The sequence below is a fragment of the Bidens hawaiensis genome, unplaced genomic scaffold (genome assembly GCF_021521415.1).
Source record: "Bidens hawaiensis isolate Kalapana, Puna unplaced genomic scaffold, B.hawaiensis_p1.1 tig00033853_1, whole genome shotgun sequence".
NCBI lineage: Eukaryota > Viridiplantae > Streptophyta > Magnoliopsida > Asterales > Asteraceae > Bidens > Bidens hawaiensis.
The window spans coordinates 3,121-75,209 of NW_027495828.1; the positions used below are offsets into that span (position 1 = coordinate 3,121).

At 37.1% G+C, this 72,089-nt stretch overlaps 2 protein-coding genes across 3 annotated transcripts; one reads left to right on the forward strand and one right to left on the reverse strand.

Annotated features, from left to right (window-relative positions):
* The first annotated feature begins 11,605 nt into the window (after positions 1 to 11,605).
* On the forward strand, positions 11,606 to 17,029 carry LOC143585462 (putative hexosyltransferase MUCI70). The gene is made up of 9 exons (XM_077067245.1): positions 11,606 to 12,062; positions 12,451 to 12,765; positions 12,854 to 13,064; positions 13,986 to 14,095; positions 14,175 to 14,374; positions 15,239 to 15,342; positions 15,452 to 15,639; positions 16,063 to 16,262; positions 16,547 to 17,029. The coding sequence occupies exons 1-9, from the start codon at positions 11,792 to 11,794 to the stop codon at positions 16,808 to 16,810; spliced, it is 1,863 nt and encodes a 620-aa protein (XP_076923360.1). The 5' UTR covers positions 11,606 to 11,791; the 3' UTR covers positions 16,811 to 17,029.
* Positions 17,030 to 17,269: 240 nt separating this feature from the next.
* LOC143585463 (E3 ubiquitin-protein ligase AIRP2-like) lies at positions 17,270 to 23,474 on the reverse strand. 2 transcript variants are annotated; one of them, XM_077067246.1, is made up of 5 exons: positions 23,335 to 23,474; positions 22,264 to 22,414; positions 22,120 to 22,186; positions 21,787 to 22,021; positions 17,270 to 17,733 (listed from the first exon to the last, which is right to left on the reverse strand). In XM_077067246.1, the coding sequence occupies exons 1-5, from the start codon at positions 23,415 to 23,417 to the stop codon at positions 17,523 to 17,525; spliced, it is 747 nt and encodes a 248-aa protein (XP_076923361.1). In that variant the 5' UTR covers positions 23,418 to 23,474; the 3' UTR covers positions 17,270 to 17,522. The 2 variants fall into 2 exon arrangements, with proteins under 2 accessions (XP_076923361.1, XP_076923362.1); XM_077067247.1 differs by having other exon boundaries at positions 17,614 to 17,749.
* Positions 23,475 to 72,089: the final 48,615 nt, after the last annotated feature.

Genomic DNA, 72,089 nt, shown 5'->3' on the forward strand with positions numbered 1-72,089 from the left:
TTGGAGATTTTGTGGTGGTGGTTGTGGTGGCGATGATGATGATGATGATAATCAGAAGCCACTTGCGACCACCGCCGATTTCCACCACCACTGTCACCCACCTGCGACCACAATCACCCGACCATCTGAAAACCCTAACCTACCACGAACCACCACTTGAAACCCTAATCTCCGTTCACCCGTACCACCTGCAACCTACAACCGGTTACCATCTCTGTGTTCACCACTGCGAACGGCGGAGACGGGGTGGCGGTTGCAGACTTGGAGACGAGGTGGCGGCCGGAGACGAGGTGGTGGCCGGAGACGAGGTGGTGACATGCTATGAGGAGGCTGCTGAGAAATGGATTTCTCTTTGTTTTAAAGAGAAATAGAATTCTCTAGTTTTAGAGAAATAGAAAGAGAAATAGAAATGAAAAGTGGAAAACAAACAAAAGAAATATTTCTAATTTCATTTCTACCCAATCAAATCCCTCTACCAAACACCCCCTAAAAGTAAGAGATGTACAACTGGCTAATGCTATTGTACAATATCATGAAGCTTTTTAGGAAACCGGGAAGATTTGGAATTCAAAATTTGAATCACAGTAATGTTAGGGTTTCGAAATTTGAATTTCCCTATAATTGCCAGATCTCATCTTGACATCATCACCAACCTTTACATTCAATGGCGCCTTCTGATTTCTGCTATAATTGCTGGCCAACGTAATGAGAGTGGTGATGTGCTTATTGAAAGTAGAGAACATGAGACAAACCCTTATTTCTGGACTAATTTGTGTAATTGTTCTCATCTCTACCCCTAACTCTTATCTGATTTCTTCTTTTGGCTGTTTGGTGAGTTCAATTCTCTTTTTCTTTTTTATTGATTTACTTTGCAAGTAACAACTTAGGTGTTGAACCAATGGACAAAAGTTAGAATTATGGTCCAATTCTTAACCAAATCACACAGCTTAAACTACTCATATCAGTCCCCGCGGACAAACCCAAACACATTCAAACCTACAATTTCAGTACAAGCTCAGTTTGAATCCCAAGTCACAAAGCTGGAGATTATTATCTCGAGGTCTGTTTTTGTTTCATTATAACACACTAATTGATTTTTTATCAAGCCCGACGTTTCTTTTTTAGGAAATATCCCTTTCTTGGGCCCCCAATTTGAACAAATCAGTTGTTGTTTTGGGTGTTTCCCCTGACAGACAATAAACAGGTTGGAAAAACCGCTGGAGCAAAATGGAAGTCAATGTCTAATTTTGTAAGTCACAATCATCTTCAAAATTGACAATTCCATGAAAAAAGCTTACATATCTTTAAATTTTAGTTCAAATATACAAAATTACAGGAAAAAAAAGCACCATATGTTCCCTAAATTTATAAAAGAAAGAGAGTATGCATACAACGAAAGATATGAGAATTGTTATTAATTTATGGTTTAGCTACCAATTCATCTTCATCCATGTTTGGCTGTACCGGTAGATAATAAGTTTTGCGATAAATTCTATGTTAATTTCTACCTAGCAATATATTGGGGTCCACCTAAAAATTTGTTGTTGGTGGATCATGGATGGGATGGAAAAGATGAACAATGATTGTTCGCTTAAATGAATTAATAAACTAGGAAGGTATGATGGTCTGAGATGAATATATTATATTAAAATGGGAATTAAAGGTTTTTAATTGATACATCTTCTTGGTTTTGTCTTTTGTTAAGAATATTAGATCATATAATTGTAGACGAGAAATATGAAAAAACCTTATTCATTCAAACATGTCAGCCCCCTACACTGGTTTGTTCAAGGAATATTTACAATTTGAAGTAACATGCTGTAAAAGTTATTAACATTTTGTTTGTGAGGTGGATTGCAGAGGTTGTATATGATGTTGAAGAGGTGACGTCTGTTTCCTTTGACATCATTTTAGAAAAAAGGTGAATGCATCTTTGTTAATGTGGTTATGTTGCATTTGACATTGACTTTGTTGTTAACTGTATTTATATCTGTTAACAGATGACTAAACCAAATACTAGAGCTACATTAAGTTCATGGAACTAATGGTGTCTCGTCACCCTTCAAAAGGTTCATAACCCAAATTCTTTCCACTTTTTGATTTTCTTAATTTAACTTAAAGCATGGACATTTTAGGTGTCAATCCGGAAGTGCTCATATACTTGTCAAATGAAGTCAACAAAAGACTAAAGAGCACCAAAAATGGGTGTGCTCATGCTTGTTTATGTTCGTACGTTCGTTCATTATATAGCTAAACGAACATGGCACAAACGTAAACTAACAAACATATACGAACGTAAGCAAACAGAAGTTCACGTACATAAATGAATGAACAAAATGTGTGTACATGTTCGTTTGTTTAATTAAATGAAAAAAAAGTGTGTTCAGGTTTGTTTATTAAGTAATGAACATAAACGAACTTCCCTACGATCGGTTTGACTAGTCAAAGTTGCAGGTTTAAACGAACTTCTTCAAAATTACGGTATCACCCTTTTTGCTAAATGGATTTGAGTAACAACTATTGCTCTATCAAAACTGAACAGTAGGGTTAATATATCGGTTGTAACCCTAATCGATTTGACTTTCTTTGACATAACTGATCCGGTTTCAACCTGAACGGGATTTGGCTCAGGTTTACAGTAACCACTCAAATCTGCAAAACAAAATTTTAATAATTATTAAGCATTTTAATTACACTGAATAATAGTATGATTATATAAAACCTAATTTTTCTTTATTTGTAAAAATCTTCCCGCAGAGTGTGCTGGTTTGTTTTTAGTTGACACTTGACAGTTATCTTGATTATGTGCAGTTGTGTACTACCATGTGCATGGAAGAACATATTAAGGATGGAGTCCAGAGACTACAAAGTTGATGCCATGGGTAAAACATCCGTTAGGTAGGTTACTATACATGTTTCTCCATCAACATTTTGATATGATTATGCGTATTTCTTTGCTGTAGTCTAGATAAATTAATACTTTTTTTCCTTTTATGAGTAGTTAGTTTTCTATATCTTAGACTTTAAGTATTGGCTACATCACAGCGGGTGAACATAATAGATCATAGTTCTCTAATGTTTATTTAGTAATGCAGTTCATTAAAGTATTGGTGTGAACCATGAGTATGATATTATGGATGTGCTAATTTTTTAAATAGCTAAATCTTAAACCAGGAGTCAATTTTTATGAGTATACAATGATTGAAGCTGAATATTATTGTGAATTTTACAATTGCTTTAATGTTTATTTTTTGAATCTTTAGTTCATAACATATCAAATTTATGTGTTGTTAAACTTGAATGATGTTTTGTTTGTCAACAGTGGTGACCCGTGGAACCCCGGCCTGAAGTTGCATTTATGGGCTGTTTTTGTTGATGTACCATTGATGCATAAAAGTATCTGAATTTTACAATTGATTTATGGGCTGTTTTTGTTTCAGACCAAATATGGGTTCCAAAGAGCTTTATGTTTGATGTGCCTTTGATGCATATAAGTAGCTTATACACACACACATTTTTAATTTTTATTTAAGGCCAATTTTGATTGCATATAGACGCTTAAGTGTACGGTTTGCATTTTGGTGTAGTAAATGTATAAGTAGTATGTTTTGGGTCATCTAAACTATGTACTTGTAGTGCTATAATGAACATTGAACCAACTCATTATGCTGTAAATTTTGCAGTCTTTTAGTTCATTGATGTAGTTTGGTGATTGGTTTGACTTCTTTCTGGCATTCAACATTTTTGAATGCATGATAATTGTCTAGCAAATCATAATCATTTATTCTCATATGACAAATTAAATTGATACCAAACAAACTCCCGTAGTCCCGTTACACCTCCGCCGCATTGCGCGGGTTTCCTGCTAGTATTAGTTAATAAAGAAATATAAAACTCATCTATTCGTATATTCAATATCTTGTTTTGATTAATTAAAATTACATTATCAAAACCATTGACATACCAATCATGATGTATCTCACTTGAATTGACATGACAATCGAACTCGAATCAACCAATTTTGTCTTATGATTACTGTGGTCATATTTGATTTGCAGTTTCGTCATGAAAGAAAGTTCTTTATAAATAAGGTACATAAGAGTTCATTATGATTTTATACAAACCTAGAACGATCAATCTAGATTTTTCCTTTTCTTTTTTCTTTTTCTTAGGAAAATTGGATTTTAATAATCTTTACTTTCAAGAATTGGCCAATAATAATTCAGACTTAAGAAATTTCCTCTAACAATCCCAACTTGTGAACTATCTTCCTCCGCCAACCATTTACTAACTGGGATCTACCCCCCGTTAGTTCTTGGTGATGTGTAATGTGGCAGTTGACGTGGATTCCTACTTGTAAAGTAAACTAGCCCGGATCTTATGTTTACATATAATCATAACCAAAACCAAAAAAAAAAAACATCAACGATTCATATACTTAAGAAAATTTTCAAACCTAATTTCTCAATCTCTCTTAAGCAGATTGACGATTCACAAGATCCAACATTCCATCACGATCGTTTTAAGCCCTAATCTCTGAATCACTTTTCACTCCCATTGCATATTGCTACTGAATCGGATGGCAGAACACATCAATGTCAAGATATGGCATGGTGGTACATTTTTGCAACTCCTAAACATAGGTATGTTAGGGGTGATCATAAGTTGCTAAGGTTAGACATTGATAATCTTTCTTACTTTGAGTTAGTTGATTATAACAAAGAAATTGGTTTGTACAAATCTAAAGCGTTCCATATGTATTTCCTTATACTCTATGATGAATGTTGAAACATTTAGCTAGTGATAAAGATATGGTATGGTGGTACATTCAGAGTTACAACTCCCATACTTAGGTATGTTAAGGGTGATCATAAGTTGCTAAGGTTAGACATTGATAATCTTTCTTACTTTGAGTTAGTTGATTATAACAAAGAAATTGGTTCGTACGAATCTAAAACTTTCCATATGTATTTCCTTATACTCAATGATGAATGTTGAAACGTTTAGCTAGTGATAAAGTTGTGACTGAGATGGGAAATACAGTTGGTGTGAATTTCAGTTAAGTTCTTGATGTATTCATTCAGCACGGACCTATTGGTCATCAACAACTTCTCTTTCAAATGTCTGTTCTCTCCTTGCAAGTTCTTTTCTATTCCAAATTTTGTATCTTCATACCTTCACATCTACTTGGACTTTCACCCATAGCTTTGTACTTGCAATTACTTTGTTCTTTTAGCAACATGTTACATGTCCACATCTTCTTTCAAAAAAAAAGAAGTTGCAATCCATTATTAACTCATAATATAAAACAAATTCTATTTGAAATTGACATTTGAGTAGGAGAATCAAAAGGAAATTTATCGGCCAAAGAAAGCATCCATAAAATTCATTCCCAATTTGAGGGCTTTTATGTCTATCAACTCGAAGGATTGCAAGCACATCATGACTACAATGCATGTTTCCATCCAAATCCAGTATTAAGGGTTCTTATTTTCACAACATGTGAAAGTCGAAGATGAGCTCATATATGTACTTGAGAAAAGTTAGGGCTCAACAATTGTAGGGTTCTTGTTTGTAGAAGATGACATATGTTAGTGTGAATTAGGGTTCATGTTTTAACATATGGGAGACTAGGGGTGTTCAGGAAAACCGAAACCCGAATAAATCCGAAATTTGAACCGAAACCGAAACCCGATTAATCCGATCTAAATTCTTATTCGGATAGTTCGGATCGGATTGATCTGAATATCCGAATAACTAATTCGGATTCGGATATGGATTTTAAAAAGTTTTGGATAGTTCGGATAGTTCGGATTATTCGGATATCCGAATAATCCGATTAAATACCATTTATTTTTATTAGTTTTTTTTATAACCCAGCCCAACCCAGCCCAAAGCCCACTAATATTAAGTATTAACAAAACCCTAGCAGATCTTCATTTCAAAATAACCTAGCAGATCTTCCTCTCACTCTTTCAGCCGTCCACCGGCCTCTCAGCCGTCTACTGGCCACCGACCTCTCAACCGTCCACCGCTCTCTCAGCCGTCTACCCCTCTCTCAGCCGTCCACCGTTGTACGCTAACCACAATCTTCAACCCGCCACCCGTCGTAGATTTAATCCGTCCACCGCCACCCGCCATCCGGAGTATGTTGATGTGAAGTGCTTTTTGGAACACAAAGGCTTTTGGTTTGAAGTTTAACATTTGTCGTGCAATGTTTTAGTTTTCTTAATTATGATGGATTTAGACTTTGTTCATGTCTTGTTTTTATTTTCTGAATTGTGATGTTGTGATGGATTTAGACTTTGTTTGAGCACTATATTATTAGTGGTTTTTCAGTTTGTAGGTTTATTTAGTTTGAATATTATTTGTATGTTTGTTAAACAGTTTATTCGGTTCATTTCGGATAATTTGGATTATCCGAATCCGGTCCGAATTTGATCCGAATTAATCCGGATCAGATTCGGATCGGATAGGAAAGGTCCCAATTCGGATCGGATCGGATTTCGGATAGTCTTCTAAAATTTTAAAATCCGAACAGTCCGAATCGAATAAACCGAATAACCCGTTATCCGATCCGATGAACACCCCTATGGGAGACTATACGTATATAAGTGAATGGTTGAAGAGACCAATTAGATTTTCTTTTAGAATATAAGTTTTTTACATGTAATCAGACACATAAGAGCCATGTTATTTTTTTTACATATAGGCGTCCACATCAGCTGCCATGTCACTATGAACTAATGGAGTTAGACCTCAATTAATAAATGATCGGTAGAAGAAAATAGCTTATATGTTGAAAACGTCAAATAAAATTTTTTAAGTAGAGTTAATTATCTAGCAATGCATGAAAATTAAGATTATTAAAATTCAAGATGGATATTTCTGTTTCTACATTCGAAAAAGAAAATTAAAAATTTTAAAAGAAGAAGAGTTGTCTAAGAACACTCATTCAAATAAAATCGACTAATGTTGTACATTTTTAATAACATATAACTTATAAAATAAAATAACTTAAAAGAAGAAATGTGACATGACAATATTTTAAACGTAAGACCGTTCATGCTCGACCTTTTTTAGCGTTTTGCGCTAAAAATTCGAGGGCACCCCCCCCCCCTTCCCGGCTTTTTCGGTCAATTTTTTTGAGGTAATGTTTTATACATTGGATTCAAATGTCACACATTTTAAGAAATATAATCGTTGGGATTTAAAGAAAAATATACAAAGCTTTTATTTATATAATAAAACCATCTCTCATTACAATATTTTTAAACAATCTTCTTCACCATCTTATTTTTTTCAAATAACCCAACAAATACCCATCATTTTACGTGAAGCAACCAAATTTTCAACCGATAATATTGGCATAACCAAATTTTCAACCAATAATATTGGCATGGTCATGAAATGGACCCATGAAAAAGAGGTAGCGTTAGCAAATGTTTGGGTCTACGTTTCCAAAGACTTGGACCCCGTAGAACAATGAACGTCGGGGTTTTTTGGCCACAAGTTTTTAGCTATTTTGTTTCGGAGGGATGATCAAGTAATCATACAAAGGACCAGGTGTGCTCAAAATGGCAAAATATGATGAGAGAAATTAATGCTCGCGATAACAACACGTATGAAGTCATAACGAAAATCAAACGCCGATGGAATTGTGAATGGTATTTTTATGTATTTGTTTATTGAGCGGGATATTAATCTATTTTTATTTGTTTAGCTTTAGTTAAAAAGTTAAAAAATCATAAAGGAACAAAATTGATTGGATAATAATTGTTGCAGAGTTACGAGGAGAGTTATGACTATCCATTTTTTACAAAATTTTAAAATACTAACTGGACATCACATGACTTGAAATGGCATAGGGCATTGGGACTACGATCTTAGAAAACACAAAGTTAAGACCAAATAAAAAGCAGAAATCTACAAGTTTAAGATGCGTTTTAGTAATTTCAATAAAATTGTATTTTGTACTCACTGAACACTCATTTACTCACTAATTGTTTATGATTATTATTTAAAACCCTATAATCTAATCTCAAACTCACCTCTCAAAAGAATTTATCTATTTTTTTTCATTCTTTTCATTCTATAACTTAGATACTCTCTAATTATCTACTATCTATTATCTAATATATATAAATGTAAAGTTTGGTGCCGCTAAGCCGTAATTGGGTCACTTGGTGGCACCTTACTTGCCATAACATTTTTTTTTTGGTTTTTTCCGTTCTGGTACCGTAACGAACATAACAAAAGCTGAGCGAAATGACAATTTTGTTTTCTCTTTTGTTTGTTTAATTACGATATCAAAACAAGCGTGACGACAATCGACCGAATCCACATAGACTCAACGTCTCAACGTCCGGGACCGACAACGCTCGGTTTGACCAATGTCTGAGTTTACCGATCGACACCACCCCATTGGTCCACTCAATTTTTATATATTTTTTTCCTTTTTAGTTCCGGTACCGTTACAAACATAACCGAAACCGACCGAATTCGTGTCCAGTTACCGCCTCAATGCCCGGGACCGAACGCTTGAGTTTTATCACCGCCCGGGTTTATCGACCATACAAACGTCGTTTTAACTAATTTACCTTTTTATATGTTAATTTGACGAATATATATTTTTTTGACGCTAAGGTTTTACCAAAGATATATACCGTAAAGAACGTAGATGATACTAACTGAATTCGCGTCAAATCACAGACGTAACGCTCGGGTTTTACCAACAACCAGGTTTCAATATTAAAATTTTACCAATTGCCCCAACACAGCGCGCCAAGTGGAAATCTAGTTAACTCATAAATTATATATTTATCGCGTGACTTAAATTCACAACCACTAAAAATATAGCTTTATCTAATTATTTGATACCGCTAGGTCAAAAACCCCTTGATCAACTAGTGAGGTACATTCATAACAAGTATAAATAATTTTAAGATTTTAACGACTTTAACATAATATTATTTATTATATTTGTTTTTTTTATAGTTTATCGATTGGAGACTGGTTTGAGTTTTCTTTTTTTCCAGATTGTTTCCTAGTCACGACAAAAAAGACGCAAGCGAATTTTTTTAGACATTTTCATTTTTTTTTGTTCTTTCTGTATTTTGAAATTAAAAAAGCCAGCTATTATTATACAATAATACAAAAATCTTACTTTATAAGTGTTTATTGCTCTTGGATTCTCTAGAGTTGTTTCCAGGTAGCTAGTGTGTTCGTGTTTTGTTGTGACTATGAAGGTTCTACTTATTAAACTATTATATACCCAATTTTTAAATATATTTTTTTTAAAATTATCATATTTATGTGTATATACTTGACCATGGTCTAACTATTATCTATCTGTATCTATATAAATGTCTATCAAAAACTTTTTAAGTGTCACTCTCTGGTTATTCTTCACCTCCTCTCAAGCCACCAGATTATTTGATTTGTAACTTGAGGCTTCTCAGTTCTTATACGTTTGACTCGAATTCACGAGTATGTGTCTCACAAAACTCGAATAGTCATTAAATGAGTTATATCATTATAAACTCCGATGCTTCAAATATTGGTTGCTTTAATTCGTAGATTTTAGAAACTTGAATGACCAGTCTTATTATACAACTTGGGGAGAATATGGTACAAAAATATCATATTATTTTGCTAAAAAGATGAAAATTACTTGGAGCAAACGATAGTCTTAATAAACTAGGGTATACTATATGAAAACTAACACATTTTCAGTATTTTATCATGAGAGTTCTTTATAATCGTTTTACACATAAAATACCAACATATTTTCTTTATTTTATTTTTCGTTAAAATCTCTTAACAACTTTTTACACAAGTCCATTCGAAACAAAAACTGTAAATTTTTATTTTACTTATTACTACTACACGAGGAAATGCACCCCGACAAACATGTTATGATTTTCAAGGCTCACCGTCTCATAAATTTGATATAAATGGTTTGTCAAAGTATACCAACTTACCAAATCTTTCATTTTACTAACTTAATGTTGATTAGCATCAATCGATAAATGGTGGTAAGACTATGTGGTATACACACCGCAACATCATCGTTGTTTTCGCCATCCATTGTTGCCTTCACATCAGCCTACACATGTCGTTGCCTTCATCGCAATGCGGTCTTCTCCTCTTGCCGCCCTCACCGCAACATGGAGATAACCATCCACATCTAACACTTCGCGGGGGGAAACTCGATGTCATAGCCATGGTCAGGACGGTTAAAAACACAATAGTTTTGACAAACGTGTTTAATTATTTTCTAAAAAAATCTAGATTAAACTTGTTTATAACTAACCTTTTTTTTTCTCTCTTCCCGAGTTTAATAGATAAAAGAAAAGAAAGAAAGGGAATTAATAAGAGATGGAAAGGAAAACACATAAGTTACTATCGTGTTCCCGAGTTTGAAGGAAATGAAAAGATATTAAAGCTTTCATGTATTCCTGAGTTGAAAGGAAGATTTTACAACTATACTCTTGTTTCTTATAAGTATTCAGTTATATTATGAGCTTTACAGTGGCATTTGTATTCTTAAACAACCTTTCATCTGTTTTTCAATCTTGCATCCAAAAATATACAAACTTTCACAACAAAATTATAATTCCTACTTTGGTTAGTTTATAAAAGGTGCAAACTAAGTTATGCTTCAATATTACAGACGAGCCAAAAATGATTAGGAATTCAAATTATAATTTAAATAAGCCATATCCTAATTAAATAACTTCTAGTCTTCTAGTACATATCTTATAATGATGTTACTGATAGTTTTCACCTAATAATATCATTAATAATCATATATATAATAACCTGAGTTGAATCAAAATCAACATATATATATATATATATATATGTCATCGATGCATATCGTTTGAAAGTCTTAACTCAGTGTCCAGAAAAAAAAGGAAAAAGAATAAAAGAGTTATGCTTTGATCGGTAATCATAATCTCATTGAAGTAATAGTCACTTGTGATCGGTAATCATAATCTCATTGAAGTAATAGTTCCATGAAAGGAGTTGCAGGTGGTGAGCAATGTGGTTGAGGCTTCAGAGTAGGCAGCAATTGATTACAGTTAAAAAAAAACAACAAAGACCTAAAATTAATAGAATGAGTGTATCTTTGTAATTTGAGTTTGATTAATCTTGTTCCACTTTTCTTTCTCTCAAATTCTTTCCGATTTAAAAAGATTGAGATTATGGTCAATTTTCCTTTCAAATTAAATTTCTTTTGTTTATCTTTTTAGAAAAAGTCAAGAATACCTTTTTTTTTTCCTAATTCTTCTCACCTTTTTTTTTCTTTTCTTTCATTAAACTGAACTCAAGAACATAATGTGGTGCTAGGTTTTCTAAAATAAAATGGGCCTTAAAACACCAAATCCAATTTTGATTTCACTTTAGGGTAAAACTGGAAAACAAAAAAAACAACTCCTCAAATTAACATCAAATTCCGTAAATTAATGATAGGATCAAAAGTGGAATGTAGATTCAGTATAGTATAAACATATATCATCTTGAAAAGGATCTTTTACATTTACAGTGGACCTACCTCATAAATACAATAACAATAACAATAACAATACATACCCTCTTCTTCATCTTCTTCACCTTCACCATTGATCCCACAACAAAATTTATTCACCAACCCATTACCAATATCTTTCTGGGTTTTTCTTATAAGCCATCAATAACCCAAGAAACCCATCCAGATCTGCCAACCTTTATTTACCACCAGATTCAAATGGGGTTCAAGAAAAAGATGGAATTTTGAACCAGCAAGATGACTAGTGGGTCATTGGGTCAAAGATCATCAAGCTATGGATCTCTTACACAAAATGGTGGAGTGTTTTCACAACAAAAGCCTAACCAGTCAACACCACCTCTTAATAATAATAATAATACAAGGAAGACTCTGAAGATGTTTGGTAATAAAGACAAGGAGACTTTGTTCATGTGGATCTTTAAGTTTCTGCACAGAAAGAAAGTTGGAATGATGTTTTTGTGCATTGTGTCTATTGCAGCTATGCTTTGGGTTCTTTATGTTGGCAAAGGTTTGCTTTCATTATGCTTAAATTAATAAAATTTTAGTTGAATCTGTTTGATTTTAGCTCAATTTGATTCAATATTGAGCTCAATTTTTGTTTTTGGATCTTTAATTTGACTGCATTTTGTACACTTTTGTCTTCATTTTTATTTATGAAATTTACTAAATTTTGATTGATTTTTAGCTAAATTTGGTTTATGGGTCATTGTGTACTGCACTATGTTTTGTGCATTTTTAGCTCAATTTAAGTTTTTTGGTCACTATCACCTCCCATACCAGACAAAAATCCCATTTTTACTACATTTTGATAGCTTATTCTAATATTGGATTTTTGTTAATCTAATGATTTTTCATTCCATTTAGTTGTTATGGTCATGTTTTGAGGGTATTTGCAGGTGAAGTTACACAAGAAGTTGGCAATATTCAAACTTTGGACTTCAAGAACACCTCCATCACAAATCTTTCACCAATGAGTGTTAATGTAAACACAGTTCAACAACCTATTACTTCTTCATTAACGAGTGACGAAATGAAGATCACTTTGAATGACGACAAAACAATAACAACCATCCCACCGCCTCCACCACCGCTATTACCAGCGCCACCGTCGCCTGTTTATTTCACCGGATACACCCTTCCTAAAGGTCATCCTTGTGAAACCTTCACAATGCCGCCACCACCCGCCGACAAGAAAAGAACGGGCCCACGTCGTGAGTTTTCATAATCTCACATTCCATGTCTCCATCTAAACTTATGGTTACTTTTTATATTTAAGATTATATTTTTCTTGCTTGTTAGTGTGCCCGGTGTGTTACCTTCCGGTTGAAGAAGCTATTGCACTAATGCCAAACGCCTCGTCATTTTCTCCGGTCCTTCAAAATTTGACATATGTTCATGAAGAAAATCTCACCAAAACCGAGTTTGGAGGTTCAGAGTTTGGTGGATATCCTTCCTTGAAGCAAAGACTTGAATCTTTTGACATAAAAGAGTCAATGACGGTTCATTGCGGGTACGATTTTCTCCAAAACTTCGTGATAATTTTTTTAAATGTGAAATGTTAAATTAGATTATTATTAGTCATTATTATTTATCAGGGTTTATACTTTATACTTTAGCTGTCTTTAGCCCACCGGCCCGTTATAAGGTTGTCTAGGATTTTGGCCCCTACATTGTAATCACAGCTTTCATATATATCATAATCACAGTCTCCTTTACATGCGATAATGTGTCGGTCACTCAACTCATTCAAAACAGGTAATAATCTGATATGGGCCTAGCTGGGTTGACCTGTAATACTTTTTTTGTTATTTGTAGGTTGTTTTGTGTCAAATATGATTACCATAATTTTTTCATTTCAGTAATAACCTAACTGATTTAGATAACAAATTTAGGAGCTTTTACGTACTAAAAATACACTTTTGGCAACTTTCGACTCATTTGACGGTTTTTGTGTTACTAATTATTAAGGCTGTGCATAAAACTGAATTAACAACCCATAGCCAAACTAATCGAACCGATATAACCGCACCTAACCAATGACCGATGGTTTTGATTTTTTTTAAGCTGAAATTAGCGGTAGCGGGTCGATTTTGGTTATTCATATTCCCATAACGACATAACCGAACCAGGATTTAGTAAAAAAACGGTTAATCGATCCAACCCGCTACCCTTATATAATTTTTTTGAATGCTATGCAATATAAACGAATCATAATGCAACGATATTAACCATAACCGATCGGTTATCATTATCTGGTTAACCAATAGTTCGGTTATGGTTACGGTGTCGACCAAAACCTGCCCATGCACACCCTTACTAATTATATTAATTTACCTGTATGACGAGTTAGAGATAAACAAGTCGATATTGCCATCTATATTTTTGTTAATAGTGGTTTGTTTAGTTTCATTGATTCTTTTTGGTCAACTAGCTTTGTCAAAGGAGATAAACCAGGACGCAATACAAGTTTTGATATTGATGATTCGGATCTTTTTGAGATGGATGAGTGTCGGGGAGTGGTGGTTGCATCAGCCATATTTGGTAACACATTACAACACTTTGCTCGATCTTTCTTTCTTTTAAAGTAAAGATATTTATTATTAAATGTTGTTGTTTGTAGGCGCGTATGACTTGATTCAACAGCCCAAAAACATCAGTGAAACCGCAAAAAAAAATGTTTGCTTTTTCATGTTTGTTGATGAAGAAACAGCTGGTTTTTTAAGAAATACAAGTGATCTTGATGATACCAAAAGGGTTGGATTATGGAGAATTGTTGTTGTTCGCAACTTACCATATGATGATCCGAGACGTAACGGGAAGGTATAACTATCTTCCGGTTTCTCCATGTTTTATTATATAATTTTGTGCATCCTCACTTCAAGATTTAAGGAAATATTTTAATTTGACATCCAAATTTTGTATTAGTTAAGGAGGTAATTTTTTTTTTCAACTTAAACGGTCAAATAAAGAAACTAGCCAAACTGGTTAAAAGACTTGTTCATGTGATTAAACAACTAAACATGAACACATGTCTCGTTTATGCTCGTTCATTAGTTTATGTTTCATAAGTTTGCTCGTTTATGTTCTTTTATATGCTCATTTAATTGTTTTTGGGTCTGTTACGATTTAGTCTAGTTTTATGAAATGAACATACCACCCTTTAATGTTTCGGTCTAGTTTTATTGTTATTTTTACTTTTTAGACCCAACAGGTTGATGTTCACGTTTACTTTCAGTTGGTTTTCCATCGATTATGTTTGTTCATCTATGTTTAGTTATGTTAATTCATTTGTGCTTGTGAACCATTCACTTATATAATTAACAAGCGAACATAAGCACGGACATTTTTAACGAATGAACACGAACAAGAAAACCCTTCCTTTAAATGTTTGTGTTCAATCGTTTGTTCAGTTAAAGTTAAACGAGCGAACACAAACACGCCCTTGGGTATTATCTCTCGCCAAACATCCCCCTCCTCCCTATATTGAAGGTTGACCTCGCCGTTGTTGTATAAGCTTTGATTCTTTTATAAAAGTTAACTCATTGGTTATTCATAAAATGCTTTTTTTTTCACCAAGTGGAGAAAACAGTGTTTTGCAGGTCAACCCAAAATCATTTCTACCCATAAAGCTCCTAAATTATCATGTTTAAACCCAATCCCATTTTGACCCGTTGCATATTGCAGGTTCCAAAACTTTTGTTACATAGGCTTTTCCCAAATGCCCGTTATTCCTTATGGGTGGATGGGAAACTCGAGCTCGTGGTGGATCCTTACCAAATTCTTGAAAGGTATTATGTTTATGTTCCTGCAAAACTCACAACATTTCCTTTTATATTGTACTTTCCAAGGGTATTCAGTCATTTGGCTACACTCAACCCTGACTGGATTTGATTTCAGGTTCTTATGGAGGAAAAATGCTAGTTTTGCAATATCTAGACACTACAAGCGGTTTGACGTGTTTGTAGAAGCCGAAGCTAATAAAGCAGCTGCAAAATATGACAACTCCTCCATTGACCTTCAGGTCAACTTTTATAAAGCGGAGGGTTTGACCCCGTATTCTGAGGCAAAACTTCCCATCCGAAGTGGTACAATACCACACCCTCTTATTATATTGTTATTTTAATTTTAATTTTATTCCTTAGTCTTAATAATTTCTGCTTGATTACTTGGGTTTGTGGCCCGTTCAGAACATCATGTGTGGCCCCTCCCATAATCTTTAGAAAATTTTAAACTTTATATATCTTTAAAAAAAGTTGCAGTTTTTCTAACGTTAAGAATTTGTAACATTTAAGAACTTTTTGTTATGTAGTATTTGACCCTAATTTGCTAAATTTAATCTTATGATATGAAATGATAAATAGTTTATTATGATAAAGAATTTGGGTATGGAAAATAAATGTAAAAGGTGGTGATGCCGTGAAAAAAGTAAGCACATCCAAACATTATATTCTACCGACAATTATTCAATATCGTATAATCACTTTGTAAACACATTTTTAATCATGTAGATGTTCCTGAAGGATGTGTGGTGATAAGGGAGCATATTCCAATCTCAAACCTTTTTACTTGTCTCTGGTTCAATGAGGTTGACCGGTTTACTTCACGAGATCAAATTAGTTTCTCAACAGTTAGGGATAAGATCACGTCTAAGACGAATTGGACCGTTCATATGTTTTGGGATTGTCAAAGGCGAAACTTTGTAGTTCAGGTAATATACTTCTCTTCGTTTATAAACTTTGACTTTCAAAGTCAAAGTAGTTTTATCTTTGACGCGATTTTGAACATGATTTAGTTTCAAACTTAGCATTAGATGTTATCATACTGAAAATTTTTAAAAAGTTTGAACATGGTTAAAAATCTTTTCTCAATATATCGAAACATTTGATATAATTTTGTATTTGAAAAACACTTCTGTTGACCTCGAACTTCCATAGTCAAATAGTCAATACTATTCTAGCTGATCATGTTGGATCTTATCACTCTCTTTCTCAGGGATACCATCGAGATATTCTCGAGCTTCGGCTGCAACCACCACCACTACCGTCACCGCCACCACCACCATTGCTGCCGCCTCCTAGCCCACTTGCTGTTTTTGTGCCGCCACCATCCACACCAGTTGATGAAACACAAAATGTTTCAGTTTTGGAAACACCTGTGGAACATATTGTAAGTAATCCCACAAAGATTCCCGCACCAAGACGTAGGAGAAGAGTCGGTTCAAGGCGGCACCGGAAAGTTGGGACAGGGCGAGACTAAAATGATATGTATATCAAAATGAAGTGATTAGTTTTTTTGTTCTCTCTTTAGAGAAATCATTACGGGCTAGGAAAATTTGTGCAAGATGAGTATTGTCCATGCAAAGGTCATGATAGTCGACGGCATTATATACATGTTAGTTTGATTGGTTTATCATTTTTTGTTGTATATATACTTTGAAAGAGGTAATGATAATGAATTTGATGAAGATTACCAAATACTTATCAATGTGATGACCTTTACAAGCTTCCTTCTAATATATATATGAAAATGGATACATTTGATATTATAACTCTTTGTTGGGTAAATATGATATTATACCAATACTGCAAAATGGTAGTTTCTGGTAAATCTTTGGTTTATAATTCCTAATATGCCCTTGTGGACATGTTTTTTTAAAATCACGTTTATTCTTTTAGTATGTATGTATTTTTGGAATATGTAGTTAAACCATCTTTACCCAAGAAATAGACATTAAACATTCAAGCATATACATATTCACTACATACAATTACCACAACAACCGTTTTATGTTGCAAGTAAACTAACTTAACTTCAACCCTGTGCCCGCAACAAACTTTGGGCCGGGTTCACCTAAACAACAAACCATCACGTTTCTAAAAGCCCAAGCCGACCCAAACAAATCTCGGGTTGTCTTCATTTAACGGAGGGGTAGATATGTAAATTATCACGGAAGCAGGGGTTAATGTGCTCACATCAAATGGGAGTCATAGGTGTCAAAATTTGAGTCAGGTATAACAAGAGGCAGGTTGTCTATATACATGAACAATCTCTTCAGATTTTCTCTTGTTATGGTGGCCATGTCAACGGCTTCTTTATGGTCAACATATACCCACAGCTCACTCGAGTCAACTCGCTTTAGGCTGACTCGGCAAAACGGGCATGATAGGGATCTTGTTCGCCTGCCATAAAGTAATTCTATTAAGAATTATGTGAAAAATATTAAATTAATGTTTTGGGGATGATGATGAAAGTTAACATATTCGATGAGGTAATATGCCAATCAGGTCATAAAAGATAGCTATAAAGGAAACGGGTCAAACGGCACGACAAGTAAATCATGAACACATAAACCCCTCCTAAACCAGTTTATTCAAAATTTCGAAATTAGATTTTTGTAATCATATGTCACACACTAATTATTATAAAAAAAAGTTTAATATCTTGGAACAAAAAGTGTTATTAGCTAACCCAACTCGACCAGTCAATACTTCAAAATGACCCGTTTTGACCAGTTATCCCAATTTCACTACAATACATAACCAAATTTTCTACAACTAGAGGGAAGACATAATATTAGTAAATACACACATAGGGAGTTGTTCAAATCAGAACCAAAAAAGGTTGTGAACTGCAAGAACCGCATAATGGAGTTGTATATTATGCTTTATATGTGATACAGAAGGCAGTAACTGTTGGGTTCGTAGGCCTTGTTGGCCCGGTTTATTATATGAAGTCAAAAGAGGAGACGGGTGTGGGCGGTCGGGCCCAAGCCCGGCCCGGTTTAGATTTCTTGCATAATAATTTACTAACCCTAGTTCAGTCTCTATATAAACAACATTATGTACTTGTAATATTTGTCACTCAATAAAGATATACCTAGTTGCCACCCGTGGACGTAGGTCAGTTTAGACCGAACCACGTTAAATCCTCGTGTTCGTTTACTGCTTTCGTGTGTGTGTTCAGTTTCGTGTGTGCGTTTAATCCTAACAAGTGGTATCTAGAGCTTAGGTTCGGATCACGCGAAGAACACGTTGAACCAGCCAAGTCGCCGCCAAACCATCCAGCCGCCGCCACCCTACTGCGCTAGGGTTCCGCCGCACAGTACCGCCGCCGCCGCTACAGTACCGCCGCCGCCGCTACAGTGTCGCCGCCGCACCAGTGATCGGGGCTAGGGTTCCGCCGCGTTACCGCTAACTGCTGCTAGGGTTTCGCTGCCACCAGTTGCCACAGGTCAGATTCAGGTTGTCGATCTAGGTTTTCGGTGTTGGCAGCTAGCCGACGTATCCAGCGATCGACCGGAAGGTTGAAAAGAAGGCAGAAGTTTTGCGAGTCGAGATCCTACTTTGCAAAATACGAGTCAATAACAGCGAATCAAGATCCTATTTTCATTGAAGAACAGTTTCAAGTCAGAAGAAATTTAAAGAAACTTAGAACCAGTGCCAACCGCGTTTGTCAGGTTTATCGTTTCAGTTTAAAGTTTCAGTTTCTGATTTTCAGTTCGATATTCCGCTGCGTATAAATAGGTTGATTTTTTAACAGAGTTCAGTAGAACAATCGTTAAGTTCAGGCTCGTGTTGCTGTGTCTGTCTCTGTTTTATCCAGTTTTTCGTTTTAGTCATTGCCATGGCAGAAGACGGAAAGTTTTCGATACAGAAGTTTGACGGACAGAAGTTCGGTTGGTGGAAGATGCAGATTGAGGCACTACTTTGTCAGAAAGACTTGGATGTAGTGCTTGAGGATGAAAAACCAGAAAAGCTGTCAGAAGCAGATTGGAAGAAGTTAGACAAGAAAGCTAGGGCTTGTATTACTTTGTCGTTGTCGGAAGATGTGGCGTTTAACATCATGAAAGAAACCACAGCACGTGGTATGATGGAGGCGCTATCCAACATGTATGAGAAGCCTTCGGCAGCGAATAAAGTCTATCTTATCCGAGAGCTAGTGACAACAAGAATGAAAGAAGGTGGGTCAGTTACAACTCATATCAATAATCTTAATTCGATCTTGTCCCGCTTAGTGTCAGTTGACATTAAGTTTGATGATGAAGTTCAAGGCCTCTTGTTATTATCCTCTTTGCCCGACAGTTGGTCGCAAACAGTGACTGCAGTTTGTAGTTCGTCTACAAATATTACTTTCGATGGGATTCGAGATCTGATTCTGGGAGAAGATTCAAGACGCAGAAGTTCAGGTGAATCATCAGGCAATATGCTAGTCACAGAAGGTAGAGGTAGGGGAAAACAGGGAGGCAGTGGGAGCAGGAAGAGGAGTCAGTCTAAGACTCGTAAGGATATTGAATGTTGGGGTTGTAAAGAGAAAGGACACTTCAGGAATCAGTGTCCGAATGGTAAGAAAGAGGTGAACGTTACAGAAGACGACACAGATGACGGGGTCAGTAGTGATGAGGCTTTGGTTTGTAGTGTTGAGAGTAGCGTTGATGCTTGGGTGATGGATTCTGGTGCATCGTTTCATGCCACTCACTGTAGTGAAACGATGAAGAATCTTAAATTTGGGGATTTTGGAAAGGTTCGACTAGCGAACGATGATATTTTAGAGGTTACGGGTATGGGAGACGTTGATTTGATAACTTCAGCCGGTACTTCTTGGACTTTGAAAGACGTGAGGGTTATTCCAAGTTTGAAGAAACGTTTGATTTCAGTTGGGCAGTTGGATGACCAGGGGCACGATGTTAAGTTCGGGAATGGGCAGTAGAAAGTAGTCAAAGGGAATCTCGTTGTTGCTCGTGGCAAGAAAATGGGTTCGTTGTATATGGTCGATATGTCACCGAAAGGAGTGGATCCAGTTTTGGTGAAAGACAAAGTCCGGTTCACAGAATCTCGTGGGCAGAAGAAGGTTCGTTTTGCAAGTAACAAACCCAGAGCCAAAGTGAAGATTCAGGATGAACGAGCTAGGAAGGTTAAATCAGTTGGGGGACATCGTGACAGTGGGAGCACAGATCGTGTTTCAGTTACAGTTCCAGGTCGACAGTGGATTAAGAAAACCAGTATTCCAGCTGTAAAAGTCTCTCCAATGAATTACTTGCTGAATATGGAGAGTGTTTGTTCTCAGGTTATCTCAGGATCCGGTAGTTCGTTACAGTGGGAGCCGGTAGGGACAGAGAACGGGTCAGGGGCAGTTTCAGCCATGACTGACGTGTTGGAGCTCCGGGGAGCTTCAACGGGCCTTCAGGTTAATTGATGAGAAGGCGGTGGCAACTAGAAGAAGTTTAATGTTCAGATTACAGAAGTACAATCAGGAGTGCAGACGAGAGTACTCAAGACCTCCGAATGGGAGATTGTTGGGTTCGTAGGCCTTGTTGGCCCGGTTTATTATATGAAGTCAAAAGAGGAGACGGGTGTGGGCGGTCGGGCCCAAGCCCGGCCCGGTTTAGATTTCTTGCATAATAATTTACTAACCCTAGTTCAGTCTCTATATAAACAACATTATGTACTTGTAATATTTGTCACTCAATAAAGATATACCTAGTTGCCACCCGTGAACATAGGTCAGTTTAGACCGAACCACGTTAAATCCTAGTGTTCGTTTACTGCTTTCGTGTGTGTGTTCAGTTTCGTGTGTGCGTTTAATCCTAACAGTAACAAACCACCTACATCCACTAGTTCACTGAATCATCAACGCACCATGTACACATGCTTTGTGCGGTTCTAAACTAAAAATTGGTTCAGATTAAAGCACTTGTACACACACACACACACACACATACATAGAGAAGAGATCATGAGAAAACTTGAAAGACACGAGAAAACCACTTTTAATCAAGAATTCATTTTATTTCTTTTTATATATATTTTATTAATCTTTTCCTAGAAAATAAAAAATAAAACTTCATGTAGTTAGCGAGATACATATATGTAACTCGTAAGCTGCATATATACCTCGTATGAGATGCATATATGTAACTTTGTTGTGAGCTGCATATATGTAACTTCGTGAGCTACATTTTTTTTAAATATTTTTTACAATGCTAACTTTATAAGTTATAATTAAAAATAAAGGACAAATTTTTTTAAAAAAATGATTGGTTGGTAGTACATATTTCTTTAACTATGACACATAAAGCGGTTACTGTCTCCCTCACGCTACATCTAGTAAGCACTGCATACAGGTAGTTATGTGGTTCTGCGGTCCCTACTTAAAACTGGTTTAGCATCGAAAAACCCTTTGTGTGTATGAGCATATCAAAATGATATTATTGATAAAGATAGAGAGCATCATACCAGTCACTATAGCAATTTGAACACATGGCATGGTTACATTTGGGTAACACGAGTTTAGTATTCATCTCCATGCAAATACCACATTCTTCTTCACGTTCAATGTCAACATCCGAACAATGACTGTAATTGTCATCTTCTCGTTTTCTATACCTTTCCATGCACACCTTCTTTTGCTTTCTTTCTTCCGAATCCGTCACACCACTTTGAAGTTGCATTAAAGACGGATATATAATTCCTATTCATTAGATCAACAAAATAAAGACTGCATATATAGAACAAATAAAGAAACAAATAATCGGAATGGAGGTTGCTGTTGGACCCTTTGGATCATACCATAGAATTCTCTTATGCTTGCTTTCCTTTCGTGTGTGGACATGGTGGTGGTGCCATCATCATAAACCTGTTGTGTAACCACGAAACTTTATCTACTGATAAATCAAGAAATAAAAAATACACAAAAGGGTTTGCCTTTTTGACCTGAAATATCAAGATCCTCAAGAGACCGAGAGCACCCGCCAGGTGGCAGTCTGACCATTGAACAAAAAAAAGGAAAAACTGTGCAGCCGGGCTATACGACATTCTCATCTGCACACACGCGCCATCATACTCCCTTGAGAAATCAGATGCCCTGCAACATCATACATCAAAAGAAACTTAAAATTACAAGTTTACAACAGAAGTCAGAAACACATATACCAACAAATTATCAATAATCTTAGATATAAGGCATATTAGTAATCGACCTCAAGAGTCAAAGTTTGCAACTTGCTACAGTATAAGGATTCAAGATCAAGTTTCAAACTTTACCATTATGGAAAAGCATATTATGTCATTATTTGAACACAATACATGCCTGTAGATCAACCTTTTTCACATGAAAAAACTTACTCAACAAATTCACCATTTTTAAAGGTTTTTTTTACTCTTGCATAGTCCCACATTTTTAAAATCAATATTAATTTTACAATTTAAAAAATTTAAAGAAATTAAAATGTTTAGAAACACTTTGAAACTCAAAATTGGGCATTTGGGCATCTTCTGTTTTTTTTCTTTACTGAACAATATTCACCAATGCTTTAAGGTTTTTTAATTATTGCATAATCTATACACCGCAAAATTGGCTAACATAGAAACAACCCACATGCTTAAAATCAATGCCAATTAATAATTTCACAAAACTTGAAGAAACTAAAATGTTTTCAAACACTTTAAAATTCAAAATTGAGCTTCTTCTTTATTATTATTTTTTTAATGTTTCTGTTGATTAAAGAAATGAGATACCTTTATCTCATACAGAAGCAATATACACTATTGACTACACTGAAAGAAACCCAAAACACATTCACAATTCTAACAAAAAAAGAAAAGTCAAAATCAGCTCATAATCAATCCAAAAAAAAAAAAAAAAAAACTGAATTTTTAAAAAAGATGAAAATCCCAGAACCCAAATTGCAAAATCCATGAACCCAACACCAAATTTCAGAAAATAAAATAATAAAAATGGAATCTTGGAGGATAAAAAAGAAGAAGAGTTGTTTGTTTACATACAGAGTATTGGCGTGTTGAATATCGGCTTCAAGAAGTTTTAAAGAATCCTTGAAAGATCTTCTTCGCATAGATCCCATGTACATATCTTCTTCTGTGTATTTGTTTTTGGATTTTAAAAAAAGAATTGAGAGACCATGGAGTGAGTGATGATTTGTGATGGTTTTTTCGCTTTTCTTTCTCTCTCTAAAAAATAAATAAAAACCTAAAAAGAAAGAAATAGAAATGGGTTGGTTTTGTTTCTCTCTCTAGAATTAGAATTAGAATTAGAAATAATTACTTGTTTTCTATTTTCGAGACAAGTGAACAAGATGGAGGAGGAGGAGAAGAACTCTGTCAATATGGGGGTGACACGTGGATAAGAAGCTTTTTTTTAAACGGCCAATATGGGGTGACACGTGGATAAGAAGCTGGTGGAACTTTGATCATCATTTGTTTCTTTTTCTTTTAGTAATATTTTAATAGAATGTAATTGTATTTGTGGTGCTCTTAATTAAAATGCTAATGATTATTATTTTATTAAGATAGAAATAAAAACTCGTCCTTTACGTTTGCACGTTTTTTCAATTGTTGTCCTTTACAAAGATTTATGCTAGTAAACATTCTTTACGTTTAAAAACCTTATCACGTCATATCCTTTGACCCCAACCCTTTTAAAATTTTCCGTTATTTTTGTAACCTTACACGTTATTTAATAATTAAAACAAAATAAACATTTAAATTTAATGAAAATAAAATATCTCTCTTCACTCCAAATCACCATCTTGAACAAACCATCACCCCCACAGTCACCAACCAAACAAACACCACCTCCACCCATAGCCACCATTACTAGTCACCGTCGACCGTCTCCACCCACAGCCACCATTACTGGTCACCGCCGGAACCCCATTCCACCACTATCAATCCACCATATACCCTAAAAGTCACAAACCACCACCACCATTCCACCACACCCTTCTGTTTCATCTCGTCGGAACCCCAGACATGGTCGGAAACACCTATCCAACAAGAACCCTAATTTCGATTCCCCAATTACTCAACGATTTGCCTCTGTCAGTTTAAATTGACAGGGGCTTTTGCTCCTTAGATGATTGCGACCTAAAACACACAACCACCATTACTTGATTGTCTTGACGGGTTTTCGGAGTTGATGTGAGTTCCAAATTCGTTCGATTGAGTTATGGTTTTATAAAACAAGGTTAATCCTACCCCTAACGGGTCGGAATTGAGTCCAACTAAAACCAAGGTGATTGTGATAGTGTTGTGGTGGGGTTTTGTTTTAGAAAAAGAGTGCGACGAGTGAGGGAGGTTTGGGGTGAGGTTTTTTCGACGACGGTGGCTTGTGGTGGTGGATTTGAATGATGGTGGTGGCGGTGGTGGTGAGCTTGAACTGGACGGGATGATGATGGTGTTGCTGTGGTGGTGAGCCTGAATAAGAGAAAGAGTATACAGAGAGAGAGAGAGAGAGAGAGAGAGAAAGAACACAGATGAAACAAAGAGAATGATTTATTTTAATATCATTTAGTTTTCTTTAGTGTAAGTAAAATGACTAGACTACCCTCATATGCCTTGCACATGCCTAGATTAACGAGAAAAGTTAACTGGGCTAGGGTCAAAGGATATAATGTGATATAGTTTTAAAGCATAAAAGATGTTTTTTGTCAGTAGATTTACTAAAGGACAACAGTTGAAAAAACGTGCAAACATAAAGGACTAGTTTTGCCATTTTGTCTTTTATTAATAATATTTAGGAATCATTAAGGTGTAATTAAATTACATATTCAAATTAAAATTAATTTTTTGATCAACTAATACTTTAGTTCTGGCTAATGAAGTTTAACTTAACTGTATTAGAGGAAAGTGAAGATTTGAGGTGAATGTTGTGAGGTTTTGAGTTGGAATCTAATTACAACCGGGTATTACCATATTGGGTGTTAAGGCGAAAGATTTTTCCAGGAACAAAAGATGGTGGTCTTAGGCTACCCAGCACCGTCTGCAAACATAGGTGTATGTCATCTCCTTTTTCATTGGATAACCTTAAGTAGCTAACCTTTGTTCACTGGTTATTGAAGAAAACTTCGATTCTAAATTCACATAAATTATCTACCGTAGAATTTAAACCCTCAACTTCCAAATGCTTCTATTGTTTGTTGACCATTGGCCCATTGGTTTTGCTAAATAAAATTGTCGATTAAAAAAATATATTTAGGACAAATGGTAAGACATATCCTTTATGTTTTCATGGTTTTTCAATAGTCGTCATTTGGAAAACTTAATGACTGAAATCATATTCCGTGTTTCCAAAATGTTGCGCATTACGTCCTTTTCCACTAACCCAGTTAGATTTTTTCGTTAACTCTGATCACATGACCTGCACATGAGGGTAAATGCGTAATTTCATTATCCAGCTTATTTCCTCCCTTTTATAACCCTCCCCCGCCGTTTCCCTCCTTAAATTAGAAATTACGTATTTCCACCTTTGTTCTATCTCATCTTACCCCTTAATCCATTTGACCAAATTCATATACAAAATTAAACTAAATAATACTGTAATAATATTATAATACCGTTACATTAAAACTCAAACAAATACTCATTATTATTACCAACTATTACTACCAATTCAAGAAGAACCTGAAACCCTAGGTGACGTCACCGGGGAACAACGGCAAGAGCCGGGGCACCAAATCCCTATTGGGAGTACCCGCGGGCGACGGGTGCAAATAATACCCCTTTTGCTCAATCGCCTTATTTACAGCTGCGACATCTAAACCACCGGGTGATAAAAAGATCCGGTACGAGAGGTGTCACTTATTACCAGCGCCGGAAAGTTGAGAATCCCCGGTGAGAGAATGTCCGGCGTTCCAGGTCGCCGGGAGAGTCCGACAACTCGGATGCAAACCCGGGTACTAATGGGCTCATCTTGAAATTCTTCATGTTGTTTCCGCGTTCGTATAACTTGGATGGTTTCTTGGTGGGGTTTTTGATTGGTGGGATTGGGTTTCTGGTTGGGTTGGAGGATATGTTTCTGCATCTTTCCCTTTCATTACGTATTTACCCTCACGTGCAAGTCATGTAATCATAGTTAACGAAAAAATCTAACTGGGTTAGTGGAAAAGGACGTAACGTGCAAAATTTTGGAAACACAAAATATGATTTCAGTCATTAAGTTTTCCAAAGGACGACTATTGAAAAACCATGAAAACATAAAGGACCTGTTTTGCCATTTTGTCTATATTTAGTGAATAGTATTTAAAAATCGGGAAAATTTCTAAAATAAATATTTATGGAAAAACTTTTTCAAATTTTAGGTACCATTTGCAAGAACTTCCATAAATAGGTATTATAAACTAGTCGTGACGAGTATATTATGATATACACGAGTAGTTCGTAGAACCAACTAAAACCTGCCATGTGGTCATAAACTAACCATAACGAGCACGTTCATTACTCGTTTATTCACGACGAATAAAGAAGTTGCATTCCTCGTAATCAACGCCCACGAGTAATTCATAATTCCTTTAGTCGCGACGAAAGATCTTAAAACTTTTCGAGACATGAGTAGTTTACCAAACAAACCACAACGATATGTTTGTTTACCAAATACATCGAATCGTTTAGTTTTACAAAAGACTAACTCGAAAGGTTAGTTTGAAATCTCAATTAGTCGTTACGAGTAGATCTTGGTCAATGAATAGTTTTTTCCGGTTTACATTCCCAATACGAGTAGTTTATTAGTAGTTAATTCGTCGTGACTAATTTAACCTTACAATCTATTCGTGGCGACTCGTTTTAGCGGTAATCCCAAAGATTAGATGAACTAAATGTAATAATTTAAAATAGTATTAGTAATTAAGTTACTAGTTTAATTTTATTACCTTTTTTTGCACTATTTTATATGTAAATATAATATATACTAGACTAAATAATTAAAAAAATGATAAAACTTTTTAAAAATGAACACAACCAATAACCGTAGCTATAGAATTCTATCACAAATTGGCATCTACATATGAACTTTAACGTTAACATGTAAACAACACTATTTGTATAATTGTATTAACACAAGTTTTTCAAATTAAATTTGTATAATAATAATATATTGAAACACTTAAGATTATTTAACATTTTGTTTTTTCATATAATTTTAAGATAATTATTTTATCTGATTTAAGCAACTACATATTATGCATTATAATGATTGAACCCTTAATCAATTTTACACTCAAACCATCATATCAACCCCATCAAAGTTGGAATGACGAATGTTAGTTTATTAATAATATTTAGGGATCATTAACATGTAATTTATAAAAAAATACATATTCAAATTTGTTTTTTTAAACAACTAATACTTTAGTTCTAGCCGATAAACTTTAGCTCAACTGATATTAGAGGAAAGTGAAGATTTGGGGTGAATGTCGTGAGGTTCTTAAGTTGGAATCTAATTCCAACCGGGTTTTACCGTATTGGGTCTTATGGCGAAAGGTTTTCCTAGGAACAAAAGATGGTGGCCTTGGGCTACTCAGTGCTATCTGCGTGTCACACCAACCTAAGGGGGAAATGCCGGGGGACTATCAAGTTACTATCATGCAATATTAAATGTGACAATATCTATTAAATATTTAAATAAATTTAATTAATACAAAGTACAAAATTTACAAATAAGGCAACAAGATAATTAATAACTACAAATTTAACTAAGTCTTGATTAAAACCAACTTAATTCTTCACTAAGTCTTCACCCACTTGCATTAAATTCCTACGATAACCTGCATATGCGTATAAAATAGAAAAGCTTTGTCAACAATACATGTTGAGTGAGTAAAACACCAAATTTTGATACTACAATAATAATATATAAGAGAAAACACCAACTGTTCCTACGAGATAAACAATTAAGCCATAACATGTAAACAAATAACACAAATAATAAAGAAAGGGCTAAACCATTAACATGCGAATCGGGAATTGGTTACCAAAGATGGGTTGTCGGTGAAACCATTGTCATGTGAATGGACGCCGACCACTATGATGGTCGTATGATCATACTATAATGATGGACCTCTCCGAATGCGGTAAAATAAAGCAAGTAAGCAAATAGCAATTTAGGCATAAACTGATACACACAATGATTAACAGTTACAGTTCAATACTATATAACAGATAAATAGATAAGGTACGCATATGTCCCCAAAATATTTAAAATAAGTAAAAATGAGAGTGATTACTCACCTTAGCAATTTAAGCAAAACGGGAAAATTTCAATAAGAAAACGATAAATCACGCTCTTTGGGAATTACTGACGAGAATCCTAATTACAATAATTACTAAAGTTAAATATGAATTCAACAACGAATCTAAAACTAGATGGAGGTTCGGGATTTGATGATCGGGTATATTCTTACGAAAGTTAAATATTACATAGATTTATTATTAATTTTATTATCAAAGTTTTATGGTAATAAATATGATTTAATTAGACAAAATGTCAAAAGACGTCCTTTATGTTTGCACGTTTTTTCAGTGGACATCATTTAGCAAAAAAATGACAAAAAACATCCTTTATGCTTAAAAGCTCTTTCAAATTATGTCCTTTGACACTAACCCAGTTAACTTTTCTTGTTAAATTTGGTCATGTGCAGTGCACATGAGGGTAGCTTTGTAATTACACATATTTATTTAATTGATAAAACTAAAAAGAAATATTTTCTTTACAAATATCAATCCCTCTTTCTATTTCTTTCTTTCTCTCTCTACTCTGCACCCACCTCCATCACCACACTAGACCAACCATGGCATCTCCACCACTACCAAAAATCTAAAATCATCTGTACACTTTTGCTATTTTGTCATTAATTAATGTATATACACACTTTTACTAATCTTCTTGAATGACCAATCCACCATCGCCCTGTTCATACAAACCTCAACAATCAACACCATCCTTCACCTAATATCCGGCGACCCCTTGTTTTTCAGGCACCACCACAAATCCCCCACTCATCTCTCTCTCTCTCTCTCTAAACTCGTTATGTTACCGGTGTCCCACCACCAATCCAGCAACCTGAAACCCGGTTATGAAGCGACATCGGCACCTGAAAATTAAGGGGCTAACAAACGTGGTTTTAAAATCAAACACACCAAATTACATCCGTAACAACTGCAATCGAATTTTGTTGAACATTAGTAGCCTGATTCATAACTGAAATCGATGAAGAGGTGAGCCGTTGATATAATGTAGGAAGAGAGGGGAAGAATAGGCGGATTTTGTAGCCAGTTTGGTGGTGGGTTGGTTCAGAATTTCAGATCTGGTATGCCCTGATTTGGATTTGGTGGAAATGGTGGCCGAATTGGTGTATACGCAGTGGTTGCAGGTGGTGGCAGCCCCGCGATGTGGTGTTGGTGGTCGGGGGCTGTAGTGGCGACATGTTTTAGTGAAGGGGCATGTGGTGGGTGGTGCCGTGGTGGTGGCGACGAAGGGTATTGGGTGGTGATTGTTTGGTTTGTGATGGTGAGAGAGAGAGAAGTTGATCTCATTAATGTTTCTATTTAGAGGAGAGAGAGAGAGAGAGAGAGAAAAGGAGTAGAGAGAGTGTGAAGAGAGAGAGAGAGAGAGTGTGTGTGTTGTATACAAGTTTTACTTTTTTAGTTTTAATTATTAAATAAACTATAAAATTACAAAGCAATCCTCACGTGCACTGCACATGACCAAATTTAACGAGAAAAGTTAACTGGGTTAGTAACAAATGACATAACTTGAAAGAGCTTTTAAGCATAAATGATGTTTTTTGTCATTTTGTTTTTCTAAAGAATGTCCACTGAAAAAACGTGCAAACATAAATGACGTCTTTTGCCATTTTATCATTTAATTATATATAATACATAAAAATGATTGAATAAATATTTATAAATATTTTATAGTTTACATAAAGAGATTTGTTTTCTTTTAAATTAAAAATGCATCTAATATATATATATATATATATATATATATATATATATATATATATATATATAGGGGAAGGTTCATGTACATTTTAATCTTAACATGAGAACGTAGGAAATAATACCAATTTATAAAAAATGAGAACGTAAGAAACAATACCAATCTACATAAACAATGATTTATAATAACAAAGAAAGAACCTAAAAATTATAACAAAAGAAGCAAAATCAAGAACAAAATAATAACAGCAAATGCCAGCAAATACTTGTAACAGCAAAAGAAAACATCTAATAATAACAACAAAATATAAATCAACAAATACTTATAAAGTCTCATAATAAAAAATTAGCATATACGAACAAAAAATAACAGCAAACACTTATAAAAATAAACCTAATAATAACAGCAAATTGGTTCTCACCGTTTTCATGTTAAGAATAAAATGTATTTGATCTTGTTTCTATATATATATATATATATGTATATATATATGTATATATATATAAGGGATGGATCTTGCGAGAAGTGATATTATAGCGAGAAGTGAAGGTATAACTTCATTAATCCCTAATTTCAGTGCATGCATGCCTACATACCACCATGAGTTATAATGCAATTTACTCAATAAACCACTCACTATATTAGGGGTGTTGTTTTTAACCATAACCAATTACCGAAACCAACTCAAAACAACACGATCTTAACTTGATTACCGAACCCAACCCAAATCCACTTGAAACTCGAGTAAACAACACCTGAGTTACCCAAACTTGAGCATCGGACACGACCCGAAGCAAGCCTAAACCCGATTAAACTACACCAACTTACCCGAACTCGATTAAACATATAAAACGAACCAGATACCTACTTAACTGTGCAAAGGTTATAGAAAAGGGCATGTTCGATTCATAAGCTACCATCACTGATTTTAGTCCTCTGAAGTTCAGCATATGGATTATAATTTCTAGAAGGTTACAAATTAAGTACTCATTTTCAAGGATCTAGTTAAGAAAACATATAATGCTTAAGAATAAATTTGGTTTAGATTGAAGGCGAATATAATTAAGAATGCATCTGGTTCAGATTGAAGGCAAAATTATCAACTCAAAATAGCATAAAGTTGGAAAGTTTATATGGCCTACATACACTCAAATCTTATGTCTAATGCACAGACAAAGGCATATACGTATAACAAATTCAAAATAAAAACGAATGTTGATATAATTAATTAATGGATTATTGATGAGGTAGTGAAGTATAATTAATTAATCAAATGCATTTACATCAGAGTGGTAGGAGATTTTGGCGATAGAAGCATATACTATGACGCTGAAAAGTAAGTCCGGCGAGACGGTGGCGAACGGCGTCGGTTGAAAAGGTGGGTTGGTGTGTGTGGGTTCTGCGATTCCAGTGGAAAGTGAGATTGGGAGGTTATTAGGGCAAAGGCAGGAGGGGGTGTGCGTCAAATGGAGGAGTGAGTGAGTGGGTGGTTGCTGAGGGAAGACAGAGAGTGGGCCAATACCATAACTGAAATTCAAATCCAGAGAGTAAGACAAAAACACGTGTTGCATACTCCTGACAGAATGCTTGTTGTATCAACTTGTACACCTAGCATCATCATTTGTACAGTCTATAAACAGTTAAAAAATGGGAGTAACCGCAAATTGTCAATTAATATATATATATAATAAACAATAACAATAAAATTTATATAAATAAAACCGTTTTTAATACTCAAGCTTATAATCATATTTTCAAATAATAAGATTATACTATGTATATTTAACCTTATTAAACTCTTTATTATAAAAACATTTATCAATTTTTAAATAACAAACACACACACACATATATATATATATATATGTGTACAAGTTATATGGTTTTAATCAAGGTTCGAAAATAGTGATCGGTTAATATGTGGTTTTGTAAAAACATAAATTAAATATAAGTTTTATAATATTCATATTTTAATTTAAATGATTAACTATATCAATATTTTAGTTTAAACAAATCATTGCCAAATATAAAAGAAAAACGGGTTGGGGTTGCTCCAACCCGCCCCCCATCCAAGCAGACTCTTAGCCCTCGCACTCTAACCAACTAAGCTAGATGGACTATTTGGTAAAAACATGACACTGATTAACTTTAAACACACTAGAAAAATACCCATATCATACAATGAACCCTAACAAGATCAAACGACCAAATCGTTGAATGTTTGGCCGATTGATTATGGGGCTTTTGTTTATGACATTAAGACGAAACCAAACTTGCTAACAATTACCTTAAAGGTGTTACTTGAATGGTTAATTAGGCCGATATGCAGACGGCCAAAGAAAGATCAAGAATAGACACTTGCAGATTAATATAATCCAATTCTTATGGAGTTATTGATGGCGCTAAAGTAAGGATAGTTTCTGTAGGTTTAATTGTGATTTGGTGGTCGTTACATTGTATATTCATAAACGGGTTTAGACGGTTTGGTTAAAATAGAAATACGTATCAACAACGATCATGAAGTCCTAATTAAATCAGTCGGTGAGATCGTTTAGGCAAGTATAATCAAATGCACGATTCAATTACTAAAATTATAACAAGAATTAAGGTTCAAGCAATCAATTTGGGACATCGCGTACGGGAAAACGGGTTTGGGTAATTGGGTAAATGGGTTTGGGTAATATAATATATTAATATATCAGATTTGCATATTAGTCCCTCTAATTTAGGTGTGGAAACAAAAATAGGTTAAACTATAGTTTAGGGTTAAAATTGCATTTTAACCAAATTTATTTATTATATATTAAATAAATATAATAAACAATTATTAATAAAATAATAAATACTCGATAAACGTGATATTTTATTGATAAAGATTCCTGTACATCGAAACGTGTCGGGTAAACGGATAAAAATATTAAATGGAAAAACCGAGTTGTTACAACTGCAATCATAGGCGTATGCCATCTCCTTTTCATTGGATAACCCCAGGTAGCTAACCTTTATTCGTTGGTCATTGAAGAAAAACTTCAATTCTAAATTTACATAACTTGTCTACCGTAGAATTTAAACCCTTGATGGTCGGGTGTAAATCATGTTATTATTTGGATTATTTTATTTGTTTTAGTTAGTTTAGTATGCGAACAAAGGTACTTCATACGTGTTTATATGTTGTAGGTATTTGAACGTTAAATATGCTAGATTGGGACTTGTACGAGCATGGGATGAAGTATCAGGATGATGAAAGAGTAAACGGAAGCTAATCAAAGTGGAGAATTGAGCCTAAGAAAGTTATAAAAGTGTTGGATTGGAAACAAGACAAAAACATCGAATTTCAGTTTCCAGCTGTAACTTACTCTAGGCCTGGCGTAACTTACTCCAAGACCTGACATAAAGGGCGTTAGCAACTTATAAAATAGTTGGTTTTGGCATTGGAAAACAAGACCCAACGTAGGTTACGCCGGGTAGAGAGTAACTTACGTTGGGTGCTGATATGTGACGCGAACTTTTGAGTTATTTAGGATATAAAGGCAATAATAAACCCTAACTCGTTTTTAACTTCTCTTGGCCGTTTTGAGACATCTTGGGACGATTTTTGGAGCTAGGAAACACCACTAAACATCATATGATCGATGCCTAACGAATTCCAATCATCAATTGAAGATCTAATGGTTACCATGAGAGGCTAATTCCCGTAGAAACATACCCGAGATGTAGAGTTTGTAACTTTCAGATTTTTCTCATGTATTAGAACTGTGACATTCGTCAAATTCGGGTCTCGATTATATTCGTATTTGTATTGTTTTATGTTGTAAACCGATCCGTTTTGTAAAATGAAACTCATGATATATAATATATTGGATTTTTATGTTACCAAATCATTCCCATTTGATCAATTTGAAAAACCCCTTTTATGGATTCGAAAACGGCTTTAAAACGATCAAAATACATCAAAAATGAACTTCCGGACGTGAAACGAACCACACTAGACGAGCTGGGCCAGCCCCCATGGGCACGCCGCGTCGCACGGACAGGGGCAAGGGTGAGCTCGCGCGGTGCCTTCTGGTGTCTACACATTATTTTCGGATTTTCTTGTTGTTTTGTGCTTTGCTTGTTTGTTTAACCAATCTATTTTCATGCAAACATAAAAGAGAACCGAAAATAAAGATCTTCTTTGCAAGGTTCTCTTTTATGTTTGCATGAAAATAGATTGGTTAAACAAACAAGCAAAGCACAAAACAACAAGAAAATCCGAAAATAATGTGCAGACACCAAGAGGTGCCGCGCGAGCTCACCCTTGCCCCTAGCCGCGTGGCGTGCTTAGGGGGGCTGGCCCAACTCGCCTAGTGTGGTTCGTTTCGCTTCCGGAAGTTCATTTTTGATGTATTTTGATCGTTTTAAAGTCGTTTTTGAATCTGTAAAAGGGGATTTTCAAATTGAACAAATGGGAATGATTTGGTCACATAAAATTCAATATTTTATATATCATGAGTTTCAGTTTACAAAATGGGTCGGTTTACAACATAAAACAATACAAATATGAATACAATCGAGACCCGAATTTGACGAATGTCACAGTATCCCCTACTTTAGAAAATTATGTCCCGAAATTAAGACGAAGATGGTGATGCAAAAAAATGTGGATACCTCTATTTCATTGCGTCTTCTCGTTCCTAAGTGAATTCCGCGCCACGCCGTGATTCCAATCGAACTTTGACTAACCGAATACGACTACGCTTGGTTTTCTTCTCGTTGCGATCCATGATCTCAACGGGTCATTCAACCATGATCATCGATTCATCGACATGTACTTCGCCAAGAGGTATATGGAGATTTCCCTCGACTAAATACTTTTTAAGATTCGAAACATGAAATGTCGGATGAACGCCGACAAGTTCTTGCGGTAATTCGAGTTGATAAGCTACTTTCCTAACGTGTTCAAGTATTTTGAAAGGACCAACGAAACGAGGAGCTAGCTTAACCTTCTTTCCGAAACGGGCTACCCCTTCCAAGGAGATACTTTTAGAAGGACAAGATCGTCAACATTAAATTCGATTGGTTTTCGCCGTTTGTCGGCGTAACTCTTTTGACGACTTCTAGCGGCTAGGAGGTTCTTACGGATTTGATCAATGATGTCGGTAGCTTCTTGGACCATTTCGGGTCCCGTGATTTGAGCTTCATCGATTTCGTTCCAACTAACCGGAGATCGACATTTACGACTGTAAAAAGCTTGAAATGGAGCCATATCAATGCTAGAATGGTAGCTATTGTTATAGGAAAACTCGATGAACGAAATGTGAGAATCCCAATTCCCGGCGAAATCAAGAACACACGGCTGTAGCATATCCTCGAGTGTTTGAATTGTACGTCTGGATTGACCGTTCGTTTGAGGATTATAAGCGATGCTAAGATCGAGACATGTTCCCAAAGCTTCTTGAAGTTAACGCCAAAAATGAGAGGTAAAGCGGGCATCGCGATCGGAGATGATAGACAATGGCAAAACGTGTCGGCATACGATTTCCCGAACATTTATTTGAGCAAGCTGCTCGACGGAATACTTTTCGCGGATCGGAATGAAATGAGCAGATTTGATTAATCGATCGATGATCACCCAAATACTTTCGTTGCGTTTTTGGGTGTTGGGTAATTTAGTGATAAAGTCCATAGCAATGTCTTCCCATTTCCAAACGGGAATCGTTGGTTGCTCGAGTAGACCAAAATGTCTTCGGTGTTCGGCTTTGACTTTCGAGCAAGTAAGACATTTAGATACATACAACGCTACGTCCTTTTTCATACCCGGCCACCAAAAGGTAGCACGAAGATCGAAATACATCTTATCCGCACCAGAATGAACGGAATACTATGAATTGTGAGCTTCGTCGAGTATACAAATACGAAGGTTATCGCGATCGGGAACCCACAAACGATTGAGAAAGTACAAAAGACCATCGGGTTTGGTTTCAAGTTGAAGTTTGGCTCCACATGACATTTCGTCGTACATGTTTCCTTCTTCAACGGAGGTACGTTGAGCTTGGAAGATTCGGATTTGAAGATCGGTTTGAACAACAATGCTTAGAAGTAGAACGGATTTAACATTAACCTTTCGACTTAGGGCGTCGGGGAAAACATTCGCTTTACCGGGATGGTAGCGAATTTCGCAATCGAAATCACAAAGTAATTCGGCCCATCGTCGTTGTCTCATGTTGAGATATTTTTGGTCAAAAATATTTTGAAGGCTTTTATGATCGGTAAAACCACACATTTCGTACCATAAAGGTAATGTCTCCAGATTTTGAGAGTGAAAACGATGGCACCAAGTTCGAGATCGTGAGTCGTATAGTTCTTCTCGTTGACCTTTAGTTGCCTTGATGCGTAAGCGATGACTTGACCTCGTTGCATGAGAACACAACCAAGACCTTGATGGGATGCATCGCAAAATACAACAAAATCGTTGTTTCCATCGGGAATGGTTAGGATGGGAGCATTGCAAAGCATGTCCTTGAGAGTACAAAAGGCTTCCTCTTGCTTCGAACCCCAATCGAATGTGTTAGTGCACGGTTTTACGTCTTGAGTCTTTGTGATTATCGTTAACGTATTTGTCTTTTGTTTAATGTAATAAACAAGTATTTATCTTTTAGTTCATTATATGTAATGTCTAGTTCGCTAAAGATTGTGTAGCGAACTAAGACTTAAGTTTATTCCCTCCTGATTCGTTAGGGGATGTTAACGAATCAGGGGGTGATTCGTCTGATTTATGTATGTAACGAAGTAGTGTCTGGTTCGCTAGGGAATGTTAGCGAACCAGACCTATCTTCTATATATAGTGAACTCTGTTCACGTTTAATTTAAGTTTTGGGAGATAATTAACGAAATCCTGTCCAAACTCTCTCTCGATCTTCATCTTAATATTATACAATTACTAATATACATATACTGATAATACATATACACATATAACACTTAATCAAACGTAATTATGAGCTAGATCTATATTAAGGTATTAACCAGTTTAACACAGATCCGAGATCTGTTATTGTTATTGGATTGATACTCAAAGGGTTCCAACAATTGGTATCAGAGCAGGAGCTGCTCTCAATACTTCGATTAAGGTATGAATCTGAGTTTTTCGTGTTCTTTGTGTTCTTCAGGTTTTGGTCAGATCTGGAGGAAATTAGTGTGTTATTGGTGGATTTGAGTGTGAATTCGTGTTTATGGATGGAAGATGTAACTTCCTGTGTAATTTGGTGTTAAGTTATGGTGTATTGAGTGATTCACCATAGAAGAGTATGTTATTTTTTTATTCGGTTTATGATGATTTAGTGATTGTTAAGTTAATTGGATGATGGATTTGTGTTTAGAATTGAAATCCTTATGTTTATGTGGATTTTGGTGGTTAATTATGGTGAATTGAAGGTTTCACCATGAAAGAGCATGTTATGGGTTGATTTATTTGGTGATGAATAAGTAATCGTTAAGTTATTTGGATTATGGATTCGGAATTGTGGTGAAAAACTGGGTGTTCGGGTAGAATTTCATGATTTATGATGGTGTTTTGATGATTTCACCATGGATGAAGCTTGAAATTTCCAGATTCTGGCCAGATCTGTTTATTCTGGCCACTGTAACTGAATTTTTCGGCGAAACACGTTTTTCCGGCGAGCAGTTCAGATCCAACAACCTGATTCGTTATTACTGTAGCTGATTCGTTACAGAAATCTAATGAATTACTGTAGCGATTCATTATGGAAAAGATAACGAATTAAGTTAATTTTTCATGGAGATTCGTTAAGTTAAAGATAACGAATTAAGTCAATTCGTCATGGAGATTCGTTAAGTTAAGATAACGAATTAAGGCAATTCGTTAAGTTACTTCGTTAAGGTATTGGTAATGAATTAAGGTGATTCGTTATGTGTTTGACGAAGTGGATTTCTTAACGAATGGGAGGCCATTCGTGTAACTGTTATAACGAATGAGGTTATAACGAATTAGAGTTGGTAATTATAACGAACTGAGTTAACGAATGGACATGACGAACTAAGTTAACGAATGAAGTGGCTATTTATAACGAATTGGAGAGATGATTCGTTAAAAAAAAAAAGTAAAATGGTGGAAATATTTTTCTTGCGCGAATTTTTTCCTGAATACTCCTCGTAAGTGAGTTTTTATTGTTAAAAATTTTGGCGTTAAAATTTATTTTTCGAAAATTTTCGGTGAATTTTTGCGGGAAAATCGGAAAAAATTTTATTATTCGAAATTTTTCTGGGATGTTCCTAATGTATTGGGTACTCTTCTCTCAAATTTTGGTAATATATTTTTCGGCTGACTGTTTATGCATTTCGACTGGCCGATGGGGAGATCTCGTGTAATTTAAGGAGGGCGTTTGTTTATGAATGTTGAAGATTATTTAATACCTTGCCTAATTTGTCAAGAAAAGGGGGAGATAAAACTTTCATTTGAGATTATTTGGCTTCCTACGTTTGCAAGGTTTCTTGAAAAATTACTGCAATTTGGGTGGTAATTCGTGTTTGAAAAGCTACGTTTGACTGAGTTCAAGACTGCAAGTGTTCTTTGATTGGTGATTGATTTGCTCAAGATTGAAACCTGACTATGTGGGATACGAGTGTCTGTTCGTTTACTTCTTTCTGAGGGACTTTGATCCTGACTATGTTGGCTACGAGTAAATGGCGGATTACTTCTGTTGAGGGGGACGATTCTCGAACGGGTTGATCTTATTGAAGAATATGCGAGTCTTGTCATTAGATTGAAGAATTTGATCGTTCTAGATTGATTAATTAAGGTTGGAACTCTGTATCTTATGCCCAAACATCAGTGCATCTTTGCGATCGAGATGTGGAAGAGCTTCAAAGAGTATATTTGGGATACACGGTATCAAGAGAGGGAAATCCGAAGTGAAAGATGTTGAATGATCGAGTTGTTCATGAAGATGTGCGACGAGGTTAAACGTAAAGATATATTTTCTTTACCGGTGCTGACGGACAGCTGATGACTTGTTGCTGATTGTTGAAAGATTGAACCATATCATACGCCAATGGATGATCGGGATGATCTCCAAGAGTTGCTCACTTTGAGGGCGTGATCTGATATGAGAGGCTACAAGTTGTTGGTTTGCTGAAAAGATTTAAAGATTGTCCGTCTGCACAAGCCCGAAAATCATCAGTCAAGGGGGTGTCTGTTAGTGCACGGTTTGTGACTGGTGTTTTGCAGTTAAAGTATTCAAGATTAAAGTATTCGATAGCTACGGAAAAGGGGGTGTCTGTTAGTGCACGAAATTGTTGTCCGTAGCATTCGAATAAGTTATACATAGTCTAGATTGTTTATTTATTGTAAATGGCCCATTCGCTATGGTTTGTATAGCGAATGAGGTCCATTCGTTAGTGATCTAGGCTAGTTTGTTAAGCTTATAAGCCCATTCGTTATGAAAGCATAACGAATGAGGGCTGGTTCGTTAAGTTAACACCATTCGTCATGGAATGTTGACGAATGGAGTCTAATTCGTTATGGAGGCATAACGAATAACGATTAACTTAACGAATGGAGCATGTGGCCTATAAATAGGTGGTTCCATGCTCATAATTAAGTGAGTTCACACACATGAGAGATATGAGATTCTCCATAAGTTATTATGTATTTATCCACCATAATGTATTCTCTCCATATTTATCAATAAACTATGTATTTAACGTATCTTATGTTCGTATTGTATAATCGATGTATCATAGCGGCTAGATCCGTGGCGGGTTTCAACAAGTGGTATAAGAGCTTTCAAGGCTCAATTACACTTGATTTGGTGATTATTTAGAGTATTGAACGTTTAATTAGTTTTTGATATCAATAGTGTTCTGTTTGAACTGATAATCGTGGATAATTGATTACGAGTATAGGGGTGTTGGATTCGCGATCGAGTTACGAGTCTTTTGGTAGTCTATTTATGCTTATTGGTTATGATTTGAGGGAGTATTACGAATTTACGTATTCTGGTTTTCTGGTTTTGTGTTCTTCATTTCCAGAAAATCTGGAAATCTTCTTTGAAGATTTGAAGATTTGCAGATGAACATGATTCTCTATCATCGTTATGTTGATTCGTTATCTTGTTTCCTTTGATTCGTTATCTAAGTTAGTTGATTCGTTATAAGCTTCAAGTAATTCGTTAACCAGTTCGCTACAATTTTTGATTCGTGTTACCTAATTCTTTATTTGGGTTAACAGATTCGTGTGACACGCGTCTACTTTGGGATTTGTGTCATAACAACCTTTGCCACGTGGCATAAGGTGTCAGAGTTTGTTACAAACCGTTGTATCAACCTGATTCGCTATAGTTGATTCGTTATCAACTGTAGCTGGTTCGTTATATAAATTCACTAAGTCTTTCTTAGCGATTCGTTACTGAAAAACCTTCTAATTCGTCAAGATTTATCTTATCAATTCGCTAGCTAATTCGTTAGTTTGACTTATTGTTAAATCTGATTCGTTGACTTTCTGATTCGTTAAGATTTGATTCGTTAATCTACTGTTCACAGTTCGCTACAACTGTTTACAGTTTGTTACATTCACCATTCGTTAATCTTATTCGTTGTTTGATTTGTTACACCCTTGAATTTTTGAAAAATTGTCAAAAATGGCCGGTATGTATGCATTAGCTTCTCAAAACATGTTGATGCAACAAATGTTGCAACTTGATACCGATATTGGTTCACATTCGAAATCTCCAAGATTGATGAAGTTTAGTGATTTTGCAAAATGGGAACCTCGGTTTCGTGCTCATCTAGGATTAGTTCATCCTGACTGTTCTTACTGTTTAGATGAAGTTTACACCGTTCCTATGATTGGGTATGAGACTATTGGTTTTACACCTAATGCTATTTCTCAATACTCGTTGAAGAGAAGAAAGCTTTAGAGATAGAGACAAAAGCCTATTCTACTCTAACTATGGCTTTACCTGAAAATATTTTTCACCAAGTGGGTAGTATAAAAATCTGTGCCTCTTTGTTTCAACAAATCCGAATGAGAAGTATGGGAAACACAGCTGAAAGCAAGAAGGTGATGCTTAAGTTTCAATTCAGAAACTTTAATTTACTCAAAGGAGAGACGGTTGAAGAAATGACAACGAGATTCAATCACTTGATTGCAGAAATGGATAAAATGAGGTTGGAAATTTCTGAGATTGACAAAATTGATACTATTAAGAGTGCATTACCAAGTTCGTACTCTACCTTCTTGATGGTATTAAAAGAAAACAGTTACTTCAATGAAGACTTGACTACTAGTGAATTTTTACAAAAGATTGAGGCTCGTGAATATGATCTCAAATGTCAAAAATCATCTAAGGATAGTCAAGACCCTGCTTTCTATGGTGGTAGTATGCCTCTTAGCTCAACCATTTCACCGATTACAACATTTCTTACGCAGAATGCTAAAGATAATGAAACAACCATCTACAGTGATCCTAGAGCATGTTTCTATACTGCTGGTAACTCTGGATCACCAAATGTTTCCGCTGGTTCTGGAAGTTCATCCACTACAAATCAATACTCATCACCTCCAAATGTAAACATGAAAGAAGCTGAACAAAATTTTGCCTTTCTATCAGCTTTCATGACTTCTTACGAAAATTTGGTGAGTAGCAAGATTGCCACTAGTGATCTAACTGATGAAGACTATGATCAGATTGATCCAGATGACTTGGAAATCATGGATTTAAAGTGGAACATGGCAATGATTGTTCGTAAGGTGAAAAGATTTGTGCAAAGAACTGGAAAAGATCTTCCTGCCCTGAACAAGAAGTTGGGATTTGACAAGCTTTAGGTGAAGTGTTATAATTGTCAAGAATTTGGGCACTTTGCAAAAGATTGTGACAAACCGAAAAAGGAGTATACTGGTCCTCGAAGTCAAACTTCTTCAACACCACGAAACAGTGATTCTGGAAAGAATTCTGGAAGTACCCCTTCATCTACTGGATCTCAAGCTATGTTATCTAACATAGATGGAGATGATTGGTCACAACGATTATTATGTGGTAATAGTCAAGCTAATCTTGCCATGTTTGGGTTTCCTGAGTACTTTCAAGATGTGAGTGGAAGTGAAATTTCTTCTGATGCTGATACTGAGTCGGAGTCTGATGATTCAAGAGAAAAGATTTCAACTAATTTTGCATGTATGGCTAAGATCAGTGATTCATCCACATCTGCGTGCATGGCCAAACAAAGTGAGGTTAGTAATTCTAATTCTAAGTTATCATGTGTTAATTGTGAGTATAATAAGTCAAAGATAGACTCATTAAAACTTCAAAATGATAATTTGCTAAAAGAGATTGTGTCTTTAAAAGATACTTATAGGCAATCCTTGACCTCTCAAATAAATTCGAGAGAGAAAATTGAGGCGTTGACTATAAGCAATCATGATCTAAAGGCTGAGTTGTCGGTGAAAATGACCATTAATGATAAAAAATTTCAAGAAATCTTGAAACATAGGTAAAAAATAACCGAACTTGAAAATGAGGTTCTTGAATTAAAGAACAAATTGGGAAAATTCAGAAACTCTTCCTTTTTGCTAAATGAAATAATTGAAGTATCTAGTAAGCAGAAAGATTCAAAGAAAGGGATAGGTTTTGTTGAAATTCCACCACCTTTTCATAATGATTACAAACCAAATCCTTTTGCTAGAAAAGAAGAGGATGTGATTGTAAAAGAGACTGTAATTCCCGAAAAGACAAATTCAGTTAAACCTGAAAGTGTTAAAACCCAATCTTCAATTCAGAAACCTCATGTTCAAAGCAACAAAGTCTTTGTTGAAAATGGTGACAGAGTTATCATTGAGGATGTGTTCGAACCTGAAATCATACACAAAAACAAGAACATTCCAAGTTCAAATCACATACTTTGTGAACCTCATGAGTTTGAGGAAGCTGTGTATGGTTCGCACACATCCAAGGTGAATCAAAATACTCATGTCAATGTCAAACTAGTGAAGGCTAAAAAATTAGAAAAACCCAAAATATCTGATGAGGATTTGTTGTGTTTCATAAATCCTAATGCCTCTAAGCCTTCATCTGCTCATGTGTTTAAATTAAAGGGCATGGACACGATGTTTAATGAGAAAGACATTACAATAAGTATCATTAAACCTGAACTGATTGAGAGTGTGACAATGAAGCATCCAAGATTCGTGAACTTGAACGATTGTATGCTCAAGCAAAAACATCAGCTACATCTGATCCATTGACTAAAGCAAAGAAAGTTTTAAAACAAGCTAAGAAAGTTCAATTTGTAAAGTCAACTGGGACAGATACGTTGAAAAGTTTTTCAAACTGTTCTAATTTAGATTTCTACTTGAAAAAGAAATCTGAATTATCTGATGAGTTTGCTAAAAGCATGACAAAAAATGTGAGTCATCATCACACTTCTGCGTCATTCGTTCTAACTAATTCTCAACATCATCGTGTAGACATGCGAAGCTGTTTTCTTTGCGGTCAACATGGTCATGTAGTGAGAAATTGTAGTCAGAAGAGCTATCAGAATCTTCATCCATTTATCAAGGACCATTCTTAGCCGGTTCCTTTGGTAAAGGAGATTCTGAAACGACCTATGTCGTATGCTGATGATACTCATATTATGTTTTCTGATATAAATCCTAGAAAAGTTGTTCATGTGAATGAAACTCATGGTTCCGTTAAACCTAAGTTTATTCCAATCGAACCAATGTGCAAAAATGTTAATTCAAATGTAGTTCAAGCTGCGTATCTAAGACGAAAGTCTAAGAAACCTGTAACTTATTCTCAAGTTGCTGAACAACAATTGAATGCAACTAAAGTTAATTTTTCTCAAGAAAACCAAAAGGTGCCCAAGACCGAGGTCTGGGCTGCCTTTTTGAACTAATCATTTTCTTTTGTGTGTAGGGTACATCCAAGACCATTTCTGGTGAAAACTGGATCATGGATAGTGGATGTTCTTGTCATATTACTGGGAATCTCAACCTCTTAACAAATGTGAGAAATATTCAAGGGGGTTATGTGGCGTTTGCTGGGAATTCTGGGGGTATGATTACATAGGAAAGTTATGTGTCGAATGGAAAGATTACCTTTGATAAGGTTAATTATTATGATAAAGTGGATCATAATTTATTGAGTGTGTCGCAAATCTGTGATAAGCAATATACTACAGTATTTACAGATAAAGAGTGTCTGATTTTGAAACCGGGTTACGTGATTCCCGAGGACATGGTTGTCATGCGATCACCACGATCAAATGATATTTATGTCTTGAACATGAATTCTAAAGTATCTACATCGATCGAAACATGTTTTGTCTCAAAAGCAACCGAGAAAGATTCAGTGCTTTGGCATCGAAGAATGGGTCATATACATGTTTCAAAGATGAACTACCTGATGGTGAATGATCTGGTAGAGGGTGTGTCGTTAAAGAATTTTAAGTTATCCGATCACTGTGTTGCTTGCAAGAAGGGCAAACAGAAGAAGAAACCGCACCCATCTAAATTATTAAATTCCATTGATACTCCGCTTGAACGACTTCACACGGATATATTCGGTCCAGTAAATCGTGCGAGTATTTCTGGAGACTGGTACTGTCTAGTTGTTATCGATGATTATTCCCGATATTCATGAGTCTTGTTCATGAGTTCAAAGGATCAAAAACCGGGTCTTGTTCAAAACCTAATCACTAAGATCGAATCACTATACAAACAGAAAGTGAGGAGAATTCGAAGCGACAATGGTACTGAATTTAAAAATACTGTATTAGATTTCTTTTGTGTACAAAAAGGAATTCATCGAGAATACAGTGCCCCTTATGTACCACAACAGAACGGTGTAGCTAAAAGAAAGAATAGAACGTTGATTGAAGCTGCTAGAATGATGCTTGCTGATTCAAAGCTTCCTGTCCAGTTTTGGAATGAGGCGGTGAATACTGCTTGCTATACACTCAGTCGAGTTCTAACTGTTAAAAGACTCAAGAATACCGGTTATGAATTATTGAATAATCGCAAACCTAATTTAAAGTACTTGGAATCATTTGGGTGTCCTTGTACTATGTTGAATAGGGATGTGGGTAAATTTGATGAAAAATCCATTCAGGGTTATTTCTTGGGGTTTGCATCTCCTAAGAAAAGAGTGTTTAGTTTTACGTCCGGTTGTGTTGAAGAATGGTACCATGTGGACTGTCAAAAGTACACTACTCCTCCTCAAGGGAAAGGTCCCGACTAGATGTTTGACTACGATGACTTATTCAATTCATTTACACCAACAACTGATCATCCAGATGAAGATTTAGTTCGTGCTTATTTTGAAGAACATTTGGAAATTCCAAGGTTTGCCAGTTCAAATGATGTTGAAGCTCCAATTGTTGCTCCAACTGAAGAACCTGATCTTGAATCTCCTGTTCATTATGATGCTGCTTCTACTTCATCTGATGATAATGCAATTGTGGATCAAGTTATTGAACTTGATAGTGATGTTCCATCTCCTGAGTTGGGTGAACATTACACTAATTTATTTGAACATGTTGCTGTTTCTGATAATCCTACTCTCAGGATTCATAATTACCATCCACAAGAAAACATTATTGGAGACCTTGATGTAGGAGTTCAAACACGACATCAAGTTGCTTCTTCAAGTGAAAATAATGCTCTATGTGCTTATGCTGACTTACACTCATCTGAGATTGCAACTGTTGCTAAATTCACTTGTTTTCTATCTCAAGTTGAGCCTACAACTCCTCGTATGGCTCTTCAAGATCCATCTTGGGTAGAAGCCATACAAGAAGAATTACAGCAATTTGCACGTCTAGGTGTTTGGGATCTTATTGATAAACCTGCTCGAGTCAAGAAGGCGATTCCGACTAAGTGGGTATATACGTGTAAGAAAGACGATCGTGGGGTAATTGTGATAAACAAGGCACGTTTAGTGGTGCAAGGTTTTCATCAGCAAGAGGGTATTTACTACACAGAAGTACATGCTCCAGTTGCAAGATTAGAGTCGATTCGAATCTTCCTGGCATATGCTGCTTACAAGAATATTAAAGTTTATCAAATGGATGTCAAAAGTGCTTTTCTCAATGGTGAACTTCATGAGGAAGTGTTTGTTTTACAGCCTCCAGGTTTTGAAGATCCTGATTATCCTGACTGTGTTTACCGTTTAAACAAGGCATTATATGGTCTACATCAAGCCCCGAGAGCTTGGTATGGCACACTTGCCGACAATCTGACGGATAATGGTTTTAAACGTGGAACTGTCGACTGCACTTTGTTTTATAAAAATATTGGTGATGATCTTCTCCTTGTTCAGATTTATGTTGATGACATAATCATTGGGTCTACAAACGACACGTTATGTAAAGAGTTTGAAAAGTCTATGCAAACCAATTTCGAGATGAGTTCGATGGGAGAGATGAATTTCTTTTTAGGTTTGCAGGTTCATCATTCTGCGAAGGGAATTTTTATTCATCAGACAAAATATGTGAACGACGTCTTGAGCCGATTCAAGATTACTGCCGGAAAAATCCCTTCTACTCCTCTTCCCGTGGGTCACAATTTATCACCGGATGAATTGGAGGATACTGTTGATCCGACCCTCTATCGTGCTATGGTTGGTTCTTTAATGTATTTAACTGCTTCTCGACCCGACATAATGTTTGCTGTTTGTTTATGTGCTAGGTACCAAGCTAGTCCCCGAGTGACTCACCTGGCAGCGGTCAAGCGTATTTTGCAATATCTAAGGGGAAATCCTGACATCGGGTTATGGTATCCCAAAGATGATACTTTCGATCTTACTGCTTACTCAGACTCAAACTATGGATGATGCAAGATCAATTTCAAATCTACTACAGCGGGATGTCAATTCTTAGGAAACCGCTTGTTTCCTGGCAGTGTAAGAAGCAGACAACGGTCTCCACTTCAACCGCCAAAGCTGAATATGTTGCAGCCTCGAGTTGCTGTTCCCAGGTTTTGTGGATACAACATCTTCGCGACTATGGTTTGAAGTTTCTTACTACTCCCATCTTAATTGATAATACTGCTGCCATTAGTATCACCAAGAATCCCGTACAACATTCTAAAACGAAACATATCGAAATTCGATATCATTTTATACAATATTGTTATGAAAAGAAATTAATTGACCTTGAGAAAGTACATACTGATTTTCAAAAAGTCGATCTATTTACCAAAGCCTTTGATAAAACACGTTTTAACTTTTTGCTTGGTTTAAATGGATTGAAGACCCTCGTTGATATCCTGAAACAAGGATGATTATCTGTCTTTTCTGTTAATTTTAGTTTATAATTTTATTTTGTTTTTAGGTTTTAGTGGGTGAATCTTAGAAAATACAAAAATATTATGCTTTGAGTTTGTATAGATAAAACCCAAAAACATTAGAAAACTAATCTTAGAAAATACAAAAATATTGTGCTTTGAGTTTGTATAGATAAAACCCAAAAACATTAGAAAACTTTAAAAAAAAAATCAAAAATATTATGTTCTTTCTTGTTTTTATTTTAACATTTGAAAATCCAAAAACATTTTAAAATTAGAAAATAACAAAAATATTGTGATTTCTGATTGTACAGAAAATTTTGAAAAAGTCAAAAAGAATGTGAATTTCATGTTTCTAAAGAAAAATCCAAAAAGACAAAAAGATTGTGTTTTAGTTTGTAAAGAGAAAAACCAAAAAGATTTTTGCTTATGTTCGCTGAAAATTATGTCATTTGCTTCTATTTTGAAGGACATATACTTGTATATGTTTGGTCATGATAATTTCTTGAAAATCTTCGGGTTAGCCATTTATCTGACAAATGGAAAGTACTTGGGGGCGTTTGTTAAGCTGTCTACTTTATTTTTAGCTAAAAATTTAGTCAGTTATTTAAGTTTGTGAAGCGTGCTTGCATGTTTTGGTCAGGTTCTCTACTTGTAGATGAATAGGACAACCATTAATTTATGAACTTAAATTAACTGGGGCAATTAAAAATCATTTTGTTTTATGCTCCTCAAAATTGTGAGTTTTTGAAGCAAAAAGAGAAAATGATACTACATTGATTACTTAACCCCAAATCCAGAAAGAAATAAGCTGAACAGACTGTGTGCTTAATCATTGGTGCATTGATAGGTGTTAAACAAGCTGTTAGAGTAAAGTAAGTGATATAAACTTAAAGAAAATCCAAATTGAAAGAGGTGTTAGTCTCTAGCAAAAGTCTCGGTGAAGATGGCAGAAATGTAATAACCAGTCATACTCAAGCCTTATAGTTGTTGATCACCCAAAAATATAATAAAGCAAATAACAAGCGTTAGGATTCTGGACATTGTGAGTCTCTATGCGGCTTAATCATCTGGGTATTCATAAGCATGAATATTTCACTCGCTTTCTAGAGCAAACCCAAAGTCATTAAATTTGATCACTGCTGTACTTCGTACAATCCAAATTACTGACTTGATCAAAATACGCTGTTAGTCATACAATTGTTCTTCCCTTGCGTGCGTCTCAATACCAATAAGAAACGGACCCCAGGGGATACAATGTATGTAAGCCGACAGATGGACTCGTGCATATTCACTCACGGTAAAGGAAACTTGATGCATTGCTCAACATTTCTCAATTGGTATTCAAAAATTTTGATCAACACTATAATGGTTTAAGTCAAGTTGGGGTGATTTGGCAAAAATCAAATTAAGCTTGAACTGAGATTAGAGGCTGATAGTTTCTGATATTCTGTGCGCTAATTGAACCATAAATCATATCACAAAAATGCTCGAAGGCTTGTTATAAGATTTAAGTGGACAACAATATCAATGACCGACTTAACACCAGTCACAATATCGCTGAAATATAAAACTGTGATGGAAGGGCATTTTAGTCAATATGATTCTCTGCTCAAACTCAACAAAAACACAAAAATATGTACTGCTTTTGAGAAATCATTAAAAAAACACAAAAAGATCGTCTATTTCTTTTAATGTTTTGATATTTCTGTAAATACATTCTTTCATTTTTACAAAATGCCAAAAATATTTTATTTTTTTTAATTATATATTATTTAATATTTATTTTAATTTATGTTTCGTATAAGTGAAACGTTTTTAAAGTATTCAATTATCGGGATAAAAGGTTCTCGGTAATATTCTTTTAACTTAGATTTTTATTTATTGGATAATATTTAATTAAATTCTTTATTCATTTCATTTAATAATTTACGTTAAAATTAAATAAAGTTTTAATTTGTTAAAAGTTAATTCGTTAAGTATGGATAACGAAATAGGTGATTCTTTAGCGAACTACTTTCTAGTTCGCTCACCTTATTCGCTTCCGCACTCTGTGACGAATCACTTCTATTTCGTTATACATATTTAACGAATCAAGACACGATTCATGTCTTGTTCGCTACTCTGATGTAACGAATTGGAATAACGAATTGCCTAATTCGTTATTTAAAATTCAAACGAATCGCTTGATTCGTATAGAGGGTACATTGGGTAGCGTGTAAGGCTATATAAGAGAGAAATACGAACAGTCCTTCACTATTCGTCATATTTCTTACACCTAAAGTCACATTTTTTCAAAATTTTCTCTGAATTTCGACCTTCGAATTTCGACTTTTCAAGACTATCATTGTGTTGCTAAGGTATAGACGACCCCAACGATGTGATTTTTGTCAAAAATGATGGTGTATTAATAGACTAATTATGTACTTTTGTGTTCTAAGGGGTTTTCTTTGTTCAAAACCCTGATTTATTTATGATATACTGTGTTTATGTAGTTAATGTAGAGCTATTTGTGATCGGAATGCGATTCCGAGATCCTTGGTAGACTTTAATCGAAGCATGATTCTTGTTTGCCGTGTTGATTAAGTGTTAATGGTTTCGGGATTTTTTATACTCTGGTTAACCTAAGTTATTCCTTGGTCTTGAGCCTCAATCTCAACACCATGAGCCTTATAATATGTTTCCGAGATCTCTACACATAATGTTTTGATTATCCGACGATAGTTATGGATTAACTGAAGCTTGATTGGTGTTGTTGACTTTCGGTGTTCATCTTAATTTTGACTTTAACTGTGTGAGTCAAAGATCAAGTCTGATTATTGACCATTCGTTACCTTTAGCGAATTGGAACTGTTATATGTCCCATTCGTTAAAGATTCAAATGCATTAGATTAGCGAATAATGTTATCTAACGAATCAGATGTGGATTCGTCAAATTATAACGAACTAGATTCTAGTTCGTCCTTTTAAATAGTAATTCGCTAAGTCTACTTCGTTAAATTATTTACATGATAGCGAATCACATGATTCGTTACAGATTCGTAACGAATCAGAGTGATTATTACACGAATGACATTACTTTATTCATTTAATTAAATTCAATTAAATTAATGCCTTATTCCCAAACAGTCTAAACACGTAAATATACTGATTACAAACGACATATAAAATTAAATACACCATTTATAGATAAATAGATATATATGTGCAAAATCTAGTTATACACAATTAAATACATTCCTTATATTCATTTATACTTATACAGTGAAATGGATGATCAATTGAATCAAGATCCACTTGTTGCTGATCAAGGGCAACAAGAAAAACCACCACAAGAGCAACCACCTCAAGTACAGCAGGAAGATGTTATTTTATTACCTTATGACACAAAACACAATATCTGTGCTTATATTGATCAAGATATTGCTGACGTTGATGTGTTCGGAGACATGTTAGCATTCTTAAAACGCTCAGTGATACGTTATGCAATCACTGCTCGACCTAAAGTGTATCCGAGTATCATTAGGCAGTTTTGGGATACTGCTGAGGTTGTTGAGGTGGAGAATCATATTAGAGCCACGATCAATCAAACTGTTATTACAATTGATGTGGGAGTGGTTCGCCGTGTGCTTCAATTTGGTGACAATGATGACAACCCGAGTGAATTTGACAAGCAGTTGATCAAGGGTTTGTTTACTTGTTTGCGTTATGGTGGTGGTATTGATGAATCTATGCTGAACAAGAATGGGTTATGTCCACCATACAAATATCTTCTCCATGTCTTGATTCATTGTATGAGTGGTCGTCGTGGTGGTTTTGATCAATGCAGAAGTAGTATACAGTCAGCTTTTGTTGCTCTTATTCTCAACAAGCCATTTAACTACTCTGAGCTAGTTTACGATCATCTGAAAGAACAAGTTCAGCAAACACTTCAAAAGAAGAAATTTTTAATGTATCCTCGTTTCTTACAGCTGATCATTCAAGACTTAATTCCCAATTTAGTTATTGATCAAACTCAGGTGAATGATGTGCTTCCTATGGAACACATGAAAGCTGATACAGTACATAGAATGTTGGTTTATAGAAAGGAGAAACCAGTGGATAAATGAATGATTGGTCATATAATTAATCCTATTTATGTATGTCCTCCTGATGAACGCTGGATCCATGACGACTCGGATTTCGAGCGTGAAGGGGGAGAAGGTGGGAACGATGATGATGGGAATGATGATGGAAATGATGGTGATGGTGGGAACAAGATGCAGTAAAGGCTGCATTAGCTGCCACCATTGCAGCTCAACAAGAACGAAAGAGAAAAGGGAAAGCAGTGGCAACTGGAGAGCCATCAAAGAAACGACATGTGTCAGCTGGGGCTGGGGTAATTATTGGTGTGCCATCACCTCGTCAATCAACGCCTCAACGCTCGGTAGTGCCGCCTACTACTAGCACTCCGGCGCTTACATTAACTACTACAATGGTTCATCATGAGCAGTTGGGTATGATTCCACAGTGTAAGACCCCGAACCCGGTGGCCCTACTTTCATGTCGGATTTACTCATAAACACAGTTCTTCAAATCAGAGTTTATTAAAACTTTTCGCGGAATATAAAACATCAATCATTTGTTGCAAAACATTAAATCTTTTCTTTGATACCATAACACAAAACTTTATATTTAAAACATCTTTACTTCTTTCTTCAGATGCCAGCCGTTCAATCCATGCCGTGTGTCATCCTCATGCTAACTCTATAATCAGCTCACCTGCGTGCATACTAAAAGTCAGCTACGCTGAGTGAGTTCTAGTTAATCAGGCAACATACAATTTTATTCTCATATATTTCTTAACGTATCCGAAGACACATATCTCTACCTTAACCTCGTATAAATATCCATAGGAGGATCATTACCATACTATATAGAATTTCCATAGGAGGAACACTCTGTATACTTTCCATAGAAGGAACGCTTTACTATCCATAGAAGGAACCCTATACTTTCCATAGAAGGAACCCTATACTTTCCATAGAAGGAACATTATACTTTCCATAGAAGGAACACTATACTTTCCATAGAAGGAACCCTATACTTTCCATAGAAGAAACCCTATACTTTCCATAGAAGGAACATTATACTTTCCATAGAAGGAACACTATACTTTCCATAGAAGGAACACTATACTTTCCATAGAAGGAACACTATACTTTCCATAGAAGGAACACTATACTTTCCATAGAAGGAACTTTATATATATCCGTATAAGGAACACTATCTATAAGTTATTATTTAATATCCATGTAAGGAGCTAATCACTTCCCTTGACGATACGTGCAATATCCGAAGATCGTTCACGTACCGACAAGCTTTCATTCATAATGTTTATACATCATCCTCACATTACATACGATATTAATATCTTTTTTTACATCCTGACAGTACGTGCAATATCCGAAGATCGTTCACGTACCGTCATGCAATCAATCATATCTATCACATATATCATACACGGCATACACTTACCATTTAAGGTAAGTGTATTAACTATCACATTGAGTATGCACACAGCCCCGAAAACGTAACACATAAATGGGGCTAGAAACTCACCTGAACTCTGCTTCTTTTTCTGATAGCTGTAAATCCCTTCCTTAACTGAGCCCGGCTGACTGTACAAGTTACACGTATCAATACTCGTCTGATCTAATCTGGCGGCCTAGTATTAGCTTACTTTAACTTATCGCTTAATAATTTATTTTCTAATCAAACTTGGCTTTAGGCGAAGTTAAACCTCGGGCGAACTTGGCTTCAGGCGAAGTTAAACCTTAGGCGAACTTGGCTTCAGGCGAAGTTATCCTTAGGCGAACTTGGCTTCAGGCGAAGTTATCCTTAGGCGAACTTGGCTTCAGGCGAAGTTATCCTTAGGCGAACTTGGCCGTAGGCGAAGTTATCCTTAGGCGAAGTTACGCTTGAAGGCGAAGTTACGCTTGAAGGCGAAGTTACGCTTGAAGGCGAAGTTCATCAGGCGAACTTTATCTTGCAGGCGAAGTTATCGCGCTGCAGATCTGTTTGCCCATAAATCCTTCGTTTCTTAGCCAAATAACTCGATTTTGGTACCCACGGAATCGTATGATCGGCGCCTACAAATCCCAACCATCAAATCGGACTAAAATCGACGTTTTAGGGGTCCGATTTGGGCTGTTTGGGTTTCGGGTCCGGTTAACCCATCCAATCCTAACCATTTTCAGTAATATTAGCTTTGTTGGATTTGTTCTTACCTTACCAACTCAGATCTATCAACAAAATCTCGGGTCTCGGCTTCAAATCTTGATCGGTTAGAATGTGTGTGTTTTGAGTGTGTGAAGAAATGGATGTAAATGAAGATATTTTTGGGATTTTGGGGGTATTTATATCCCTGAAATCCCATTCTTATTTAACCCATCTCCATTACCCGACACTAGCCCGACCCATACCAACTCCCATTCTTTTATTTATTTCCTGATAATCCGAGTAAACTTTCCCTCTATTATTAAGTAATATAATTAATATTATCTTGAAATTTCGGGATGTTACAAGTCTTCCCTCCTTAAAGAGGTTTCGTCCCCGAAACCTAACTTATTTCCTATAAAAGGAAAGTTTCTTTTATTTACACGCTTTATTGAATCGCCTTCGTTTCCTGTGTTACCCTTCTTACTTCCGACTTTGCAGCCATCGAATGGTGGTCATGTGTATTAGCTATTTAAGGTAGCTTGTCCATGAGGCCCTCAATGTACCAAGCCTCGTTTCGATCTTTAAGAGGCTTTGTCTTATATCATATTAATGCTAAGGCCTAAGTCGACACTCTATCACAACACGTCAATTTATCATGACTAACATGCATTCAGACAATTTGTACCATAATTAATAAACACCAGTCTAAATTTCAACATAAAACAACACGCCTCGAGTCATCAATAAGTTACACATAGATTTAATACTTATGGCTAGCACCTAGCCTTCTTGAATGTCTTTTCTAATCATTCGGAGGAATCTGTTAAACCTCAAGCACTCTTCTCTCCTTCAAGCCCTCCCTTTGGCCTCCTGCAATCCCTTGCCCGGTGCCCACGTCCTCCACAGTTGTGACACCTATGATAATCATCACATTCCCAAGAGGAATGTCCTGCTCTTCCACACCTGTAGCAAACACCTAATCCCTTTCTGCACTCTCCGGGGTGTCTCTTCCCACATTTTTCACAAGCAGTGAACCCCTCTTGCCTTGCCTTCTTTTTGCGTGGATCCACCTCATTGGCTTCCTCTGGTTCTGGGGTTGGGTTCTTTTTCTTCGGTTCCATCTTCTCCCCTTCACAGTTGGCAAGGTCCTCATAAATCATTTCGGCCAATTCCACGGCCGAGTCAAATGTTGCGGGCTTACTAGACTTAACCAAAGTGCGAACATTCCAAGGAAGTCCCCTTACGTAACACTTGATCCTTTTAGCTTCGGTGTTCACCATGTCCGGTACCAACCTAGACATGCGGTTGAATTCAGTAGTATACTCCCGTTGTGTCATCTCTCCCGCTTTCAAATTCAGAAACTTCATCTCCACTCTTTCAACTTCTGTATCAGCGCAGAACCTCTTCATCACCATGTCCTTTAGGTCATTCCAACTCATCGCCTTGATATCTTCACGGGTCTTCCTCTGATCCACACTCTCCCACCAATACATAGCCTCATCTTCAAAAGATTGAGTGGCATAACCGACAGCTTGGTCAGGACGGCACTCACTAATGCGGATAACCTTATCCATGGCGGTTATCCACTGAAGAGTAGCGATTGCGTCTCCTAAACCAGTCAGCTTAGGCGGGTCACAACCTTTGAAAGACTTATAGTTGCAACCGCCTCGGCCCCTCTTCCTATCATCATCTTTCACAGACTTTACCTCACTCGAGTCACCCCTTTCCCTCTCGTCATCCTTTCTATTATTACCACCTGCCCCTTCAACAGTTCGTTCACGGCTTCCAGCAGATCCTTCGGGATTCAGGTTCTTCACAGCAGCAACTACAGCTTGAACAATGGCTGCTTGAACCGCAGGGCTAAGTTGAACTTCTTCGTTGTTGTTCTGGCCTCCTCCAGCGGCGTTCCCTTCATCTTCGGTGTGGGAAGCTTCTTCTACCGAGGGTTGCCGGACAAGACGAGGCCTGCCATGACGTCCAGTGCGACCCCCAGTTCCCACAACTTCTCCAGCTCCAGCCATCAGTATTCTTAAAGGGACAACACAAACATCATCACTCAAGGAACTATTTAGTACAAGGATAGCAAGGCTAATAGGTAATAACAGTGGCCAGCTGTGACTAGCTGATCACGTTGCTTTCCGTGTCCTATTCGCTTCCCTTTATGAGTCTATTTGTGCTGGTTCTACTTAAGCAGTTAGTCAAATCAAACAATCAATTACTTCGATCCTTATCGCTCACGTATCTTTTCTTTCTCATTAACATATATCATTTAATCATACACCTTACCTTTACAGATTTTTGCTTGAGCGACACATGGCATTCTTGAACTGGCATCTTCTTTCTTTTCTTACTTAAATCCCATTCTCTGTTCGAGTCTAAGCACGTAGGATGCTTAAATCTCTCGAACTTATGCTCTGATACCAACTTGTAAGACCCCGAACCCGGTGGCCCTACTTTCGTGTCGGATTTACTCATAAACACAGTTCTTCAAATCAGAGTTTATTAAAACTTTTCGCGGAATATAAAACATCAATCATTTGTTGCAAAACATTAAATCTTTTCTTTGATACCATAACACAAAACTTTATATTTAAAACATCTTTACTTCTTTCTTCAGATGCCAGCCGTTCAATCCATGCCGTGTGTCATCCTCATGCTAACTCTATATTCAGCTCACCTGCGTGCATACTAAAAGTCAGCTACGCTGAGTGAGTTCTAGTTAATCAGGCAACATACAATTTTATTCTCATATATTTCTTAACGTATCCGAAGACACATATCTCTACCTTAACCTCGTATAAATATCCATAGGAGGATCATTACGTAATATCTATTAAAAGAACCTTTACCATTACCATACTATATAGAATTTCCATAGGAGGAACACTCTGTATACTTTCCATAAAAGGAACGCTTTACTATCCATAGAAGGAACCCTATACTTTCCATAGAAGGAACCCTATAATTTCCATAGAAGGAACATTATACTTTCCATAGAAGGAACACTATACTTTCCATAGAAGGAACCCTATACTTTCCATAGAAGAAACCCTATACTTTCCATAGAAGGAACATTATACTTTCCATAGAAGGAACACTATACTTTCCATAGAAGGAACACTATACTTTCCATAGAAGGAACACTATACTTTCCATAGAAGGAACACTATACTTTCCATAAAAGGAACTCTATATATATCCATATAAGGAAGACTATCTATAAGTTATTATTTAATATCCATGTAAGGAGCTAATCACTTCCCTTGACGATACGTGCAATATCCGAAGATCGTTCACGTACCGACAAGCTTTCATTCATAATGTTTATACATCATCCTCACATTACATACGATATTAATATCTTTATTTACATCCTGACAGTACGTGCAATATCCGAAGATCGTTCACGTACCGTCATGCAATCAATCATATCTATCACATATATCATACACGGCATACACTTACCATTTAAGGTAAGTGTATTAACTATCACATTGAGTATGCACACAGCCCCGAAAACGTAACACATAAATGGGGCTAGAAACTCACCTGAACTCTGCTTCTTTTTCTGATAGCTGTAAATCCCTTCCTTAACTGAGCCCGGCTGACTGTACAAGTTACACGTATCAATACTCGTCTGATCTAATCTGGCGGCCTAGTATTAGCTTACTTTAACTTATCGCTTAATAATTTATTTTCTAATCAAACTTGGCTTTAGGCGAAGTTAAACCTCGGGCGAACTTGGCTTCAGGCGAAGTTAAACCTTAGGCGAACTTGGCTTCAGGCGAAGTTATCCTTAGGCGAACTTGGCTTCAGGCGAAGTTATCCTTAGGCGAACTTGGCTTCAGGCGAAGTTATCCTTAGGCAAACTTGGCCGTAGGCGAAGTTATCCTTAGGCGAAGTTACGCTTGAAGGCGAAGTTACGCTTGAAGGCGAAGTTCATCAGGCGAACTTAATCTTGCAGGCGAAGTTATCGCGCTGCAGATCTGTTTGCCCATAAATCCTTCGTTTCTTAGCCAAATAACTCGATTTTGGTACCCACGGAATCGTATGATCGGCGCCTACAAATCCCAACCATCAAATCGACCTAAAATCGACGTTTTAGGGGTCCGATTTGGGCAGTTTGGGTTTCGGGTCCGGTTAACCCATCCAATCCTAACCATTTTCAGTAATATTAGCTTTGTTGGATTTGTTCTTACCTTACCAACTCAGATCTATCAACAAAATCTCGGGTCTCGGCTTCAAATCTTGATCGGTTAGAATGTGTGTGTTTTGAGTGTGTGAAGAAATGGATGTAAATGAAGATATTTTTGGGATTTTGGGGGTATTTATATCCCTGAAATCCCATTCTTATTTAACCCATCTCCATTACCCGACACTAGCCCGACCCATACCAACTCCCATTCTTTTATTTATTTCCTGATAATCCGAGTAAACTTTCCCTCTATTATTAAGTAATATAATTAATATTATCTTGAAATTTCGGGATGTTACACACAGACGCCACTAGCTGAAATTTCAAGGCCTTCTGTTACATCGTCTACTACCCCTCCAACATCATCCATGAGGCCTCCTCTTCCTCCTCCTCCTCCTCCCAGTGATGTCTCTTTTATGAGAATTACTCGGCCTCAAGGACCGATCCAACCTGTTCATCCATCCTTGAACAACATGCCGTAGAATCGTGTAGGTTCCTGGACGGATCGTACACGGGATGTCGCTGTCTGCGCAGGTGCGGAATCCCTGCGTAGGTAGATACGAGCGTAGAATACGTATAAAACAAACACACGAGCAATAACCGAAACACGTTATATTGATAACCCGAACACGTGACACGAGGTCACTATTACAGACTCTGACTTGTAAACACGTAACTCTCACTGAAACGAAAACCTAACCAATCTCGCGAACCCTTCAACTGTTACGGTGAACAGTATATATAAACACGACAACTTCGCCTCAGGCGAAGTTGTCCATAACTTCGCTTGTTCAACAAGTTCGCCTGAGCGAACTTGTTAACAACTTCGATTGTTCAACAAGTTCGCCTAAGCGAACTTGTTGACAACTTCGCTCGTTACATAAACATAAACATAATCAAAAACATAATTACATTACAAACTCGATTACAAACGTTAGACTATGAACTACTGACATACATGTACCAACAGACTCCCTCTTGGCAGTAGCTTCATATCTTGATCTTCAAAGCTTGAGTCTTGTAATCTTGTATCTTTACGCGTGCGCTCCTTCTCTAACACATACCGACACCACCCTTTGATATTTCCTAGCTTGATCCTTCCAAGCAGGAATGTAGAAGATCTTCTTTTCGTTGAGCATCTTCAGATCAGCTTGCGATAGATTAACAAGATGCATCGGGTCGTAAACCCTAAGCACTTCTTGTTCATCCTCATCTTCCATTACCGCCTCCGCTGTTTCACAATCCACGAACCACCATTTTAGGTCTTTGAGCACGTCCTTGGGCATAAGCTTCATCGGTACTTCTTTAAGGCACCGGATCGGTTTATACTTCATAACCATCCAAGGCTTTCCATCAGCTCTCAAACCTCTATCCTTGTCTTCGACAAGTTTCCCCTTTTGTGGTTTCAGCAGCTCAAACTTCTTCTCCTTAATGCTCTCTTTCCATACGATCTTTCCGATGACTCTAGCCATGTATTGTCACTTCGATTTATCAACCCCAATCTGGCTAAGTCTTTAACCTCACATTCAGGCAGTGTGTTTAATGATCTCAAAGTTCTCCTGAAGTACTGAATCCCGTCATATCTTTTGATCACGAAGAGCCGCAGCTGCTCATCATATATCCAGCAGATAATACCTTTCTTTGCTTCAGCGTATCCCTTAATATTGTAACTCTTTTTGAACATTTTAGGGACCGCCGGTTTCTTCGTCTTTACGAACCATTGAGCACAACCTTCCTTCCAATTCGGCTGCTCTTCCCATTCAGTATCTTCCACAACTGTCTCATCACCCATATCGGGCATCTCAACCTCTGGAATCTCGTGTTCAATATCTTCATTTACTATCTCCCATTCTTCTATCACATTTTCAACAATAATTTGCTCACCGATCTTCTCAATCTCATCACTCGGCAGCACATCTTCTTCAAGCATAAAATCATCATCATCATCTAGCTCTTTCAACGCGTCGATTACATCATCAACATCATCATCATCACCAATATCTACCACATCATCACCAGCTGCGCTTGTAGACTCCCCCTCAGCTGTGGAAGTACCAAGAGCTATAGAAGTTCTTGGCAGCTCACCACCTGCACCTTCCGGTGCATTGGGATCATCGTCATGATCTTCTCTCCGTTTTGTCCTCAACTCATCTCCCCTACAGATCATCTCCCCCTGAGATGCCAAGAACGCTTTCATAGTGTCTATGATCTTCCCATGCTCGACCAGGAGGGAGGCCTGTAGTTGGTTTGCTTCCACTAGGCTTTGAATAGTCTTGGACTGCTCAGCTACGATCCTCTCTAGTGAAGCTATCCTTTCGGAGTCTGAAGTAGGCGTTGGAGTTGGCGGGACATCAGCAGCAGAAGTGACCGCAGGTGGTACACTTGGTAACCCTGCAGTAGTAGTGACTGTAGACTCAACAAATCGTGCTACTACCACCGATGGAGTAAGCGATTGAGGTGGTAGAGACACAATTGTTGGAGTCGACGTCTGGACGGCAGTAACCTGTGTTGTAGAAGGAATAAGAGACATACCAGACAAGGCAGGTGGAGCAAAATGTACCAGCCTTGAAGTTTCTCCAGCTCCCGAACCCATACCTGTCCGTTCTCTTCTTGAACGTCTGAGCACTAGCTGAACTGCTTCTTCTTCATCATCTTCCTCGTCATCGTCGTCAACCGTTCTCTTCCTCTTCCCAATCGTTCTCTCCCTAGACACCATCAATCGTCTAGCTTCAGCAAATGTCTCATCAAGATCGGAGTCAGCTACCGAAGTAACTGCTCTAGTAACATCCATGGCCTGAGAACCCGAGACATCCATATCAAACAATCCTTGGCCGCTAAAAGCAGCATCAAGGTCGACGTCTTCAGCAGTAGGCACAGCAGGCGCAGCTGATACAGCATGAGGTGCTGCCGCCTGTTGTGGTCTTGGGTCTCTGAACTCGTCCCCACCAGCAGGAACATACTCCGGGTTGACAAGATACCCGAACAGTGGAGTATGCCTGGGACGCAGCTCAGGCTTGCTTCGTGCGCTAGAAGTGCGACACTGAGCAAAGATACGCTTCGTCACACATTCAACGTATCTAATAGGGCGTCTCTGAGGTAGCGTCGGAGCCACATGATTGAGAATCATTTGTAAGAATCGAGGATACATAATAAATCGCTCACGCGCCACAGCCCTCCTCTGACGATCAATCTCGTAAAATATCAGCTGACTAAATGAATATCTTCTGTTGTAAGTCAGGGCAGTCATGGCAGACTGCATCGTCGTGCCCATTCCATTAGTTCCTGCCTTCCTCCTAGACATGCACACGATCAAGACGTGCATTAGGAAGCGCCACTGATCTAACAAAAATCCTTTTCTCCTCTGCGTGTCCCCCAACGGACCTGAATAACCCATTCTGAGATATGCCCCATCACGAAAAGGAGCGACGAACTCCATTGGGTCATCCCTCGTTTCTTCTCCAAATTACAAAGCCAACCGTATATCTTCTGAAGAGAACTGCACAACATGACCATTTACGGTTGCTCGCATCACCGGGGGATCAACCCGGCAATCATACTCTACCGACTGCCAAAAGTCTTCAATGTTAGGTAGTGAAATAGGCAGGGTATTCGTGATCGCATGGAAGATCCTTGAGCGCAGGAGAAATGTGATTATTTCCCTGTAGTCCTCCACGCCACTTGCGTCTGGGTCTAACATGATGTACTGGTTATGCGCTGGAAAGAACTGTCTTTGATCATTACCGTCATCACCACCAGCACCGCCAACAGCAGCCATATCTGCACTAAACAAACCAAGTTAGATAACTGTTAAGCAACTCACAAGTTCGCGTTATACCATGAGCGAAGTTGTGATTAAAACTGTATAGGTGAACTTAAAGGTGAGGCGATGTTGGGAACAACTTCGCTTCATCTGTAAGTTCGTCTAAATAACTGTTAAACAAATTGGTTTAGGCGAAGTTGAAGATAACTTCGCCTTATCACAACATCGCCTCAGGCGAAGATAAGTGTTAGGCGAAATTAAGCTTCAGGCGAAGTTGTGGATAACTTCGCCTTAGGCGAAATTAAGCCCCAGGCGAAGTTGTAGATAACTTCGCCTAAACCCTAACTTCGCCTGAACTTAGTCGGCGACTGTTAGGATTCCAACACCGGAAATCCGGTGTTTTCGGCTAAGTTCGACGATCAAGGACATCAATACACATGATATTAAGGATGTGAAGTTGAAAAGGATGTCCATGCACACGTTAACACAAGTTTTTAAGATTTCGGTTTTGAAGGTCCGACGACCCGAGGTCTCGAACCGGGTAAAAACGATCAAGAACGAACAAGTTTGTGAGAGATATCGACAACACATACCCTCAATGATAATAGAAACTAGAAGCAAAGATCGAAATCGAAAAGAAATCAAGTTCGCCGGAAAATCGGAGCTCAAGTTCGCTGAGAATTTTGAAAATAATGATATTTACTGTTTGAAAAGCCTTATATAGGGTCAGTGTAGTTCAGGCGAAGTTAAGGATAACTTCGCCTAGGCGAAGTTAAGCACAAGTTCGCCTGATTCAACAACTTCGCCTATAATTTCAAAATCACACCTTTAAGTTTGAACATTTAGCAATTAACATATGAAACTTCCAACAAGAGTTAAACAAATATGATCAAGTCTACGTAACCAGATATAAAATAATACAACTACAAAAATAGAAAAACTTATAAAAATTTAACGAAATAAGGGATCAAATTTCAGTCTAGTCAGGGACCACTATGTTTTTAGAAAAGATCCTAACAGGAATCACACTCACTACGTGACTGTCATATAGATCCGTGTTTAGCCGTATTATGACATAGAGAAACAGGTTGTAAGCATGTAAATAACTTAAATGGTTTTCATCGTTTCTGTGATACGGATTAAGGTTCAATTTAGCTCAAAATTTAAGTGGGCAACAACTCAGAGATAATGAAGCCTTCTATCTATTCTCAAAGCGTATTTGGCTATACCCAAGTCACCCCGAATTGACTTCGACCCATAGTGTCTGATTAACTTGTAGATACTCGTTGTCTGCTTCCCGTTCTCTTCTTACTCCAGAATTGAGAAGTCTTGATTGTTACAATAACTCATAAGTACTTAAAATTTTTATTATTATTATTATTATTATTATTATTATTATTTTTTTATCCACACATACTTATAGACTTCGGAGTACTAAACCACTGCAAGTCCCGAATCTGGATCACTGCAGTGTCTTGAAATGCTTTCTTCACGGGAATCAGAACACTTACGGGCTCGTGTATGACTGGGTAGTCGCTTTTCTGCCTATCATTCGGAAAGAAATGCATGAAGACATTCAAAACTCTTAAGGAGTTTCCACGTAAAATCGAGTAATTTAAGTTAATATCACATACACTTTTACGCACCATAAAAAATTACCATGACATACAATGACTGTCCTAAAGTCTTTTAAGCCTAATAACTTCACTAGTTAAGCACACACAATCAGTATATATATCATTTTCCAAGGTTGGATCAACTTTCTGTTAAACATAGCACATTTACTTCATACGAAGTAATAGACTTGAAAAGTAATTTCATTTCCCCAAAAAAATTTTTGACTTCAATCGCCCCGTTCACGTCAAAGTTTTCAGGTAAACGGCAATCCTGAAGATCCAATGGATCAACTGGACCGACCACATACAAGTATGTGTCCTTCTAACTATGTATGACTGACTAATTTTCAGCGACAGAAAGAAAACACATCATAAATCGCCCCGGTCACTTTCAGTCATCTGGTTAATGGCTATCCTCAAAATCTACAAGTAGAAGATGAGGACCAAAACATATCCTAAGACATGTCCTTCCAACTGAGATAACCGACATAATTTTAAGCGATTAGTGACGTTTTTTTTTTTTTTTTTTTTTTTTTTTTTTTTTTTTTTTAAACGCAAAAGAAAAGCATGGTTACTCGGGATTGATCATCCCGTTTAGCTCAATTAGGTTTTGAAATCTGGATTTATCAAACGCTTTTGTAAATAAATCAGCGAAATTCTCGAGCGTATCGACTTTTTCGATCTTAATCAGTTTCTTCTCAGCACAATCCCGTATGAAATGATGATGAATGTCAATATGTTTGGTTTTACTATGTTTCACGGGATTGTTAATTACTGAGATGGCTGCAGTGTTATCAATTAAAATAGGAGTGAGTAAGAAATTCAGACCATAGTCGCGCAATTGTTGCTGAATCCACAAAACCTGTGAACAGCAGTTGGATGCTGCCATATATTCAGCTTCACATGTTGAGATTGCAACTGACGTCTGTTTCTTGCACTGCCAGGAAACTAATCTTCCACCGAGAAACTGACATCCTCCTGTTGTCGACTTCCGACTCTGATTGCACCCTCCATAATCAGAATCAGTATAAGCAACCAGTTCCACGTCTCCTCCCTTCGGGTACCACAACCCTAGCTTCGGCTTGCCCTTGAGATACCGTAGTATCCTCTTTGCACCTTTCAAATGAGATTCTTTCGGATTTGCCTGAAAACGTGCACAAAGACAAACAGTATATCAGGCCTAGAAGCAGTTAAATACATTAATGAACCTATTATCGCCCGATACAGAGTTGGGTCCACATCTGCGTCACCATCTGATTCAACGCCCAATTTGTGATTGACGCAGATTGGAGTGTCATATGGAGAACTGTCCTCCATCTTGAATCACTTGAGCACATCATGAACGTACTTCGTCTGATGAATGAACATCCCGTCCTTCTTCTGATCAACCTGCAATCCTAGAAAGAAAGTTAGTTCACCCTTAGCACTCATTTCGAACCTTTTCTTCATGACATCCTCAAAATCTTGACACATGGAGACTCTTGATGCAGCAAATATGATGTCATCCACGTAGACTTGAACTAGTAGGAAGTCGCTTCCTTCTCTCTTCACGAACAGTGTGCTGTCAATTAAACCCCTTTCAAAACCATTCTCGAGCAAGTAGTCCGATAACGTTGAATACCAGGCACGAGGTGCCTGATGTAATCCATACAGCGCCTTGCTCAACTTGTATACGTGATCTGGGAAGTCTGGGTCAGGAAAACCCGGAGGTTGCTCAACATACACAACCTCATCAACTTTCCCATTTAAAAACGCACTCTTCACATCTAGCTGAAACACCTTCATTCTCTTACATGCAGCAAACGCCAAAAACAATCTTATCGCTTCCAACCGGGCGACAGGAGCGAACACCTCATTGTAATCAATACCCTCTTGCTGATTAAAACCTTTAACAACCAGCCTTGCCTTGTTTCTAATGATAATCCCCTTTTCATCCCTCTTGCACTTAAACACCCATTTTGTGCCTATAGCATGCACATTCCTTGGTTTTTCAACCAAAGTCCAGACTTCCATCTTCTCGAATTGAGCCAACTCTTCTTGCATGGCCTCGACCCACGAGCTGTCCTTAAGAGCCATTTGATAATTTTTCGGTTCAATCTGGCTAATAAAGCAGGAGTACAAACATTCGTTCATTATACCCGTTTCTTTAATGCTTGTATAAACACAGGTGTGCTCATTCAAGCTACTTCTGGTTTGTACACTGGAGGACACATCACCTATAATATTCTCCAATGGGTGATCTTTGTGAATTCTCGTGGTCGGAACAGCACCGACATGCAAATTATCTTCCAAATTTGAAGAGATCTCATCAATGGTTGTTTCTGGCTGAGAGTGAAATGGATTGATAAACTCATCTTCAGGTAAGGCAGCAGGGGTATCAATAGTGTTTGATGTGGAAGGTTGACTTTTCTCAATAAGCTGTCGTTGCAATAGATTCTCTTCCTCATCAAGTATCATCTTCGACGCAATTCTTTCTTCTTCTTCAGAAATTTCCAAATTAGGGATGTTAAATGACTTAAACAGCTTAACATAGTCAAAAAGCTCAGCAGGTCCATTGCTTGGTTTTGGCGATTGGTAACTAGTAATGTCGGTGTTACACACCACCTCCACCTTGCAAGTCGACGTATTGAAGACCCGTCTGTTGGGAGTCCCAACAACATAACCGACTAAGATTCCTTCATCGGCTACTTCACCAAATTTTGAATTAGTCTTCAAAATAGAACAAGGAGACCCGAATGGTTCAAGACCGCTCAAGTTGGGCTTCCTTCCATGCATAAGCTCGTAACATGTTTTTCCAAGTCTCTTAACGGTTAACACCCTATTCAGAACATAGCAGGCTGTAGCAACTGCTTCAGCCCAAAATATCACAGGAAGTTTTGAATCTGCCAGCATAGTTCTGGCTCCTTCAATTAAAGTTCGGTTCTTCCTTTCAGCCACTCCATTCTGTTGCGGAGTATACGGAGCGCTGTATTGATGTTCAATTCCTTTCTGAAGACAGAAGATTTCCATTTCAAAGTTCTTGAACTCTGTTCCATTGTCACTTCTGATGTATTTAACTGATTTACTCATGACGTTCTCAACTTTTGTAATTAGATTCTTCACCATTTGAGCCGTCTCATCTTTCGATTTCAGAAAATATACCCACGAATATCGCGAGTAGTCATCAGTGATCACCAAGCAGTAAGAAGTACCTCCTAGACTTTTTACATTCACGGGACCGAAGAGATCCATGTGAAGTAGTTCTAGAGTACCGGCAATGGAGTTGACCTTCTTGGTGAGATGGGATTTCTTGTGTTGCTTTCCCTTCTTGCATGCTATACATTTGTCTTCAAAGTTAAAACTTTTTAAGGGAACGCCCATCACAAGCCCATTCTTGACAATGAAGTTCATCTTCCGAAGATGAATGTGCCCCATTCTCCTGTGCCACAATTCAGATTCTGATTCGCTTGCTTTCGTCATTAAACAAGATTCTCCCGTGGCCATTTCAGTAGACCTCATATCCATCACATATGTATTTGTTTCACGTGGAGCTTTCATTACTATCCACTCGTCTGGTATCTGGAAACCAGGCTTCAACACGATCGCTTCATTCCTCGTAAAATGGACAGTGTAATCTTTATCACAAATCTGCGACACACTCAGCAGATTGTGCTTCAATTCCTCCACAAAATTCACATTCTCAAGTGTCATCCTTCCATTTGACACTGTACCTCTACCAGTAATTCTTCCTCCGCTTTCACCAGCAAAACTAACTCTCGCTCCCTGAACAGGTTTTAAGTCATGCAACAAGTGTTTGTTGCCCGTCATGTGCCGGGAACAGCCGCTATCTACAATCCAAAGACTGTGGGCAGCCCTGTTCAACTGTTCCTGCACAATAAAACAGAGAATTAGAATCTTGGAACCCAAGACCAATTGGTCTTGGATCGATACGTCCCGTACCCTGGCTTTCCAAAGTTAGCATCAGGATAATTCCTGTAAGTCCTGTTAGGAAATCTCCTTGAAGATTGAGTGTGATGCCTTCCAAACCTATGTGAATTGAAAGTGTTATATCTTGTGGTTTGGTTGAAAAACTGAGGTTTGTTTTTATGAAAACTTGAATTAGTTATATTTTGGGATTTTGAAAAGTTTTCATTTTTAGCAGTATCAAACTGATGCTTATTCTCAGTTTTATTTGGCCTCACACCTCTGTATCTCGGCGTCAGAGGGCAATCTGCAACAAGATGTCCTAATTTATTACATCTAAAGCAACACCTACTCTCCATTTTCTTTTCAAATGTTGGTTTGGATGTAGAGGCAGTGTTACCAGCCGTTCGTCTCACATAAGGTGGGACATACGGGTTGAGTGGAGTACTCTTTTTAGAAGATTTATTTTTATCTCCACCAGTGGGTAACACTACCTTCTCTTTCGTCTTACCTGATTCGGACAACTTATCTGAATCCGATGAGACTGGACTCGTAACAGAAATATTTACACTAGAAACAGGCGAACTCGTTTCGCCATTACTAACAGTTGGTTCTTTACATGTAACCTTGATTGGAACTGTCTGAGGAACTTCAAAATCCACAGATTTCTGAATACTAGGGTTGAAAGTGTAGTTGTGGTTATAAGGTGGTGGCACCTCGTGATAACCAATTCCTCCCCTCTTTGCAGAGGTACCTTGATCACTAACGAGGTGATCTAGAATAGCTGAGGAATTTCGGAACTGCTCGAGTTTTCGGTTCAGTTCCACCACTTTTACCTGGTGGTCAGCAATCTGCTTTTCTCGTTCAGCAATAAGTTTAGTCTTTTCTTCTAAAACCTCATAACTTAGGTCAATTACATCAATTTTTTCAGCAAGTTTAGTTTTTAAGCTTTTGACATCTTTTTCACATGCTTTTATTTTAACTTTGTAACTGTTTTCTCTTGCCTTAGTAAAATGATGATCTTCTTTAAGAGTTTTAAATTCAGCATCTAAACGAACATACTGATCAGTTATGGTAGCAAGTTGCTCAGACAAATTCTCACATTTTGTACAAACAGGTTTAGAACTTACCTCGGAGGGTTGACCATCGTTATCTGCCATGAAAGCTTTCTCCTTACCAGTAGCTTTCACCTCTCCAGTCATCTTCTCACAATCTTCATTTTCTACCTTAGCCATATTCGCCTGCTCACCAGTTTCATTCGCATGCAGGTTCCAGTTGTATTCACCGGCTTCTCTAGACAACATGGCATTGACTTCTTTACTAATCCCTGTAGGCTGTGCAGACCGGCCTTGACCCCGTTCAACTCTCTCGTTTCTGCATTCTTTAGCAAAGTGCCCATACTGTTGACAGTTATAGCACCTCACTTTAGACTTGTCGAATCCGGGCCTACCACCAACAAACTTTCTCCCCGTCTTATTCATGAAACGCTTGACTCGCCTCACTATCATGGCCATTTGCCATTGCAAATCCATCTCCTCCAGATCATCAGCATCGATCTGGTCATAATCCTCATCCAAAACAGCAGGGTCCACAATCTTCCCTTGTATGTAGTTCTCATATGAAGCAATAAAAGAAGCATAGACTGCAAACTGCTCTTCAGCAGATTTGACACTCATTGGCATCTTGGAATAGTTATTGCTTGAGGCACTTGGAGAGAAACTACTGTTGGATGTTTGAGGTTTCGAAGCACTTGAACCTCCAGCAGCAAAGCAAACATCACCGTTCATGTTTACTGAAACGTTTCCTTCATGAGAAGAGTTTGAACCTGACTCTCCTTTGGAGTAGTAAGCAGCAGATTCAGGCTTCGAACTTGAGCCTGAGTTAAGTTTGGCACCATACATACCAGGGTCTTGAATCTGATCTGTTGGTGTCTCTTTACGAACCATATTAAGCTCAAAGGTTCTGAGCTTGTTTACTGCTGTCTCCAAATCACAATTAGGAAAGTCTCTGTCTTCCCTCATCAGAACTGTGTACATTTCCCACTTCGGTGGGAGAGCATCGAGAAGCTTTTCAACTATCTCCTCTTCTCTGTAAGCAATCGAATAGTTGTTTAGCTCTGTCATTAGATGATAATATCGAGTGATAATATCATCCAGAGATTCGTTCTTCAAATATTTGAAGATAGAGAACTGAGTCTTCAACAGTTTAATCTTCGAGGCACGAATACCCACGTTCCCTTCGAATCTATTTTCAAGAGCATCCCAAAGCTCTCTAGCCGATGTATACTTTCTGAAAGTATGAAGGATCTCCTGTGGAAGAGCCATAGTGATAGCTGCGTGAGCCTTGCTTTCGGCTTCGTACATCTTCTTCTCCTCTTCCTCCATCTTGCTGTACTTCTTTATCACATCCCGACCTTCGTATTCCATGGTTGGTGGAATATACCCATCCTGGATGCACACCCACATCTTTGCATCCTGGTATTTAATATACTGAATAAACCGATCCTTCCATGCAACAAAGTCGGTTCCTTTTAACAGCCTTGGGGCCTTAGTGGCTGACCCCGCTTCGACTTCCATTTTCACCAATTCAGAGATGTTAATTTGCGACATCTTTTCAAAAACCCGAAAGATTCAAAAATTTGTCCAAACAGTACTAAAGGCGAAGTTAAGAATAACTTCGCTTAAGTGTTAACTTCGCTGGAAAAATTCTTAAATTCGTGTGACTCGGCGAACTTATCAGGTAAGCGAAGTTGAGGATAACTTCGCTTAGGTGAACTGAGCAGGTAAGCGAAGTTGAGGATAACTTCGCTAAGGCGAACTTATGAGGCAGGCGAAGTTGTGAATAACTTCGCTTAACCTTATATCTTCGCCGAAACCCTACTTTCAGTGACGGCAACTTCGCCTGAAGAACAGTAACTTCCCCCTATGAACACTGAAAATATTCAGATCTGTTGTCGACGATTCTGCAGTTTCCGGTCGTTGTAAAGGCTTGAAAATGACTGTATATAGTGATTAGAACTCAATACGAACAAAAACTCGTCCCGTGAATAGGTCAAACGAGACGTTTTCTACACCCGCGTGAAATCCCGAACCTCACAATCGAGCCGATGGCTCTGATACCAATTGTAGGTTCCTGGACGGATCGTACACGGGATGTCGCTATCTGCGCAGGTGCGGAATCCCTGCGTAGGTAGATACGAGCGTAGAATACGTATAAAACAAACACACGAGCAATAACCGAAACACGTTATATTGATAACCCGAATACGTGACACGAGGTCACTATTACAGACTCTGACTTGTAAACACGTAACTCTCACTGAAACGAAAACCTAACCAATCTCGCGAACCCTTCAACTGTTACGGTGAACAGTATATATAAACACGACAACTTCGCCTCAGGCGAAGTTGTCCATAACTTCGCTTGTTCAACAAGTTCGCCTGAGCGAACTTGTTAAAAACTTCGCTTGTTCAACAAGTTCGCCTAAGCGAACTTGTTGACAACTTCGCTCGTTACATAAACATAAACATAATCAAAAACATAATTACATTACAAACTCGATTACAAACGTTAGACTATGAACTACTGACATACATGTACCAACAAATCGTCAGACAGATATGCTACTAAATCTTCTTCATATTTATGAAAACCAAATGTCTGTTGACCGTCAGAATCAAGAACGTCTTATGGAGAATCAAACACGGATGATTAGTTATATCTCATTTTGTCAGAAGGAGACTAAAGCGCTACGTGCGATTGTTGAGTCTCAGGGGGTGAAAATGAAGGAACAAGAGGATCTAATCTTGCAACTAACTTGCAAAGAAGATGCCTTAAAGAAACTCAAAAGAGATGATCATGATCCTGACGAATCTAGTGCAGGAGGTGAGTCTAAACAAACGCACGACTCATCTTCGGGTGCTGGTACAAGTGGCGGTGAGGACTCGGGTAAACAGATTATTGTGTATCAGGATCCAACTGCCGCTAAGCCAATTGAAATGATTGAAGCCAACACTGTGATATTTGTGGATAGATCGGGGGTGGTGATAAGTGTGGTGAATAGGGATGAGATCGAGGTTGGTGAGTTTGTTGATAGGTGTCTGACACGGGAGCAGATTTCCATACTGCTAGGGTTAAATGATGAACAATTAACCATGTTAGAGACAGAGCCAGACGTTGAGGTGGTGAAAGAGGAGGGTATAACAGATGATCCGTCTATTCAAATGAATACGGATTTTATTTATGAAGACGAGGATGTTGAGATGGAAGATGTAACCGCTGAGGAGTATCCTGACTTGTTTCAACACACAAATGTTGATCAAGGTGCTCCAGTGTTCGATGAGCAAACGGTTAAAGCAGCTGAGGACATAATGGAAAAGGAATCTAAGGGTAAACAGGTAACTGGTGCAGTATTTGAATCACTTGCAAACATTACCGATGCCGATATTGCTAAGTGGTTCAGTTACAAAGCGGCGTGTAAGATTATCAAAGCATATCGGTATGTTGATCAAGAGAGAAAAGATGAAGCTGCTGCCTGGGTCAAAGCAAACCAAGTGACCTCCTTCAAGACTGTATCCAAGGTACATGGTGATATTGTCTCATGGCTATATGATTTTGAGCTTATAGTATGTATAGTTAAATGGGAGAAGGGGATCCAGTACTACGAAACGATAATGGATGTTTTGACATTACCGCGGTGGGATGTTCGTACCCTCGCGAGACGTCCATTTATCAATCGTGGTGGCTACCGGACAGCTGAGTGGTTTCATCAACACTTACTGTTCGAGGTCAATCATGGCTTCAAGTTCTTCAAGCCTCAGGTCCCGAGACGTAAACGTATTGACGATATT

Bases quoted from the DNA above. Each gene is read 5' to 3' on its own strand.
- LOC143585463 (XM_077067246.1), bottom strand. From the start codon at position 23,417: ATGTACATGGGATCTATGCGAAGAAGATCTTTCAAGGATTCTTTAAAA. The intron at 22,187-22,263 runs GTCAAAAAGGCA...GTTACACAACAG, and splicing joins TGAGGATCTTGATATTTCAG to GTTTATGATGATGGCACCAC. The intron at 17,734-21,786 runs GTATGATGCTCT...ACTTTATGGCAG, and splicing joins TCAAATTGCTATAGTGACTG to GCGAACAAGATCCCTATCAT.
- LOC143585462 (XM_077067245.1), top strand. From the start codon at position 11,792: ATGACTAGTGGGTCATTGGGTCAAAGATCATCAAGCTATGGATCTCTT. The intron at 15,343-15,451 runs GTATTATGTTTA...ATTTGATTTCAG, and splicing joins CCTTACCAAATTCTTGAAAG to GTTCTTATGGAGGAAAAATG. The intron at 15,640-16,062 runs GTACAATACCAC...TTAATCATGTAG, and splicing joins AAAACTTCCCATCCGAAGTG to ATGTTCCTGAAGGATGTGTG.